This window comes from Ovis canadensis, chromosome X (genome assembly GCF_042477335.2).
Source record: "Ovis canadensis isolate MfBH-ARS-UI-01 breed Bighorn chromosome X, ARS-UI_OviCan_v2, whole genome shotgun sequence".
NCBI classification, from domain to species: Eukaryota; Metazoa; Chordata; class Mammalia; order Artiodactyla; family Bovidae; genus Ovis; species Ovis canadensis.
In genome coordinates, this window is record NC_091727.1 from 99,649,867 (window position 1) to 99,721,955 (window position 72,089).

A 72,089-nucleotide genomic window follows, 5' to 3' on the forward strand; every position below is an offset into this window, starting at 1 on the left:
TCACAGTGAAGAAAACTATCAACAAAATGAAAAGACAGCTTACTAGATGGGAGAACATATCTGCAAATGATATATCTGATAAGGGGTTACTTTCCAAAATATACAAAGAACTCATAAAACTAAACATCAAAGACTAAAATAAACAACCAGATTAAAAAGTGGGCAAGGACCCAAAAAGACATTTTCCCAAAGAAGACATATAGATGATCAACAGACACAGGAAAAAATTCTCAACATCTCTAACTGTGAGAAAAATGCAAATTAAAACCAGAAAATAACACCTCACACCTGTCAGAATGGCTATTATCAAAAAGCTAAGAAACAGGCCTTCCCTGGTGGCTCAGTGGTAAAGAATCCACCTGCCAATGCAGGAAACATGGGTTAAATTCCTGATCCAGGAAGATCCCACATACTGGGGAGCAACTAAGCCTGTGCACCACAGCTACTGAGCCTGAGCTCTGGAGCTTTGGAGTCACAACTACTGAGCCCATGCGCTGCAACTACTGAAGCCCTCGGGCTCTAGAACCACTGCAATGAAAAGCCCACTCAGCGCAACTAGAGAGTACCCCTTCATTGCCGTAACTAGAGAAAAGCCCACGCAGCAACAAAAATCCAGAACAGTCAATAATTTAAAATAAATGTATACACTTTTTTACATAGTTAAGAAATAACAAGTGTTGACAAGGATGTGGAAAGAAGGGAACCCTCGTGTACTGTTGGCAGATTGGAAAACAGTATGGTGGTTCCTCAAAAAATTAAAATATATTTGCCATATGATCTAGCAATTTCACTTCTGGATATTTACCAGATGAAAACAAAAAAAAAACTAATTCAAAAAGATATGTGTGTCCGTATGTCCATAAAATGGGTATGAAAATAATATCTATTTCCTGGGGCCATTTTGAGGATAAGTGATAAACCATGGGGAGTGTAGTATATTTGCTGATCAACATATACTTCCCATTAAGTCTGAGAAAAATAAACTTGTGCCTGATTACATCAGGGAAAACAGGCTTTTTAAACATTAAAACAGTACAAACTACTCATGCAATAAAACTGTACATGTAAGTCAGACTAGACATTTTCATAAATAAGAAAAAGTCCTTTGTAAACATTTATTTTTAGCAAGCTGGATCACCTTCTACTCAAATGGTAGAAGACTACTAATAGGCATATTTAAGCATTTCTTTGTTCAGTTCAGTTCAGTTGCTCAGTTGTGTCCAACTCTTTGCGACCCCATGGACTGGAGCACGCCAGTCCTCCCTGTCCATCACCAACTCCCGGAGTTTACTCAAACTCATGTCCATCAAGTCGGTGATGCCATCCAACTATCTCATCCTCTGTTGTCCCCTTCTCCTCCTGCCTTCAATCTTTCCCAGCATCAGGGACTTTTCAAATGAGTTAGCTCTTTGCATCAGGTGGCCAAAGTATTGGAGTTTCAGCTTCAACATCAGTCCTTCCAATGAACATTCAGGACTGATCTCCTTTAGGATGGACTGGTTGGATCTCCTTGCAGTCCAAGGGACTCTCAAGAGTCTTCTCCAACACCACAGTTCAAAAGCATCAATTCTTCAGTGCTCAGCTTTCTTTAAGTCCAACTCTCACATCCATACATGACTACTGGAAAAACCATAGCTTTAACTAGATGCACCTTTGTTGGCAAAGTAATGTCTCTGCTTTTTAATATGCTGTCTAGGTTGGTCATAACTTTTCTTCCAAGGAGTAAGCATCTTTTAATTTCATGGCTTCAGTCACCATCTGCAGTGATTTTGGAGCCCCAAAAGTAAAGTCAGCCACTGTGTCTACTGTTTCACCATCTATTTGCCATGAAGTGATGGGACTGGATGCCATGATCTTAGTTTTCTGAATGTTGAGCTTTAAGCCAACTTTTTCCCTCTCCATTTTCACTTTCATCAAGAGGCTCTTTAGTTCTTTTTCACTTTCTGCCATAAGGGTGGTGTCATCTGCCTATTTGAGGTTACTGATATTTCTCTTAGCAATCTTAATTCCAGTTTGTGCTTCATCCAGTCCAGCATTTCTCATGATGTACTCTGCATATAAGTTAAAATAACAGGGTGACAATATACAGCCTTGACATACTCCTTTTCCTATCTGGAGCTAGTCTGTTGTTCCATGTCCATTTCCAACTGCTGCTTCCTGACCTGCATAGAGATTTCTCAAGAACCAGTTCAGGTGGTCTGGTATTCCCATCTCTTTCAGAATTTTCCACAGTTTATTGTGATCCACACAGTCAAAGGCTTTGGCCTAGTCAGTGAAGTAGAAATATATGTTTTTCTGGAACTCTCTTGCTTTTTCAATGACCCAGCAGATGTTGGCACTTTGATCTCTGGTTCCTCTGCCTTTTCTAAAACCAGCTTGAACATCTGAAAGTTCACGGTTCATGTATTGTTGAAGCCTGGCTTGGAGAATTTTGAGCATTACTTTGCTAGCATGTGAGAAGAGTGCAATTATGCGGTAGTTTGAGCATTCTTTGGCATTGCCTTTCTTACGGATTAGAATGAAACTGACCTTTTCCTTTCCTGTGGCCACTGCTGAGTTTTCCAAATTTGCTGGCATATTGAGTGTAGCACTTTCACAGCATCATCTTTTAGGATTTGAAATAGCTCAACTGGTATTCCACCGAAATCAGATTGATTATATTCTTTGCAGCCAAAGATGGAGAAGCTCTATACAGTCAGCAAAAAACAAGACCAGGAGCTGACTGTGGCTCAGATCATGAACTCCTTATTGCCAGATTCAGACTCAAATTGAAGAAAGTAGGGAAAACCACTAGACCATTCAGGTATGACCTAAATCAAATCCCTAATGATTATACAGTGGAAGTGAAAAATAGATTTAAGGGACTAGATCTGATAGAGTGCCTGATGAACTATGGACAGAGGTTCATGACATTGTACAGGAAACAAGACCATCTCCAAGAAAAAGAAATACAAAAAAGCAAAATGGCTGTCTGAGGAGGCCTTACAAATAGCTATGAAAAGAAGAGAAGCCAAAAGCAAGGGAGAAAAGGAAAGATATAAGCATATGAATATAGAGTTCCAAAGAATAGCAAGGAGAGATAAGAAAGCCTTCCTCAGTGATCAGTGCAAGAAATAGAGGAAAACAATAGAATGGGAAAGACTAGAGATCTCTTCAAGAAAATTAGAGATACCAAGGGAACATTTCACGCAAAGATGGGCACAATAAATGACAGAAGTGGTATGGACCTAACAGAAGCAGAAGATATTAAGAAGAGGTGGGAAGAATACACAGAACTATACAAAGAAGATCTTCATGACCCAGATAATCACGATGGTGTGATCACTCACCTAGAGCCAGACATCCTGGAATGTGAAGTCAAGTGGGCCTTAGGAAGCATCACTATGAACAAAGCATTTCTTTGTCTGAGGTTTCAAATCTTGTTTTAAATGAAGCAAAAAGTTTGTTTCTCTTGAGGTTTTTAATTTATATACTTAATGAGTAATCCTGTTAAAATCTTAGTGAAGGACTCTGCATTCAATACAGTTGACTACAGTAGAATTTTCCTAGTAGAAAATTTTTACTTGCTGGCACTCTTCTGAATTCTAATAAACCCACTTAGCTTTAAAGCCACTGGGGATATCCTTTTTCAAGTATATAATTTAAAACATCAGATCCTGAGAACTGTGCCTGTGGCAGCCTTGCAGGCCCACTATTCATAATCCAGATGCCCTCCCCTGGCAGCCATGGAGAGGAGCTGATGGGATCTGTCCAGGAAGCAATGGCTGATCCATTGATCTGAGCATCTCCAGCCGCAGTACCTTCGGGATCTGGGACAGCACTGGAATCCAGGCTGTGCTTTTTCCAGGCTGCCCCCAGTCAGTGACAGAATGATGGGGGATGTTAGGGCCTGGCCAGTTCTGCCAATGTGGACCTCCTCTATGGGACCTTGTGGTGCCAGAGTTCCCTGTTGGGCTGGCCAAGACTTTTAAGAAGTCACACCTATGTCTGAGGCTCTTCATGCCCAGTTCTCCTTCCTCTCCCCACTCTGTTTTTAGGTATCAATCAGATCAGCATTATGACCTGAAGGCTCTCTTTGCCTACTCTTTGGCCCCTTCTCCTGCTTATCTTTCATGGGGAGTATTCTTTATAACTATCATGGCCTTCAACTCCATATTGTCTTCCCAGAGGATCCAAACTGACTTGCAAAGTTAAACTGTTTCTGAACAGAACAAACACTTGGGTATTCACATGGTTTCTGGAGAAAAAAAAGCCCCCAGAGACTCCTAGAAATAATTAGGTATGGAACTTTGCAAACTGTAGGGATCCTAAAATAGGCAGTGGGGTTGAGATAACAACCAGAAACTCAAGGCCATTGGGAAGAGGGAATCTGTAACTCTGAAAAGCGGTCATATACAAGAATCATTCACTGCCTAGGTCTTTCCCTTCTAATCCCTTCCCCTACAGAAGCTAAAGGAACTAAATTTCAAATTGCCAGAGTTCATCAGAATATGAAAATTAATTAAGCAATCCAGTTGGAGGAGGTCCCATTTCTGTTTAATAGCTGATCGGTTTAACTGTTTAATAGTCATTTCAAAATTAGCAGTAGCTACCCCTCCTCTGACACACACTCACATTTTACTTGTCAAACTGAATGACAAGGGGATTGCGAATGAGGAGGAGATAAATACAGCATGCTGTAATTAGTGCATAAGTTAAATATTTGTATAATTGTGTTTTATTCTAAGATGTCTAAGTGATATTCTGAATTACATCCAAAAGCTGTTTCCACTCCTTACTAACTTAGCCTTTCTTCCTGGCAGAAACCCCTGAGTTCATGTGTATTCATTAAAATCCAGTCCTAATTGCTCCCTAGTCAGCTATGAATCTTAAGAAGCTTAGCTGTTAAGTGCTTAAATTGTGTTTGCTCACAGAAAATAGAATTTCTCTAATGATTTGCTATGAAAATCTCCATATTGTTATTTTAGCAATTTTATTCATAGTAAGTTTCAGAAATTGTGCTAAGAGCATTCCACATTAATACATACTCATTTAAAAAATTAAGCAGGATGAGCCTCTTTGGATCCTCCTTCATAGACCAGTTAACAGCATAGGCCATTGAAGGAATTCTTAAATTCACAGATGTGACAGAGTCCCACTCTAATGGACACATGTTGATCCAACAGTACTTTCTGGATCCAGAGCTTCTCTCCCAAAGATGGTGGTGGGGTTGGCTGGGGGCAGTGGGGAGGGCAAATGAGAATCTTAGTCCTTTCACTGAGATCCTGGATCAAGTTAGGTCCACAGCACCCTCTGCTACCCCTGTCCTAAGCCTCACTACAGCCTCCTTGGCTATTCCCCCAATGAGTTCATAAGATCTGTGAGGGCAGGGACACTGTTTGTCTTGCTCCTTTTATTATATACCCAACAGCACAGAATTTGGCATGATTCTGACTGCCAAACTTCTCCAACCCCACCCTTGAGCCACTCACAACTCGAGCCATTTCTAACTGACCTGCCCTTTTACATAATAATACTAATTAAAATGTAATAATATATAATGATACTAATAATGCTCTAAAACATAATAATAATACAATAATAGCAATTAACTTTGAGTCATTTTGTTCTATAGACCAAGCATCTCCTTCAATATTATAAAACCTATGAAATAAACAATGAATTTGTTTATTTTTCAGATGAAAACAGTGACTCTGAAGAAGAAATGAGGAGATAGATAGGATCTAGAAGTGGCACTGGGAAACAAGAAGTGATACATCCTCCGTAAAGCCTGGTCATCACAACACCAAGAAGCCACCACCCACCCACCCTCAAGTCCATGCAATCTGGTTTTTCTCAGTATTCCATGAAAACTGCTCTGAGGTTCTCAGTGATCTGCTTCTGGCTAAATCTAAATGTCTCTTCTGCATTTTCCTGTTGACTGTGGAACTATTTGCCACTTTCTAAGTTCCCCATCCCCTTGTCTTTCATCACCTGCCACTTCTCCTGTCATCTTCCTACCCTTTGGGTCATTTGTTTTTGCCTTCACTGGTTCCAAAAACTTAACATTTGTCTCACTCTGTGGCTACTCCCTTTCCATTCCCCAATAATAAAAAAACTGGCATTTTTACAGATAAGGGAACTAAAATTCAGATAGGCTAAGTATCAGCCCAAATGCCAGGGGAAAGTAGAATGGGTATTCAAATTTTAGTCATATTCTTAATTACTGTACCTCCTGCAACCTTCTTCTCACCTAAATTCTGCTCCCTCATTCCCACCATTGATTTTAAACAAAGGAGACATAACAAGTGGTAGATGAAGAGAGCTCTTAGGTGCTCAATAGGTCGTTTATTTAATATGAACCCAGAATTAGTAATTGTCAGAGGAGACAAAGGCTGTGTTTCTTTGTATCTTCTTTCTGTTTCCATTCCTTCAATTCTGGGAACATCATGGTTTGGAGAAACTGGAGCCCCATTTTCAATCTCTCATGAACCAAAAGGCCAGATTTATATAAAACACTCTGAATCTGAGGGAATGAACCTTGCATTGCAATCTCTGTTAAAACTCTAGGTGGAGGTGCCAAGATCTGACTGCCAAAATGTGCACTATCTCCTTGGAGACCCCCAAATGAATGACAGCACTGAGGAAGTAGTGTGGGCAATTGAGATGCACAATGAACCTACTGAGCATTACAGATGCTCTGACAATCAGTAATTGATGTGAAAGAGTAAGGCACTCCTGGCTCCTATTGTTTCATGCTCTCCCCTGCCAGACTCTTACTTCCTTACTGGACTGGAAGCCCCCAAAGGGCCATGAAAGGGCTCTGGAAAGATCATGTGGCATTTGGAAGGAGCACAAAACACCAGGGTAGAAGGCCAGGCTTCTGGTCTTACTTTCACTTTTCACTAGCTATGGGAGATGAGACCATGGGCAATATTTTAACCTCTTTGAGCCTTAATTTCTTCATTTTCCAGTAGGGAATCACAATTTGGTCCTACATGGTCATTACTATGTTATTAATACTTGAATCCCCCAACAGCACCAAACTTAATGATAGGCATGTATGCAATAAATCCATATTGGATTTACCCCCAATCCAAATGAAAAATTCTTGTCCATCAGTAAAATTAACAATTGGGTTAAATCTTTGAAAAATATAAGTCATCAGAAATAGAGGGTTGAATTTAACTAATCAAGTCAGTTAGGCAAGCAAGAAACTTACATTTACTGAGTACATATATGTGTAAAACAGTGTAAAGTCATGCTAAACAAAGACTGAGTCCTTGTCTTCAAGAGGATGAGTGATAACCTGGAAAGCTAAAACATACATACTTTGAAACAATTTGAGAACAACAATCAATAGTGACAACAATCATAAATGCTATTTATTTGGGATTTACTCTGTGCTAAGTACCGCACATCTTGGAACCCTTTAGATCCTCACCACAACTCTCTGAGAGGTATATCTTCACTAAGTTAGTAATTAGGATACTGAAAGTTTCTTAAGGGCCATAAACCTGAAAAGGTGACAACTAGAATGGGGACTCAAGTTCATCCACGGCACCCATGTCAAAAATGAAACTGGGTAAGGGGTAGTGAGAGTTGATAGGAATTAATCAGAGAAGATTTCCTAAATGAAGTAAGCTTGAGCTCTGACAAAACGTGGTGCACTGGAGAAGGGAATGGCAAACCACTTCAGTATTCTTGCCTTGAGAACCCCAAGAACAGCATGAAAAGGCAAAATGATAGGACACTGAAAAATGAACTTCCCAGGTTGGTAGGTGCCCAATATGCTACTGGAGAAGAGTGGAGAAATAACTCCAGAAAGAATGAAGAGACAGAGCCAAAGCAAAAACAACACCTAGTTGTGGATGTCACTGGTGATAGAAGCAAGGTCTGATGCTGTTAAGAGCAATATTGCATAGGAACCTGGAATGTTAGGTCCATGAATGAAGGCAAATTGGAAGTGGTCAAACAGGAGATGGTAAGAGTGAACATCGACATTTTAGGAATCAGCAAACTCAAATGGACTAGAATGGGTGAATTTAATTCAGATGACCATTATATCTACTACTATGGGCAAGAATCCCTTAGAAGAAATGGAGTAGCCATCATAGTCTATAAGAGTCTGAAATGCAGTACTTTGATGCAATCTCAAAAACGACAGAATGATCTCTGTTCGTATCCAAGACAAACCATTCAATATCATGGTAATCCAAGTCTATGCCCCAACCAATAACGGTGAAGAAGCTGAAGTTGAATGGTTTTATGAAGAACTACAAGACTTTTTAGAACTAACACCCAAAAAAGATGTCCTTTTCATTATAGGGGACTGGGTTGCAAAAGTAGGAAGTCAAGAAACGCTTGGACTAAGAGGTAAATTCGGCCTTGGAGTACAGAATGAAGCAGGGCAAAGGCTAATAGAGTTTTGCCAAGAGAATGCACTGGTCATAGCAAACACCCTCTTCCAACAACACAAGAGAAAACTCTACACATGGATATCACCAGATGGCCAACACCGAAATCAGACCGATTATATTCTTTGCAGCCAAAGATGGAGAAGCTCTATACAGTCAGCAAAAACAAGACCAGGAGCTGACTGTGGCTCAGATCATGAACTCCTTATTGCCAAATTCAGGCTCAAATTCAAGAAAGTAGGGAAAGCCACTAGACCATTCAGGTATGACCTAAATCAAATCCCTAATGATTATACAGTGGAAGTGAAAAATAGATTTAAGGGACTAGATCTGATAGAGTGCCTGATGAACTATGGACAGAGGTTCATGATATTGTACAGGAAACAGGGAGCAAGACCATCTCCAAGAAAAAAGAAATACAAAAAAGCAAAATGGCTGTCTGAGGAGGCCTTACAAATAGCTGTGAAAAGAAGAGAAGCCAAAAGCAAGGGAGAAAAGGAAAGATATATCCATTTGAATGCAGGGTTTCAAAGAATAGCAAGGAGAGATAAGAAAGCCTTCCTCAGTGATCAATGCAAAGAAATAGAGGAAAACAATAGAATGGGAAAGACTAGAGATCTCTTCAAGAAAATTAGAGATACCAAGGGAACATTTCACGCAAAGATGGGCACAATAAACGACAGAAGTGGTATGGACCTAACAGAAGCAGAAGATATTAAGAAGAGGTGGGAAGAATACACAGAACTATACAAAGAAGATCTTCATGACCCAGATAATCACGATGGTGTGATCACTCACCTAGAGCCAGAAATCCTGGAATGTGAAGTCAAGTGGGCCTTAGGAAGCATCACTATGAACAAAGCTAGTGGAAGTGATGGAATTCCACTTGAGCTATTTCAAATCCTAAAAGATGATGCTGTGAAAGTGCTACACTCAATATGTCAGCAAATTTGGAAAACTCAGCAGTGGCCACAGGACTGGAAAAGTTCAGTTTTCATTCCAATCCCTAAGAAAGGCAATGCCAAAGAATGTTCAAACTACCGCACAATTGCACTCTTCTCACATGCTAGCAAAGTAATGCTCAAAATTCTCCAAGCCAGGTTTCAGCAATACGTGAACCGTGAGCTTCCAGATGTTCAAACTGGTTTTAGAAAAAGCAGAGGAACCAGAGATCAAATTGCGAACATCCGCTGGATCATTGAGAAAGCAAGAGAGTTCCAGAAAAACATCTATTTCTGCTTTATTGACTATGCCAAAGCCTTTGACTGTGTGGATGACAATAAACTGTGGAAAATTCTGATAGAGATGGTAATACCAGACCACCTGACCTGGTTCTTGAGAAATCTCTATGCAGGTCAGAAAGCAGCAGTTGGAACTGGACATGGAACAACAGACTATTTCCAAATAGGAAAAGGAGTACGTCAAGGCTGTATATTGTCACCCTGCTTATTTAATTTATATACAGAGTACATCATGAGAAACGCTGGGCTGGATGAGGCACAAGCTGGACTCAAGATTGCTGGGAGAAATATCAGTAACCTCAAATAGGCAGATGACACCACCCTTATGGCAGAAAGTGAAAAAGAACTAAAGAGCCTCTTGATGAAAGTGAAAGAGGAGAGGGAAAAAGTTGGCTTAAAGCTCAACATTCAGAAAACTAAGATCATGGCAGCCAGTCCCATCACTTCATGGCAAACAGATGGCGAAACAGTGGACACAGTGGCTGACCTTATTTTTGGGGGGCTCCAAAATCACTGCAGATGGTGACTGAAGCCATGAAGTTTAAAGACACTTACTCCTTGGGAGAAAAGTTATGACCAACCTAGACAGCATATTAAAAAGCAGAGACATTATTTTGCCAACAAAGGTCCATCTAGTCAAGGCTATGTTTTTTTTTCCAGTAGTCATGTATGGATGTGAGAGTTGGACTATGAAGAAAGCTGAGTGCTGAAAAATGATGCTTTTGAACTGTGGTGTTGGAGAAGACTTTTGAGAGCCCCTTGGACTGCAAGGAGATCCAACCAGTCCATCCTAAAGGAGATCAGTCCTGAGTGTTCATTGGAAGGACTGATGTTGAAGCTGAAACTCCAATACTTTGGCCACCTGATGCGAAGAGCTGACTCATTTGAAAAGACCCTGATTCTGGGAAAGATTGAAGGCAGGAGGAGAAGGGGACCACAGAGGATGAGATGGGTGGCTGGCATCACTGACTCAACAGACATGAGTTTGGGTAAACTCTGGTATTTGGTGATGGACAGAGAGACCTGGCGTGCTGCAGTCCATGGGGTCTCAAAGAGTCGGACACAATTAAGTGACTGAACTGAATGTTATAATAAAGATGGTTAAAGAGAAGAAATGGCATAGAGAGGTTAAAAGAATAGGATGTTCTGATTAGAGAGAATGCCTAGGTCAAGAGACAAAAGACAGAAATAACTTTCCCTATATATGGACAGGAAAGGAATGGGTTTGCTAGAGCAGAGGTGGAATGAAATGTTGGTGAAAGAGAAGAGAACATCTTGCTGAGGATATTTGTGCTGGTTTATAAAAAGTGTTGCTGTGCTTACTCACTCAGTCTTGTCTGACTATTTGCGACCCTGTGGACTGTAGCTCACCAGGCTCCCCTGTCCATGGGATTCCCCAGGCAGGAATACTGTAGTGGATTGCCATGCCTTCCTCCAGGAGATCTTCCAACCCAGGGATCAAACCCGGGTCTCCCTCATTGCAAGCAGATTCTTTACCAGTTGAGCCACCAGGGAAGCCCAGGAATACTGGAGTGGGTAGCCTATCCCTTCTCCAGGGGATCTTCCTGACCCAGAAATAAACTGGGGTCTCCTGCATTGCAGACAGATTACTTACAGCTAAGCTACCAGGGAAGCCCAAAACATATTTAGAAACACTCATTTGGAGAAAGATGTTTTCATACAGTTTGGGGGCAAATTAAGCCATCCAGCAGAATCATGCCATAAACACCACTGACAGGCACGGACTTCCAAGCTAGAATCCTTCCCAAGCCCACAGTTCCCACTCGCCTCTGTCTGGTCCAGGCCCCCAGCCACACTCTGCATTACAAGGTCACTGTTGGGTTCATCTTCTGTTTGCTGTTAGTGTGAGGGAAGGGAGCCTGGATCTGCCTGTAGCCTGTCTGCAGCCAGTCCAGGAATGGGGGCACTAGGGTCATGGGCACCGAGTCTGGCTGCAGCATACCCCACGAAGGGGGGATGGAGGTACTGCCCTCGATGGGGCACGATCTGGGTGGCCTGCTGGCAGTTGAGCATAGAGAATTTAGTGGGCATGTCCACATACACATTGTTCACGGTGCCCTCAGGCAAGCAACAGTTGGTCTGGGACCTGGTCTGGCACCCGATCCCCTGAGTTGGTGCTGGAGCTGGTGGCTGTGCAGGACTGGTGGGAGGAGGAGCCCCGGGAGGTGCTGGAACTTAGGATCATGAGGATAGTCTCCATCAGGCGGGGTCTTCCCGGGGCTCGGCTCTGCTGAGGCTCCTGCTTGGGCCAGAGGCATCTGCAGCAGCAGGCAGCCACAAGGGATCCCAAGATGATGAAGGCAAGAAACACCAACCCGACAATGAGGAAGTGCACATAGATGGGGACTGCCGAGCCACCGGGGCCATCTTTGTCCACACAGTCAGGCTCACCAGCGCCCTGTTGGTATACATAATTTATAGGTCATGAAGTTGTGTAGTGTCAGTCCTCTGATTTTGTTCTTCCCCTTCAATATTAAGTTGGCTGTTCTGGATCTTTTGCCTCTCCATATAAATTTTAAAATCAGTTTGTCAATATCGACAAAATAACTTTCTGGGATTTTGACTGGGATTACTATTGATACATTGAACCTACAGATGAAGTTGTGAAGAACTGACATCATGACAATATTGAGTCTTCCTATCCATGGACATGGAATATCTCTCCATTTATTTAGTTCTTCCTTAATATCCTATATCAGAGTTTTGTAGTTTTCTTTATATATAGATCATGCACATGTACATCATAGGGATTTTGTACATTGGTGTGACTTGTAGAAAGTCTTAGCCAGCTCAACAGGGACCTCTAGCACCATTTTTAAATTTATACCTAAAGTTTTCCATTTTTGAGGGTGCTTATATAAATAGTTTAATTGAGTTAGCAACAGTTAGAACTGGACATGGAACAACAGACTGGTTCCAAATAGGAAAAGGAGTATGTCAAGGCTGTATATTGTCACCTTGCTTATTTAACTTATATGCAGAGTACATCATGAGAAACACTGGGCTGGAAGAAGCACAAGCTGGAATCAAGATTGCCAGGAGAAATATCAACAACCTCAGACATGCAGATGACACCACCCTTATGGCAGAAAGTGAAGAAGAACTAAAGAGCCTCTTGATGAAAGTGAAAGAGGAGAGTGAAAAAGTTGGCTTAAAGCTCAACATTCAGAAAACGATCATGGCATCTGGTCCCATCACTTCATGGGAAATAGATGGGGGAACAGTGGAAATAGTGTCAAACTTTATTTTTGGGGGCTCCAAAATCACTGCAGGTGGTGACTATAGCCATGAAATTAAAAGACGCTTACTCCTTGGAAGGAAAGTTATGACCAACCTAGATAGCATATTCAAAAGCAGAGACATTACTTTGCCACAAAGGTCCGTCTAGTCAAGGCTATGGTTTTTCCAGTGGTCATGTATGGATGTGAGAGTTGGACTGTGAAGAAAGCTGAGCACCGAAGAATTGATGCTTTTGAACTGTGGTGTTGGAAAAGACTCTTGAGAATCCCTTGGACTGCAAGGAGATCCAATCAGTCCCTTCTAAAGGAGATCAGCCCTGGGTGTTCTTTGGAAGGAATGATGCTAAAGCTGAAACTCCAGTACTTTGGCCACCTCATGCAAAGAGTTGACTCATTGGAAAGACTCTAATGCTGGGAGGGGTTGGGGGCAGGAGGAGAAGGGGATGACAGAGGATGAGATGGCTGGATGGCATCACCGACTTGATGGACATGAGTTTGAGTGAACTCTGGGAGATGGTGATGGACAGGGAGGCCTGGAGTGCTGCGATTCATGGAGTCGCAAAGAGTCGGACACAACTGAGCAACTGAACTGAACTGATGTAAATAGTAGTCTGCCTTTTATTTCAAATTCCACCTGTCCTTTTCTAGCATATAGGAAAGAAATTGACTTTGTATATTAACTTTATCCTTCAATCTTGGTTTATTAGTTCCAGAAGGGGTTTTTTGGTCAATTCTTTTTTTTTTTTATTTTACTTTACACAATACTGTATTGGTTTTGCCATACATTGACGTGAATCCACCACGGGTGTACATGCCTTCCCAAACATGAACCCCCCTCCCACCTCCCTCCCCATAACATCTCTCTGGGTCATCCCCGTGCAATTCTTTCAGAATTTCTATATAGACAATCATGTCATCTGCAAATAAAGACAGTTTTGATTTCATGCTTCTCAGTTTATATGCCTCTTATTTCCTTTTCTTGTCTTATTGAATTAGCTAGGACTTCCAGTATGATGTTGAAAAGCAGTGATAAGAGGCAACATCCTTGCCTTGTTCTTTATCATTGCAGAAAAGCTTTGAGTTTCTCACAGCTGCATGATGTTAGCTGCAGGGTTTTTGCAGAAGTTCTTTATTAAGTTGAGGAAATTCCCTTTTATTTCTGGCTTACTAACAGTCATGAATGAGCATTGGATTTTGCCAAGTACTTTTTACACATCTATTGATATAATCATTTGATTTTTCTTCTTTAGTCTGTTGCTTTGTGAATTACATTAGTTGGTTTCTGAATGTTGAACCAGCCTTAGCTATCTGGGATAAATTCCAACTGGCTATGGTATATAATTCTTTTTTTATAGTTTTTATTCAATTTGCTAATATTTTGCTGTGGATTTTTTAATGTTCTTAAGAATTATTGATCTGTAGTTTTTTTTCTTATAATGTCTTCTCTGATGTCAGTATTAATGGTAATACTGGTCTCATGAAATGAGTTAGCAAGCATTTCCTCTGCTTCTCTCTTCTGAAAGAGATTGTAGAGAATTGGTATAATTTCTTCCTTAAATGTGAAATAGAATTCACCAGTAAACCCATCTGGGTTTAGTGCTTTTTGTTTAAAGTTTATTAAGTATTGATTCAATTTCTTTAATAGAAATCAGTCTATTCATATTGCCTACTTCTTCTTGTATGAGTACTGGCAGTTGAATTTCTTTCAAGGAATTGATTGATTTCATCTAGGTTACCAAATTTGTGGGTATCTGTCATTGTTGTTTAGTCATGTCTGACTCTTTTGTGACCCTATGGATTATAGCCCTCCAGGCTGCACAGTCCATGGGATTTCCCAGGCAAGAATACTGGAATGGGCCATTTCCTTCTCCAGAGGATCTTCCCGACCCAGGTATCAAACTTGCATCTCCTGCATTGGCAGGCAGATTCTTTACCACAGAGTCACCAAGGAAGCCCTTATGGGCATCTAGTTGTTAACAATATTCTTTTATTATGCATTTAATGTCCATAAGATCTGTGGTGATGTCCCTTCTTTCATTCTTTATATTAGCAATGTGTGTCTTCTATTTTTCTTAGCCTGCCTAATGTTTATCAATTTATTGCTCTTTCTGAAGAACTAACTGTTGTTTCCATTGATGTTCTCTATTGATTTCCTGTTTTCAATTTCATTGATTTCTGCTCTAATTTTTTTGTTTTTATTTATTTTTTATTGGAAGATAACTCCTTTACAATATTGTGCTGATTTCTACCATATATCAACATGAATCAGCCACAGGTAGCTGCTCTAATTTTTATTATTTCTTTTCTTTTGCTTACATGGAATTTCATTTGCTTTTTTTTTTTGTAGTTTCCTAAAATGGAAACTTAGATTATTGATTTTAAATCTTTCTTATTTTCTAATACATGCATTCAATGCTATAAATTTCCCTCTAACCAATGTTTTCACAGAACCCCTCAAAATTTGATAGGTTGTATTTTCCTTTTTGTTTAATTCAAAATGTTTTTTAATTTCTCTTGAGGTCTGTCTGTGTTACTTAGAAGTGTATTATTTAATCTCCAAGTATTTTGGAGATTTTCTGCTCTCTGTTATTGACTTCTATTTTAATTCCATTGTGGTTATCTGAGAATAAACATTATATAATATCTATTCTTTTAAATTGGTTAAATTATGTTTTATGGCCCAAACTGTATTAACAGTTAATTTTGGTGATGTTCTACGTGAGCTTGAGAAGAATATGTTATCTGTTCTTGCTGGGTAAAGTACTCAATAGATGTCAATTATATCCAATTGACTGATGGTGCTGTTGAGTTCAATTATGTCCTCACTAATTTTCTGCCTGCTGAATCTGTCCATTCCTAATAGAGTTAGGCTGAAGTTTCCAAGAGTGGATTCTCAGGACTACCCTGGTGGTCCAGTGGTTAAGGATCCATGTTCCAATGCAGGACACATTGAGTTTGATCCCTGGTCAAGGAACTAAGATCCCACACACCGCAGGGTAACTAAGCTGGCACACTGCAACTATCGAGCCTGCTTAGCACAAAAAAGAGCCCATGCACTGCAATGAAAGATCTCACATGCAGCAACCAAGATCTCATGCACCACAACTAAGACCTGATGCAGGCAAATAAAGAAATAAATGTTTTAAAAATAATAAAATAAAATAGTGAAATTCATCTATTTCTCCTTGCAATTCTATCAGTTTTCATCCCATGTATTTTGGCAGTCTGTTGTTAGGCATATATACAATGAAGAGCTGAATGAATCACAAGCTAGAATCAAGATTGATGGGAGAAATAGCAACAACCTCAGATATGCAGATGATAACACCCTTATGGCAGAAAGTGAAAAGGAACTAAAGAGCCTCTTGATGAGAGTGAAAGAGGAGAGTGAAAAAGCTAGCTTAAAACTCAACATTCAAAAACCTAAGATCATGGCATCTGGTCCCATCACTTCATGGCAAATAGATGGGGAAAAAGTGGAAGCAATGACAGATTTTATTTTCTTGGGCTCCAAAATTACTGCAAACAGTAACTGTAGCCATGAAATTAAAAGACACTTGCTCCTTGGAAGGAAAGCTATGACAAACCTTGACAGCATATTAAGAAGTAACCATTAGTTTGTTTTCTACATTTATTACTCTACTTCTGTTTTATAAATAAGTTCATTTATACTTTTTTTTAAGATTTCTTACATAAGCAAAATGAGAAGGTGGTGGCAGAGGATGAGATGGTTAGATAGCATCACCAACTCAATGGACATGAATTTGAGCAAACTCCGGGAGATAATGAAGGACAGGGAAGCCTGGTGTGCTGCAGTTCATGGGGTCGCAGTCAGACATGACTTAGCAACTGAACAACATATAAGTGATATCATATGATATTTGTCTTTCTGTTTCTGACTTACTTCACTGAGTATGACAATCTCTAGGACCATTCATGTTGCTGCAAATAGCATTGTTTGCTCTTTTTTATGACTGAGTAATACTGCATTGTATATATGTACCACATCCTCTTTATCCATTCCTCTGTTGATAAGTTTTAGATTCCTCACATAAATGGGATCATGTAATATTTGTCCTGTGTCTGGTTTATTCCTCTAAGCATAATGTCCTTCAGATTTATATATGTTATCATAAATGGCAGAATTTCCTTTTTAAGGCTGAGTAATAGTCCATTGTATGTATAAGCACATTTTCTCTATCCATTGATCAGTTGTACGTATTACTGTACTTTTCAAGGTGCTGTACTGTAAGATTAAACATCTTTTCTTTTTATGTTTGTGTTTGTTTTTTTAGGTATTAGTTGTGTGAAAAGTACTATTAACCTAGTATAGTACAGTACTATGTTGCTGTTTGTGTTAGTTGGGTACCTAAGCTAACTTTGTTCAGCTTATGGACAAATTGGACTTAACAAACTCACTCTCAGAATGAAACTCATTTGTATATAGGGGACTTGGTATAAAACTACAAAAGGTTCAGCAATTCCACTTTTGGGTATATATCCAAAGGAACTGAAATCATAACTTTGAAGAGATATCTACACCACCATGATCACTGCATAGAGGGCATAGAGGGGTTGGCATCCAGTGAACAGGCAAGAAGAATTATTGGATGGAGAAGGGAGGGGAGATCAGAAAGGGTAGAGCTGAAAGAGCATCAGCAATAGGAGATGGAGTGTAAGCTGCAATTTCACTCATACCTGAGGTTAATGGAATGCACATTTGCATCTTTGAAAGTTTGCAATTTGAAGGTTCACATGTAGGAGACTTAGTATAATTGAGCATTTTATTATTTTGTTTTCCATCTTTTCTTAGTATATCAGTTATATTCCTTTTTAAAAAAAACTTTTTTAGAGGTTGCCGTAGAGTATGCAATATACATTTATAACTAATCCACAGTATAAGTATCATATATAAAATATTCCTAATTCCTTCTTTCCAAATTTATCATTGCTGTCATTCATTTTGCTTATACATAAGCATACAGAATCAAATACATTGTTGTTATTTTTTTTATTTTGAGCAAGCTATTTTCTGTTAGATCAATTGATAAGAAAAATAAAAGGTTTTATTTTACCTTCTCATATTCTTTCTGCAATGCTCTTTCTTTATATAGAGTTTCTGATCTATACAATTTTCCTTCTCTCTGAAAATGTTCTCTTAACATTTATTATGAGGCACATCTACTGATGACAAATTTCAATTTTTGTTTGTATGAGAAAGTATTTCTCCTTCACTTTTGAAGAATAATTTTGTAGAGTACAGAATTCTAGACAAGTGTTTTTCTTTCCTCAACATTTTAAGTATTTCAAACCAATCTCTTCTTGCTTGCATGGTTTCTGAGAAGAAATCATTATAAGTCTTATGTTTACTTCTCTATAGGTAAAGTATTTTTAAACTATGGCTTCTTTCATGATTTTTCCTTTATATTCTCTGCAGTTTGAATATGATATGCATATGTGTGATTGTTATTTGGCATTTATCTCATTTGGTGTTCTTTGAGCTTCCTATATCTGTGATTTAGCATCTGACATTAATTTTGGGGAAAATCTCAGTCATTATTATTTCAAATATTGCTTGTTATTTTCCCTTTCTTTTCTTTTTGATATTCCAGTACATATATGTTATGCCACTTGTAGTTGTCCTACAGTTCTTGGCTATTCCATTCTAGGTTTTTTCAGTCTTTTTTCTATTTTTCAGTTTTGGAAGTTTCTGTTCTCTCATCATCAAGTTCAGAAATTATTTTCTCAGCTATATCTAATCTATTAATGAGCCCATCAAAATTGTTCTTTCTGTTACACTGTTTTTATCACTATCTTTTCTTTTTTTTAGAATTCCCATCTCTCTGCTTACATTATCTACCTGTTCTTCCCTATTATCTACTTTTTCCACTGAAGTCCTTACATATTAACCACAGTCTTCCAACATTTCTGCCATATCTGACTTTGGTTCTGATGCTTGTTCAATCTCTTTGAGCTATGTTTTCAGCCTTATAGTATGCCTTGTGATTTTTTTTGTCGTAAGGTGAACATAATGTACTGCTGTTATGGATTGAAGGTTTGTGTCCCCCTAAAATTTATGTTGAGCTTTAAGCCAACTTTTTCACTCTCCTCTTTCACTTTCATCAAGAGGCTCTTTAGTTCTTCTTCACTTTCTGCCATAAGGGTGGTGTCATCTGCATATCTGAGGTTATTGATATTTCTCCTGGCAATCTTGATTTCAGCTTGTGCTTCTTCCAGCCCAGCGTTTCTCATGATGTACTCTGCATATAAGTTAAATAAGCAGGGTGACAATATACAGCCTTGACGTACTCCTTTTCCTATTTGGAACCAGTTTACTGTTCCATGTCCAGTTCTAACTGTTGCTTCCTGACCTGCATACAGGTTTCTCAAGAGGCAGGTCAGGTGGTCCAGTATTCCCATCTCTTTCAGAATTTTCCACAGTTTATTGTGAGCCACACAGTCAAAGGCTTTGACATAGTAAAAAAAAAGCAGAAATAGATGTTTTTCTGGAACTCTCTTGCTTTTACGATGATCCAGCAGATGTTGGCAATTTGATCTCTGGTTCCTCTGCCTTTTCTAAAACCAGCTTGAACATCAGGAAGTTCACAGTTCATGGACTGCTGAAGCCTGGCTTGGATAATTTTGAGCATTACTTTGCTAGCATGTGAGATGAGTGCAATTGTGCGGTAGTTTGAGCATTCTTTGGCGTTGCCTTTCTTAGGGATTGGAATGAAAACTGACCTTTTCCAGTCCTGTGGCCACTACTGAGTTTTCCAAATTTGCTGACATATTGAGTGTAGCACTTTCACAGCATCATCTTTTAGGATTTGAAATAGCTCAACTGGAATTCCATCACCTCTACTAGCTTTGTTCATAGTGATGCTTCCTAAGGCCCACCTGACTTCACAGTCCAGGATGTCCGGCTCTAGGTGAGTTGGCTTAAAGCTCAACATTCAGAAAACTAAGATCATGGCATCCGGTCGCATCATTCTTGGCAAATAGATGGAGAAACAGTGGATGCAGTGGATGACTTTATTTTGGGGGGCTCCAAAATCACTGTGGATGGTGATTGCAGCCATGAAATTAAAGACACTTGCTCTTTGGAAGGAAAGTTATGACCAACCTAGACAGTATATTTAAAAGCAGAGACGGGGGCAGTCCTAAGACGGCAAAGGAATAGAATTGGAAGACTACTTTCTCCCCCACAAATTCATCGAAAGAACATTTGAATACTGAGCAAATTCCACAAACAACTTCTGAATGCTGGCAGAGGAAATCAGGCACCCAGAAAGGCAGCCCAATGTCTTTGAAAGGAGGTAGGGCAAAATATAAAAGATAAAAAGAGAGACAAAAGAGGTAAGGATGGAGATCCATCCCAGGAAGGGAGTCTTTAAAAAGAGAGAAGTTTCCAAACACCAGGAAACATTCTCACTGGTGGGTCTGTGGTGAGGCTTAGAATCTCAGAGGGCAACATAACTGGGAGGAAAAATAAATAAATAAAACACACAGATTACATGCCTAATGGCAACTCCCAGCAGAGAAGCAGCTTCGACACTCTCATCCACCACTAGCAAGTGGGAGCTGGACAGGGAGGCACGGGCTGCACTGCTTAGGGTAAGGACTGGGCCTGAATGCCCTGAGGGCAATCTGAGGGAACTAACTTGAGATAGCAACCCAGACTGTGGGATAGCTATGCCACAAAAAGCCCTAACCTAAGACACTGCCAGGCCCACTCACAGAACAAAGGACTGAGCAGAGCTAACCGGCTGCAGGCTGGCCCATCCCCTGCCAGAGACAGGCAGGCAAGGGCAGCCAGAGCTGGAAAGGGGCAATCACGGCCCCAGAGAGGCATCCTCAACCAAACTGCAAGCAGGCTTCATTGCTAACCAAGACTTCTTGGGATTCTGGATAGTTGACATCCACCAGGAGGGTTGCAGCCAGAGATCAGCTCCCCAGAAGAGACACATGGCCCACCTGAGAAGGCGTGCCTGTTCTACACCCAGAAAACTGAGCAGCTGGGACAGGGGAGGCAATAAGATGCACCCTCCAACTGGGGGTTACTGTGCTCACCAAGCACCTGGTCACCTGAGCTGCTCGGACCTGGGAAGGGCACAAAACGCAGGCCCAACCGAGTCTGCGCCTTTGTGGAGTACCTGACAACCTGAACCTGAGTGGCTTAGACCTGGGAAGTGCACGCAACCCAGGGTCTGCCTCAGACAGTTCCCAGCAGAGCAACCTAGAGCCTGAGAAGTGTAGACCATGAAAGCACACACGCTGTGAGCGGGGGCAAACCCAGTGCGGCTGAAACACTGTAAACACTCCCCACACATGCCAGTGATATTTGTTTGCAGTATTCCTCCCTCCCCAGAGCATAACTGAACAAGTGAGCCTAAAAAAGTGACCACCACCACCCTCTCGTGTCAGGGCAGAAATTAGACCCTGAAGAGACCAGCAAACAGAAGAAGCTAAAATAAACAGAGGGAACCACTTTGGAAGTGACAGGTGCAATAGATTAAAACCCTGTAGTTAGCATCAACTACATAGGAAGGGGCCTATAGATCTTGAGAAGTATAAGCCGGATCAAGGAACTATTTGAAAATGAATGGGAAAACCAATACAATATTGTAAAGTAATTAACTTCCAATAAAGTAAATAAATTTATTTTAAAAAAGAAAATGAACTGACCCCACACTGTCCACAACAGCTCCAGAGAAAGTCCTAGATATATTTTTACTATTATCATTTTTTAATTAAAATTTTTTTTATTTTTAAGTTATCTATTTCTCCTTTAATTTTCATTTTTATAACCCACTATTACCTTGCAAAAAAAAAGATCCAATTTTTAAAGCAAACTTCATATGTATATTTTATAAATTTTGTGACTTTGTTTTTTGATATTGTATTTTTGAGACTCTAACCTCTACACTAGATTTTTAATCTTTGATTTTTGTTATTTGTTATCAATTTTGTACCTTTAAGAACCCAATCTTCAGTATGCATTTTTATTAGGTGTGAGATTACTGGCTTGATTTCTCTCTCCCCCTTTTGACTCATTTTTCTCCATCAGGTCACCTCTATCTCCTCCATCCCCTTTCTCTTCTCTACCCAACTTTGTGAATCTTTTTGTGTGTTCTGGGCTGTGGAGAACACTTAGAGAACTGATTACTGGCTGGATCTGTCTCTTTCCTCTTGATTCCCCCTTTTATGCTCCTGGCCACCTCTGTTTCCTTCCTCCCTCTTTTCTTCTCTGTGTAAATCTGTGAACATCTCTGAGGGATCCAGACTATGGAGAGCACACAGGGAAGTGATTACTGGCTAGCTTGCTCTCTCCCCCTTTGATTCCCCTTTTGATTCCTGGTCACCTCTATCTCCCTCCTCCCTCTTCTCTTCTCCATGTAACTCTGTGAACCTTTCCAGGTGTCCCTCACTGTGGAGAAACTTTTCATTATTAACCTAGATGTTTTATCATCAGTGCCGTATAGATGGAGAAGTCTTAAGGCTACTGTAAGAATAAGACTGAAAACCAGAGGCAGGAGGCTTAAGTTCAAAACCTGAGAACACCAGAGAACTGACTCCAGGGAACATTAATCAAAAAGAATTCATCAAAAGCCTCCATACCTACACTGAAACCAAGCACCACCCAAGGGCCAACAACTTCCAGAGCATGACATACCATGCAAATTCTCCAACAACACAGGAACATAGCCCTGAGCTTCAATATACAGGCTGCCCAAAGTCACACCAAATCCACTGACATGACATCTCAAAACTTACTACTGGACACTTCATTGTACTCCAGAGAGAAGACATCCAGCTCCACCCACCAGAACACGGACACAAGCTTCCCTAACCAGGAAACCTTGACAAGCCACCTGTCCAACCCCACCCACAACGAGGAACCTCCACAATAAAGAGGAACCACAAACTGCCAGAATACGGGAAGGCCACCCTAAACACAGCAATATAAACAAGATGAAAAGGCAGAGAAATACTCAGCAGGTAAAGAAACAGGATAAATGCCCACCAAACCAAACAAAAGAGGAAGAGACAGGGAATCTACCTGATAAAGAATTCAGAATAATGCTTCTGAAAATGGTCCAAAATCTTGAAAACAAAAGGGAGTTATAGATAAATAGCCTGGAGACAAGGATTGAGAAGATGCAAGAAATGTTTAACAAGGACATAGAAGAAATAAATACGAGTCAATATATAATGAATAATGCAATAAGTGTGATCAAAAATACTATGGAGGGAACCAAGAGTAAGAATAATTGAGGCAGAAGATAGGATAAGTAAGGTGGAAGATAGAATGGCAGAAATAAATGAAGCAGAGAGCACAAAAGAAAAAAGAATTAAAAGAAATCAGGACAACCTCAGAGACCTCTGGGACAATGTTAAACATCCCAACATTCGAATCACAGGAGTCCCAGAAAAAGAAGACAAAAAGAAAGACCATGAGAAAATCCTTGAGAAGATAATAGTTGAAAACTTCCCTAAAATGGGGAAGGAAATAGTCACCCAAGTCCAAGAAGCCCAGAGAGTCCAAAACAGGATATACCCAAGGCAAAACACCCCAAGACACATATTAAGCAAATTAACGAAGATCAAACACAAAGAACAAATATCAAAAGCAGCAAGGGAAAAACAACAAATAACACCCAAGGGGATTCCATAAGGATAACAGCTGATCATTCAGTAGAAACTCTTCAGGCCAGAAGGAATGGCAGGACATACTTAAAGTGATGAAAGAGAAAAACCAAGAGCCCAGATTACTGTACCCAGCAAGGATCTCATTCGAATATGAAGAAGAAATCAAAAGCTTTACAGACAAGCAAAAGCTGAGAAAAGTCAGCACCACCAAACCAGCTCTCCAACAAATGCTAAAGGATCTTCTCTAGACAGGAAACACAGAAAGGGTGTATAAACTCAAACCCAAAACAACAAAGTAAATGGCAATGGGATCATATTTATCAATAATTACCTTAAATGTAAATGGGTTGAATGCCCCAACCAAAAGACAAAGACTGGCTGAATGGATACAAAAACAAGACCACTATATATGTTGTCTACAAGAGACCCACCTCAAAACAAGGGACACATACAGACCAAAAGTGAAGGGCTGGAAAAAATATTCCATGCAAATAGAGACCAAAAGAAAGCAGGAATAGCAATACTCATATCAGATAAAATAGACTTTAAAATAAAGGTTGTGAAAAGAGACAAAGAAGGACACTACATAATGATCAAAGGATCAATTCAAGAAGAAGATATAACAATTATGAATATATATGCACCCAACATAGGAGCACCACAATATGTAAGGCAAATGCTAACAAGCAAGAAAGGGTAAATTAACAATAACACAATAATAGTGGGAGACTTTAATACCCCACTCACACCTATGGATAGATTAACTAATTAACTAGATTAACTAGTTCAGTTCAGTTCAGTCGCTCAGTCGTGTCTGACTCTTTGCGACCCCATGAATCACAGCACGCCAGGCCTCCCTGTCCATCACCATCTCCCGGAGTTCACTCAGACTCACGTCCATCGAGTCCGTGATGCCATCCACCCATCTCATCCTGGGTCGTCCCCTTCTCCTCCTGCCCGCTGTGATAAATAAATGTCTATTGTTTAAGTCACCCATTACATCATATTTTGTTATAGCAGCCTGAACTAAGACAACTAGGTAAAAGGAACTGTGGTAAATAGGCATTTAGTAATGTCATGATAAGGTGTAGGGGAAGAGGAAGCATTCAATAGCCCTATGATTAGGTCATAATCTTTTGGTGATCCTGTACCCTTGGATGGTAAATTTCACAGGATGGGTAGTGGGGGTTAGAGTTGGGTGCTTCCCTTCCCTCAAGTAGGCTTTTAAAAACTCTAGCATGTGAGGTTCTAGTAAAATAGTTTCTGGTAAAATAGCTTCTCCTGAGAGCATACCTTGTTAAGAAGAACATAATGGTTCCAACATAATTTCTTTTCTCCTCTGCCTGCTAAAAACACAAAAGAATCCTCTCTGATATTTACTGTGAGGGCCTGGTCAAGCTCCTAGAAGCAAAACTCACAGAAGTTTGGTGGCCCCCATATGACTGGGTCCCTCTGGGGTCTCTAACTCCTAGAGCTGTCCACACTGACCCTCCAGCTCAGTTTACTGTAACTATAATTCATTGATTCCAGTTCAGACTCTCCTACTGCAACACTGGGTCCCAAGGAGGTTTCTCCTCATAGATTTCTAATTCATCAAGTAGTGATTCTCTGTATATGTCTGTCTGTCTATCCAATTTCAGGGGGAGCAATTTGCCCTGTGACCTCACTTCTCTGACAGATCTAGGAAGAGTTGTGGGCTTTTCCATTTGTTCAGCTTTCTATTTGTTAAGACAGCATGGCAACTTCTAAGTCAGTTATTTGTTTTTCCTACCTAAGTATACATACCTTTTTTAGCAACTCAGTCCCTGTTTCCTACAGTAAAGTTAGAAACAGATTTGTTTGTTTTTTAAAGGAAAGTGACATAACAATAAAGATGAAAATCATGCTCAATTCTTTAGATGATTTTTTTTCATAAACATATTTTCCTGTTACGGTAAATTTATATTAAGTAAATAATGATGGCATTAACTGGCATTCTTGATGTGCTTTTGATCATCTTTTTCCAAAAGCTATTGCTAAGAGAACTTCCTAAGAAACACCACTTAACCACTAAATGACCATTTCTTATATAATGGCCATTTCTTATATATAATGATAGCTTAGTTAGATATTGCTCTTCATTCCATTTTCTTCTCTATTCTATTGCCATTAACAATAATGAGATTTTCACACTTTCTCTTAAAATATAATAGATTCATTGAGCAATTGTTTCCCTGCCAAATATTATTATAGAAAATGAAACATGTCTTCAGAATGATGTTTAATAGCTCAAGCCTTACCCAAAGCCCTCAAGCTTAGGATCCGTATCTAATTTGAACCTTATTTATGGCCCTTATCATACTGTACTATAATTGTTTACTTGTCTGTCTCCAGACTGGATTTGCAGATCCTCAAGGGCAAAGGCCATATGATATTCATTTCTGTATTTCCCATGTCAAGCACCATGCCTTGGCACATAGCTGGCACTCAGGAAATACTTGTTGAACTGGGATGTACTTCCTCTTACCCTTGGTTCACTTTTTGCCATATATTCATTCACTCACTCACTAAGTGAGCACATATTCATCGTAAAAATGCTCCCTTCCATAAACATGGAAGAGGACTTTTCAAGTACAACCTTTTCTGTATAACCCTTTCAAAGACAGGTTTTCACTGCACATCATTCATTCAATAACAAAAAATTTTATTGAGTACTTCATTTTTGCCTGGGCTTTCCTGGTAGCTCAGCTAGTAAAGAATTCACCTGCAATGCAGGAGACCCCAGTTTGATTCCTGGGTTGGGAAGATCCCCTGGGGAAGGGATAGGCTACTCACTCCAGTATTCTTGGGCTTCTCTGGTGGCTCAAATGGTAAAGAATCCATCTACAATGCAGGAGACCTGGATTCGACCCCTGGGTTGGGAAGATACCCTGGAGAAGGGAATGGCTACCCACTCCAGTATTCTGGCCTGAAGAATTGCATGGACAGAGGAACCTGGCAGGCTACAGTCCATGGGGTCACAAAGAGACGCAACTGAGCAACTTTCACTTTCACATATGTGCCTGGAATGATGCTAGGCACTGAGACAACAGTAATATGACTGATGAGGTCTTCACTCTTATACTGAAAGAGACAGATATTAAACAGTTATTTAATCACAGTAGCATGTGTCTCAACAGAGCACAATCATACCGTTTCTAAACTGCCTTTCCTCATCTGTCTACCCCTTTGGACTCATGCCCTTAAGGACGAGAACTCTGTCTACGTGCTTTACTGACTCTCACTCTTCCAGCACCTACCACAGTGCCTGACATATAATGCTGCTGCTGCTGCTGCTAAGTCGCTTCAGTCGTGTCTGACTCTGTGCGACCCCATAGACAGCAGCCCACCAGGCTCCTCCATCCATGGGATTTTCTAGCCAAGAGTACTGGAGTGGGGTGCTATTGCCTTCTCTGGCCTGACATATGGGACGAGACCAAAAAACATTGGACAAATAAATCAAAAAATTAAAGAGTGAATGGCCAAATGAATAAATATGATCAGTATTACTATGTGGTAAAATTAACTAGGCAGTCTTCATACCTCCTACTGAGCAAGTCCTCTTGGATTTACAAACAACAGATGCAACTTACAGAATCATAGCCAGTGTGGTTATGGCCTATGGAATTTAAGTACTCCCTATTTCTATCAAATTATTATTCTTCCCAGAGGAAGGAGAATCATTGATGAGAAGTTAAAGAGGACAAGGAGAGATTTAATAATAATATAGAGCAGTTATTGATAATGAACCAAAGTCTATACTAAAAGGTTTACATAGATTATCTCGTTAAGTACTTATAGCATCTCTTTGACATGGTATAATTATCACCATTGATAGAGAAAAGAGAACCCTTCTACAGTGTTGGTTGGAATGTAAATTGGTACAACCATTATAGAGAACAATATGGAGGTTCCTTAAAAAATACTAAAAACAGAACTACCATAGATGCAATCCCACTCTTGAGCATATGTCCAGAGAAAACCACAATTCAAAAAGATATATGTACCCCAATGTTCATTGCAGCACTCTTTGCAATAGCTAAGACATTTAGGAAGCAACCTAAATGCTCATTGACAGAGTAATGGATAAAGGTGTGGTACATACATACAATGGAATATTGCTCAGCCATAAATAAGAATATAATAATACCATTTGCAGTGACATGGGTGGGCCTAGAGATTCTCATACTAAGTGAAGTAAGTCATACAGATACAGACAAATATCACACAATATCACTTATATGTAGAATCAAAGAAAAAGATACAAATGAACTTATTTACAAAACAGAAACAGACTCACAGACTTCAAAAACAAACTTACGGTTAACAAAGGGGAAAGGTGGGAGGAGGGATAAATTAGTAGTTTTGAATTAACATGTACATACGACTGTACATGAAATAGATAATCAACAAGTACCTACTGTATAGCACTGAGAAAACTACTCAATACTTTATAATAACCTATATGGGAAAAGAATCTGAAAATGAATGGATATATATATATATATATATACATATATATATATAACTAAATTATTTGGCTGTACTCCTGAAACTAATACAACATTGCACATCAACTATACTCTAATATAAAATAGAAATTAAATTTGGAAAACAATAATTATCACCATTGTTTTTTAAACATGAAGAAACTGAGGATCAAGGAATTTAAGTGATTTTTCCATGGTCACAGTAAATAGTATAAGTGGAAATATAACTCAGGTCTGTGTGTCTCTAAAATAGAGCACTAAAATGCCTTGATAGATGCCTAATATAATTGACCAAGTGTTCTCAGTGTGAGAAAAGGAAATCAAAATCTGCAGAGGGTCATATAGAATGTGAAAAACTATATATTCACTTGGTTAAAGATGCTAGATTGACAGCACATATTTATCTCCTTTCCTTCCTACGAACTTCTAAAATGACACCAAAGGAATTTTTTTAAGGTATAAACCTATAAAGACCAAAAAGATTAAGACAGAAATCATCAGAAGCCATCACTCAGAAGCCATGGGTGATATTTCAACAATTCTTGGAAGTAGAGACTTCAGAGGAGGATACTGGATAAGCCAGCTGATCTGCTCTGTGAAATCCCCGAGAGACACCAATAAGGTAGGAGTGTAATTCAGAAATGAATACTGGAGAATGGCTGAGTATCTATGTGAACTGAACATCCTCTGATGTCCCTACCCTTATTCCAAGCAGTAAGGCAAGAAACTATAGGTTTTATCTCTGGAAACTTAAATGAATAAGGTCATGTCTTAAAAGACACCAAACTATGCTGGAGAGCAGTGGTTAGATATATTAAAATTTTGCTTCTTAAACTGTGAGACCATTCTCACTCCCACCTCCAGATTCCTCCCTGCTAGGTTCAAAAAATGACAACAGCCAGGCTTCTGTCAAATCCTGCCCCAAGACACGGAAGTATTATTTTTGGAGACACTGGCCTATTTGAGCAAACTATCTCCACATACTTACAGCTGAGATGTGAGGATCCCAGTAGAAAAGTCTGGCTTCTCATCCAACTACCAGTTGTAGGCTACCATTCAACAAGCTTTATCTGCACACAGACTTCCTATAAGTGTTTTTGTACCTCACTCTTAAATATATTGAACATGTACCAATCATCATCTGACATATAATCATCATCCCACTTGGAACATAAACTCCATGAAAGCAAGGGTTTTGTTTCCTTTTTTGTTCATTTAAAACAATTTATTCAATATCGTTGAATGAATGAATAAATTTTAGGAAAGTCTCCAACATTAAATGAGCAACAAATAAAGCATAAATAATAGAATCCAAAACTATAACAGAAAAAATTGGGGGGGGGGGACAGAAAAAAATTTTGTGTTTTAGAAATCTCCATATTGACATCAGTAGGAATGACAGAGTATGGACATCTAAAAATTCTCTCGTCCGTAAAATCAACAAGAACATGGGAGGGGGGATTGTTAGAATCAACATTTTAAGAACTCTGTATATTAACGAAAAGATTGCAGCAACTGTATTTTTTAAGAAAATGGCTGGTTTTCTGTGTAAGAGTGAGCTTTGAGGCATTTTTAACTGACTCTATTCCCACATGGCTCTCCCCAGCTCAAGAGTAGCCTTGAAACCTAACATCCTACAATTACAGTGAATAGCAGCAGCCTGGCAGCCACTGGAGGAAAAATGGGGTTCAATAAACTATAAAACCCAGAGAAGAAAATTGTCCTTATTTGGCCTATCTGGTGATTTCCTGGAAGATTCCACTCACAAGTTTTGCTGCTGCTGCTGCTAAGTCGCTTCAGTCGTGTCCGACTCTGTGCAACCCCATAGATGGCAGCCCACCAGGCTCCCCCATCCCTGGGATTCTCCAGGCAAGAACACTAGAGTGGGTTGCCATTTTCTTCTCCAATGCATGAAAGTGAAAAGTAAAAGTGAAGTCTCTCAGTTGTGTCCAACTCTTAGCGACCCCATGGATTGCAGCCCACCAGGCTCCTCCATCAGTGGGATTTTCCAGACAAGAGTACTGGAGTGGGGTGCCATTGCCTTCTCCAATTAGGAGCTTGTCAAATACCTAAAATCTTTTCTCCAGGGAAAATTATAGAAAATAATAAGAAGTGGTTGAAAAACTTCAAGACTGCCTTTTAGGAGTAGTTAAAAGTTCAAAAATAGGCTAACAAGCAAGTTTAAAAGGAAAACCTGGAGAATGAGATATCCAGGGGCTTTGACAAGCTCTGACATAGTCCACAGAATCTAGAAAGCCATGTGTATGTGTAATGAGAAATCAGCTCTTATTGAGAATCCCTTGTATGTCCCACACTCTTTTCAAGATTCTCTTTTTGTCTTTCAACAGTTTAATTATGATATGTCTAGGTGTCGCTGTCTTTGAGTTTTTCTACTTAGAATTTATTGAACTTCTTGAATATGTAGATTATTCAGATGACCCAGGAAAAATGTATAAACTCCTAGAAAGACATTAACTAGCAAAGATGACTCAAGAAGAAATAGGAAGTCTAAATAAAACTCTAAGAAGTAAAGCTATTAAGTCAGCAATCAAAAAATTTCCCACAAAGAAAGGCCCAGGTCCCTATGGCTTCACCAGCAAATCTTAAAGAAGAATTAACACCAAAAACTTGCACATTCATCTAAAAACAGAAGAGGAGATACTACCCAACTCATTCTATGAGGCCAGTATTACCCTGATACTAAAACAAGATGGACTTAAAAAGAAAACTATAAACCAAGCTCTTATGAACTGAGATATAAAATTTCATCACAAAATACTAGCATATTTACACAAAATAACCATAAATAAATCCAGCAACATATATAAAAGATTGTAAACCATGACTGACTGAGATTTAACCCAACAATGCAAGGTTGGTTCAACATCAGAAAATTAATTGATGTAATATACCATATTAATAGAATAAAAGATAAAAAACCACATAATCATTTCAGCAGGTGTGTAACAGTCATTTGATACAACCAAAACCCTTCCATGATAAAAATAAAATAAACAAACCAGGAAAAGAAATGAATTTCTTCTGCCCTTTACTATGAAAAATCCACAGCTAACATCATACATAATGGTGAAAGACAGAAAACTTTCCTCCCCAGAGATCAAAGACAAAACAGGAATGTTCACTCTTGCCATGCCTATTCAATATTGTACTGGAAGTTCTAGTCAGGGCAATTAAGAAACAGAAATAAAAGGCTTCTGGATTAGAAAAGAAGTAAATCTATCTCTAACTACAAATGACATAATTTTGAGTACATGAAATTCAAAGGAATATACACCAAAGAAACTGTTAGCACTAATAAATATGTTCACCAAGATTGCAATGTAAAAGAACAAATACAATAATTGATTGTATTTCTATACACTGCTGCTGCTGCTGCTAAGTTGCTTCAGTTGTGTCCGACTCTGTGCGACCCCGTAGATGGCAGCCCACCAGGCTCCCCCATCCCTGGGATTCTCCAGACAAGAACACTGGAGTGGGTTGCCATTTCCTTCTCCAATGCATGAAAGTGAAACATGGAAGTAAAGTCGCTCAGTCGATACACTACTGATAAACAATTCAAATGAAATTAGGAAAATAATTCCAACAACAATAGCATCAAAAAGAATAAAGTTTATAGGAATAAATTTAACAAATGAAATATCCACATTATCTTGAGGAGATTGTTGGTAGGAATATGATCATTAAAACACACTACTATATATAAAATAGATAACTAATAAGAACCTACTGTATAGCATAGGGAACTCTACTCCATACTCTGTAATGGCTTATATGCAAAAAGAGTAAAAAAAAACAGTGGATATATGTATAATTGATTGTTTGCTCTACACCTGAAAATAATAAAACACTGTAAATCAACTAGACTCCAATTTAAAAAGTTTTTTTTAAGAAAGGAAATTTTAAAGTGATTGGGAGGAGATTTCAGCTTAAAATAAGGAAAATGTTATTGGAAACTGTAGGAAAGGTGATCCTCATTATAAAGTAGTAAAGAAGTTGTGTTCTAGTGTTCTGTGGAACGTTAAAAGTGATAAACATGGATATTTAACCAAGGAGATTTCTAAGCAAAGTGTTGAAGGTGCAGTCTCATTTCTCCTCACTGTTTTTAGTAAAATAAGAGGGGAGAGACAAATTGAAGTAATCGTTAAGCAAAAAGGAACTAGAACTTGAAGATTTGGAAATGTCTCAGCCTATTCTTATTACGAAAAATGAGAAAGCATGTTCTGGAGAGAATACCAAGAGAATGGCTGGAAAATCATTTGATAAAAAGATTATGGGTGCTATTCATAGATTTAATCAGCCATCTCAGCAGAAGCTAGGAATAGCAATGAGATTATATTAACAGAAATATTGCCAGCTTGGTCTAAAGAGGACAGAGGTCAAAACGAAGGAAGGCTCTTAGACTCCTGGGATTCTATAAGATGAAACAATAGAGCTGTCCAGCAGCAAACATGTGCTGTCTTTCAAGAAGAGGGAAGAATGACCCTGAAAGTGTTCAGAAGTCAGTAGGGCTGCCACTCCCATCACAGACCGAGGCGACAAGGCTGTCTCCTCCTCAGGTTCAGCAGTCCATGCTGCCGCTGCACAGTGCCACAGGGACAGGGCCACCAACAGGGACAGGGCTACACAGGTGATGCTGCTATTGCAGTGGGCCCAGAGGGCAGAGCATTGAGCCAAAGAGGATTATACTTGAGCTTTAAGATCTAATAGAATTTGCCTGTACTTGTGACTGCATTTGGACACAGGGCTTTTAAAGAGGTAAAGTTAAATCAAGTCATAAGGGTGAGTCCTAATCCAATATTCCTGGTGTCCTTATAACAAGAGAAAGAGAGACCAGAGACGCACATTCCCAGAGGAAAGGCCATGTGAGGACACAGTGAGAAGATGGCCATCTGCAAGCCAAGGAAAGAGGCTTCAGGAGAAATCAACCCTATGGGCACCTTGACCTTGAACTTCCAGCTTCCAGAACTGTGAGAAAATAAATGACTATTGTTTAAACCACTAGTCTATGGTATTTTGTTATGGCAGCCCCAGAAAATGAATATAGCCACTGCTGCTGCTGCTGCTAAGTCACTTCAGTCCTGTCTAACTCTTTGTGACCCTACAGACTGTAGCCCGCCAGGCTCCTCTGTTTCTGGGATTCTCCAGGCAAGAATACTGGAGTGGGTTGCTATGCCCTCCTCCAGGGGATCTTCCCAATCCGGGGATCAAACCCACTTCTCCTACATCTCCTGCATTGGCAGGCAGGTCCTTTACCACTAGCACCACCTGAGAAGCCCAGTACAGCCACTACAATCAAGTTTCTACAGCTTGTCGCCAAAAATATTCCTAACTGCTACATAGGCAAAGGACTATATATTTATATCTATATGTGTGTGTAAAACCAAATAAAGAAGAATAATTCTATAGATAAAAAGAAAATTAATATGAAGAAATAAACGTGTTCTTAAACACATGAAAAAAATACTCAGTCTCACTCATAATAAAAGAAATATACCTTTAAACTACAATGAGATATAACTTTTTACCTATCAGATTTTAAAAAATGCATGATGCATGGTGAAAATGGACACTCATATATTACTGATGGAAGAATAAATCTCTAAGAACAATATTTGAGGGGTAAATTTAGCAAAATCTATAAAAATATAAAATTCACATATTCTTTGACCCAGGAATTCTACCTCTAGGAACTGATCCTACAGACATAGTCATATGGGTGCAGACTGAAATATGTTTAAGGTTATGCATTGAAGAATTTTTTGTAATAGCAAAAGTCTGGAAGCAACCTACATATTCAGCATAGGAAATTGGTTAAATAAATTGGTTAAAATCTATACAGTAGAATATTATGCAGCCACTAAAATAAATGAAGTGAAGTGAAGTGAAGTTGCTCAGTCGTGTCTGACTCTTTGCGACCCCATGGAGCCTACCAGGCTCCTCCCTCCATGGGATTCTCCAGGCAAGAGTACTGCACTGAACTCATATCAACTCATCTCCATGATACAAGGTTAAATGATTAAAAAAAAAGTAAGGTGCAGAACTATATGTAAATTATTTTAGTAACTAGAAAAGGGAAAACAAAGTCCACTTATAGATTTGTCTATATATACATAGAATATGTCTGGAAGGATACACAGAGATGATAGTGGTTACCTCAAAAAAAAAAAAGAAAGAAAGGGACACACATAGATCAAAAGAACAGAATATAGAATTCAGAAACAGAGTCACACAAATATGGACACACTGTTTGGGGCAAAGGAAATTTAATAGGGGGAAGGGATAATCTTTTCAACAAACACTACTAGAATGATTGGACAATCATATGCAACCATGTGCAAAAAAGAAATTAACCTAGACCTAAACCTCACACCATAAATAAAAATTAATTCAAGATAGATCATAAGCTTACAAATGAAACATAAAGCTATAAAATTTTTTAGAAAAAAAATAGAAATCTTTGTGACCTTGGGTTTAGCAATTAGTTTTTAGATCATGAGTCTTACAAGAAAAAATTAATGAATAGGATTTTTGTCAAATTATAAACTTTTCCTCTGCCAAAGATACCGTGAAGAGACTTAAAAGACAAGTCATAGACTTGGAGGAAATATCTGCAAACCAGATATCTAACAAAGTTTCTAGACTATAGAAAGAGCTCTTAAAATTTAACAATAAGAAAATTAATATGAATTAAATTGTTTAAATGGGCAAATATTTGAACAGACATTTCATACCAAATATTATTTACAAATGGCTATAAGCACATGAAACCCCACTCAAAGTCATTAGGGAAATGACACTAACAAGGATGCAGGCTGTATTAGAAAGAGCCCTCATATAGGAGTTAATATATTATATTTATATCAAATGTAGTAGTCAGTTGAATCACTGAGCAAGTCACTTAACCAATGTACAACTTTTCTGCTTCTGCAAAAATGATGGACCTTGACTAGATTATTCCTATAGTCTCTGCAGTTCTTACATCCAATAATTCTAATTATTCAAACTGTCTCTAATCCTTAAATATTTAATGTATCTCTCTGTCTTTATTGAATTAAAAAATGTGTTGCCTTGTATTTTAATCACTCCTAAATGTTAGTCACAAGACCCTGGCTAGAATATAAACTTTTTATACAGGGACTATGTCTCACATAGGAGAAGGGGGCAACAGAAGATGAGATGGTTCAATGGCATCACCAACACAATGGACATGAGTCTGAGCAAACTCCGATTGACAGTGAAAGACAGGGAAGCCTGGCATGCTGTAGTCCACGGGGTCACAAAGAGTTGGACATGACTGAGTGACTAACAACAAATGTCTCACATAGCCTTTATATTCACTATAGCAGTAAGAAAAGTACACTAGAAGAATAGTTACTTAATACTCATTAAAGTGAAATAAACTAATTCTAAATCTTTTAAAAGATTGCTATGTTTTTCTATATGTAAATGTATTTCAATTAAAAACAAATAAATATTGAACTTAATGATATTCACACTGAAGAGTTTGGAAGTGATGTACACTGATGTCTGCAACTTATTTTCCAATAATCAAGACAAAGCTCATAAAATGGACTGATGGATAGAAAGAGACATAGATAGGTGGATAGATATATAATAAAGCAAAAACAACATGTTCATTGTTAAATCCAAGGAAGGATGAAAGTGTAGATGTTCACTATGAATGTCTCTCAACTTTTCTGTGTGTTTGAAATTTTTCATAAGAAAATATTGGAAGAAAAGCAAAGCATGAGAAAGTACTATGAAAGGAGTCATAGGATTTTAAAGTTTATCAGAAAGGAACAAGTCTTTTAAAAGATACCCAAAACGATGCTATGGGTAAGGAAATCAAAGTTAAAATGACTTACACATGATGCCCCAGCTTGAAAGTGGCAGAGAAAGGTCTGGAACCCACATATGTCCACTCCCATAGCATGCAAAGTCTTCTCAACAGCAAGCCTCCAGAGGCACAGTGCCACAACCACATATAGCTGTCCTCTGTCTAGCACAAAACCATGCACAGTGAACACTTAGAACCATTAGATAAGGAGGGAGGGCATGTCTTCACCAGCTCTGATCAAAGTTTTATTCGAAGAATTTTAGTGAAATCAGGTTCTGGGCTTCATTTGTCAACTGAGAATTTTAAACTTCCCTTGGGATATTTGCAGGCATGAAACTTTCATTCCAGCCTTTCTTACACCTAAGAGGCACTGCTTTCTCATCTTTGTTGAGTCAGAAATACTTGTTAAGTAAATAGCCTGGAGAGAACTACCATTGCCCACATCAATTTTTTGGACCAGATTACACATTTTAAAGCACAAATAACCCTAATATTCATCAACAGGAGAATGAATGAATGAGAAAATCGTGATGCCATTATGCAATGGAATACCATGCAGCAATTAAAATTAAATGAATGCACTAGCACTGCATGTAACAAAATGGATAAATCTCAAAAACATCATGTTGAACAGAATGCGAAAGTTACAGAAGAATATATTTAGCACAATATCATGTTTTAAAATTTTAAAAACATACAAAACAAGCCTATACATTATTTGAGGATATGCAGCTATGTATTTAATGTATGAAATGATAAAAACCAAAATCAGAATAATGCTTTCCTCCTGGAAAAGAGAGGAGTTACACAGGTGGCTTCTGTAATTCTTATTTTAGAGATGAAAACTTAAAACATAGAGTTCTGTTTCTGATCATTGCAGATGAGCTCATTCAGACCTACCTTTCTGCTAAAGGAAACCAACAAAGTATTTTTATAAGAACATATATTTTAAATTATCAAGGAACTAATAAAAGAGTGTAGAATTACCAAGCCTAGATGCAGGCTTGGATTAGAAAACTCAGATAGGTATTTGGCCCACTACTGCCCATGGGGATTTTGCCAATATCAAAAGGTGAGCAGCCTTGTTGACAGTTCTAGAGCAACAAAAGTTGGAGCCCAGGATCCACAAAGGGTGGGAACTGTGTAAACCACCCCTAATCTGGGGCGGGGACCTCAAAAGACCAAACATTAGGTGGCATAAGCATAAACTGGAAATAAACCATACCTCGCATGGATTACAGCCCTGCTTAGGATTATCTGGGTGGTCCAGAACACCTCAAGCCCTACACCTGGAGCAACATGATCTTGAATAGCTAACGTAGAGTTCTGACACTTAAGCATTTGGAAGTACATTCTTCCCCAGTCTAGCCTCCAAATGAAAATGCAGCCTGACTGATCCCTTGATGTAGACCTATAAGCCCCTAAATAAAGAACCCAGTTAGGCCATGCCCAGACTCCTGACCCGCCAAAACTGTGAAATAATAAAGTGTGACCCTTCAAACTTGGTTGTTTGAAGCCCCAGAGTGTGTGGTAATTTGTTACATTTCAATTGATATATAATACAACCTTCATGTTGACTAGTCACTGGATGCAAGTTGTCCCCAAGAAGAAGGCTTGACCTTGGACAAGGTCCTCTCTTCAACAGAAGCAATTCCTATAAAAAGCTGGCAGCTGAAGACTGGTATGCAACAGAACCTCAGAAGCTGGGTGAATAAGTCCTTCAGACCTAAAAGGGGACTGAGGGAGTACAGCACAGAATCCACAGCAATCATACCCATCATTCACATCTCATTCAGTAGTTTCCTGTGGTTGCCCTAACAGAGCACAGTTCTGGAGGCAAGAAGCCTGAGATCAAGGTGCTGGCAGGGCCACACCTCCTGCTGGAAGCTCTAGGGGAGAATCTCTTCCACCTTCTGGTGGCTGCCTGGCAGTTGTCTGTCCCTGGCTTGTGGTTTCAAGATTGCTGTGAGAAATATCAATAACCTCAGATATTCTGATGACACCACCCTTATGGCAGAAAGCAAAGAAGAACTAAAGAGCCTCTTGATGAAAGTGAAAAGTGAAAGAGTGAAAAAGTTGGCTTAAAACTCAACATTCAGAAAATGAAGATCATGGCATCTGGTCCCATCACTTCATGGCAAACAGATGGGGAAACAGTGACAGACTTTATTTTGGGGGGCTCTAAAATCACTGAAAATGGTGACTGCAGCCATGAAATTAAAAGATGCTTGCTCCTTGGAAGAAAAGTTATGACCAACCTAGATAGCATATTAAAAAGCAGAGACATTAAATTTGCCAACCAAGGTCCATCTAGTCAAAGCTATGGTTTTTCCAGTAGTCATGTATGGATGTGAGAGTTGGACTATAAAGAAAGCTGAGTGGGAAGAATTGATGCTTTTGAACTGTGGTGTTGGAAAAGACTTTTGAGAGTCCCTTGGACCACAAGGAGATCCAACCAGTCCATCCTAAAGGAAATCAGTCCTGAATGTTCATTGGAAGGACTGATGTTGAAGCTGAAACTCCAATACTTTGGCCACCTGATGCGAAGAGCTGACTCATTTGAAAAGACCCTGATTCTGGGAAAGATTGAAGGCAGGAGGAGAAAAGGACAACAGAAGATGAGATGGCTGGATGGCATCACCTACTCAATAGACATGAGTTTGAGTAAATTCCGGGAGTGGTGATGGACAGGGAGGCCTGGCGTGCTGCAGTCCATGGGGTCGCAAAGAGTTGGACACAACTGAGCGACTGAACTGAACTGAACTGTGGCTTCTTTGCTACAATCTGTCTCCATCTTCACATTGCCTTCTGAGTCTCTGTGTGTCTTATGTTCTTCTGCCTCATAATGATATTTGTGATCCCTCAGCCAGATGTGACTTTACCTGCTGGTTCCAGTCCGAAGTTCTACCCTCATGTTCTCTATCCTTGGAAACTCAAGAATCCCTGAGTGGCACTTCCTTTATGTCATTTTCCTTAGAACATCTTCTGTTATAGTCCTAACCTTGTATACCTTCACCCTTACCACTATTTGTCTCTGAGCCCCAGGGAGGAAGCATGTGCTTTATGTTCAACTTCCAACTCAATCACTTACTAGTGTGTGTGACCTTAGGCAAGCTCTTTTAGTCATTTACTTTATACATATTTATTGAGTGCCTTCTATTTTCCATGCATCTTACCAAGTGCTAGGTATGCAGCAGTGAACAGAGCCCCCTGTGAGACATACCTTCTAGAGAGAAAGACAAACAGTAAATGAGATAAGAGTGAAATGTATTTTATATATTTATACATGCTTACTCAGTTGTGTCCGACTCTGTGACCCCATGGACTGTAGCCCACCAGGCTCCTCTGTCCATGGGATTCTCCAGGCAGGAATACTCGAGTGGATTGTCATGCCCTCTTCTGGGGTATCTTCTCAACCCAGGGATCGAACCAAGGTCTCCCACATTGCAGGTGGATTCTTTACCATCTGAGCCACCAAGAAAGCCAGGTATATATATTTACATACTTTATATCAAATAGCAACAAGAGATCTGGAGGAAAATGAAGTAGTAAGAGAGCTTAGAAAGCACGGGGTGGTGAGGAATTTGGAACAGAACTGTCAAGAAAGGTCTTACTGAGAAGGCGGCAGTTGAGAAATTTTGAGGTAATGAAGCCACTAGTCATGTGGTTATCAAGAAGAATGTCATCTCAAGCTGAAGAAATAGCATGAACAAATGTCTTGAGGTGAGATCATGCTTGAAATATGAAGTATGAGCTAGAGGGAGAATAAGTGAGGAGGAAGGTAAGTGAGAGGGAGAAAGTAAGAGATGAAGTCAAGGTGGTAAGGAGCAGAGTCCAGATCATAAAGGGCCTTGAGGACTTTGAGTTTTACTCTGAATGAGCCTGGGAGTCACTGGAGAATTTTGAGTAGAAGAATGACAGGATCTGGCTTACTAGCTGCTGGGTAGAGGAGATACTGCAAGGGGATGTGGTAAGCAGAAGATGGAATACATATACATCCCCAGCCAAGAATTCTATCTCCTGGTTATTCAATCAAATGCTAATCTGGGTAGCACTGTGAAAAGATTTTTCTAACATAAATGAAGTCCTAAATCAACTGACATTAAAATATGGGGATCGGGACTTCCCTGGCAGTCCACTGATTAAGAATCCACTTTCCAATGCAGGGGACTCAGGTTTCATCCCTGGTTGGGAAACTAAGATCTTATATGCCACAGGGCAACTAAGCCCATGTACCACAACTCAAGAAGCTTGCACACGGCAACAAAGACTCCATGTAGCCTAAATAAATAAATAAATAAAATCTAAGCTTTAAAAAAATAAATCATGGAGATTATCGGGATGGGCTGGACCCAATCAAGTAAGCCCTTTCTCTGGGTGGTAGCAGAAGAGGAATTCAGAGAGATCTGAGAAACACAAGTCTTTGATGTATTCGATGTGCCATTGCTGAATTTAAAGATGTAGGGACCACATGGGAAGGAATGTGGTTGGTCTTTAGTTCTCCCCCTGACAACGACCAGCAAGGAAATGGGGACCTTGGACCTATAGCCACAAATATATGGATTCTTCCAACAGCCTGAATGACCTGGGAAACAGATTCTTCCTCAGAGCTTCCAGGTAAGAATCCAGTCTGGTTGACACCTCAACTTTGGCCTTGTGAGATCCTAAGCAGAAAACTCAGCCAAACCCTCCAGACTCCTGACATATATAAGACTGTGAGATAATATATGAATGTTATTTTAAGCTGCTCAAAGTGTTAGTTGCTCAGTCGTGTCTGACTCTTTGTGACCCCTTGGACTGTAGCCTGCTGCCAGGCTCTTCTGTCCATGGAATTCTCCAAGAAAGAATATTGGAGCAGGTAGCCATTCCCTTCTCCAGGGGATTTCCCAACACAGGGATCAAACCCAGGTCTCCTGCATTACAGGCAGATTCTTTACCATCTGAGCCACCAGGGAAGCCCATTTTAAGCTGCTATGTTTGATTTGTTATGCAGCAATAGGGGGCAAGAGAAGAAGCTTGGAAACCAGTTAAGAAGAACAATTACTATCAACGGTAGCAATTTAGATAAGAGAGGACAGTAGTTCAGGCCAAAATCAGTGCCATGGAGATGGACAGAAATAGTCCAATTCCAGATGTATTTTGAACATGTGAGAAAGAAGTTTTTGATCCAAGAGCAGGAAGAATAGAGATTCCCAAGACAGGAGGGAAGAAGGCAGGGCACTGAGAAGAACAGGAAAAGTTAAGACTCTTACAACCAGCTAGGTCCAAGATGGCAGATGTAACTTCCACTGAACCTTGAGCCTCACTATATGCTCACAGTATACATTTGCTGTTGTTATTCAGTTGCTAAGTCATGTCAGACTCTTTATGATCCCATGGACTGCAGCACGCCAGGCCTCCCTGTCGTTCACCATTTCCTGGAGGTTGCTCAAATTCATGTCCATTGAGTTGTACATTAGCATGCTAAATAACACACAGACAGGTCATAAAATGCCAAAAAGTGGTCGGTGGCCCAATTCCTGGAAATCTCCTCCCCTTGCCTCAAAATAATTGGAATAATCCTCCCATTTATTAGTCTATGAAATTACCCAGCCCATAAAAACCATACTCACACCCTGGGTCTATTCTCACTGTCTGAGACTGACCACACTCTGCCCATGGAATGCACATCTCTCTAAATAAACCTTCCTTCATTTTACTATGGGTCAGTGTAAAATTTCCTGTGCAAAGCCTAGGACCCTCACCTGATGGCCCATCCCATCTCATTGGAGATCTGGGACATGACCATCCTCTCGCACCCCATTTTCCTGCAACAATCTCATCAACTCAGATTGGGAAGATAAGGAAAAAGCATTTTAAGGGAAGGGGAACTCCATTCAGGACATAAATCTGAGATGCCTATTCAACAAATATGGTGGGATCTAAATATGGTGGTGCCATAAAATTAAATGAGATCAAATCTAGACCAAGAAGAGATCCAAAGACCAAGCCCTGGGGTACTCCAGAGTTAGGTCAGGAAGATAAATCCACAAAAGAGAATGAGAAAGAGCAGCAGTTAGTTTCTCTCAGCTTCCTCCTCTGTACAATAGGGATACAAATAGTACTTCTATAGAGTCACTGAGGGCTTCTCTGATGGCTCAGATGGTAAAGAATCCACCTGCAATGCAGGACACCTGGGTTCAATCCCTGGGTTGGGAATATCCCCTGGAGAAGGAAACAGCTACCCACTCCAGTATTCTTGCCTGGAGAATTCCATGGACAGAGTAGCCTGGCAGGCTATATTCCAAGGGGTCGCAGAGTCAGACACAACTGAGTGACTTTCACTTAGAGTCACTGAATTAAGTAACAGGTCTTTTAAAATATTTACTTATCTATTTAGGCTCCACCAGGTCTTAGTTGCAGCACACAGAAATCTTTGATCTTCTTTGCAGCATGTGAACGCTCAGTTGTGGCATGTGGGATCTAGCTCCCTGACAAGGGATGGATCCCAAGCCCCCTGCACTGGGAACACAGAGTCTTAGCCACTGGACATCCAGGGAAGTCCCAAGTAATGGGTTTTTAAGAACGTAGAACAGCGCCTGGTACATTGGATGCATTCAACAAATGTTAGTGATTATTCAACAGGGCAGAGGCCATCTTTCATTTATCCTTTATCCTTGTCACCTCCACCTCTCTGCCTCCATCCCCACCACCTCACCAGTACCAATGCAGGGCTTTGTACACAATCATCACTAGATTGATCGATATCTACTAAAGTGAATTTAATACTCCATCATAGTGTTCTAAAGCTGGGATTACTTTTTCAAGCTGAGTGAAATGAGCAAATCCATATGGCCATTTGCAACTCAGGATTTAGGGAGCCAAGGGCAAGAGAAACTGTCAAAAAATGAATTCCTTCATTTTGGCAAGTGGCTTCTGTCATTAAGCCACAGCCATGCTAACGACTCTACACACACAGCTTTTCTCCCTAGATCTCCATTCTGGAGCAGTCGTAAGTGGAAACAACACAACAACAGAGAGAAAACCGATTCTGTTGACAAGGCCACAGATACTTAGTTTTCAAATGAAATATCCCTGTAGGGTTTACTTATTTTCTGTTTGGAATCATTTCTTCAGACCCTCAAGATATTTATAAACTCCTAACTGAAAAATACTGCCCATGGTAGGTCATAATTCTTTGACATGTGCTTTGTGGTTTCAAACAGTGACCTGAACAGTGGCTACTGGGAATACTGGTGCATTTCCCTCCTAACTCCTCCTATGAGACTTATTTACTGAAATGCTTTATTGCCTCTGTACTGAGAATAATTTAAAACTGCAGTTAAGCCTGTAGTGGTTAAGTAAAAGCATGCATCATTTGGACTGAATTTGTTGAGAATGAATCAACTGTTCACTATCTGCCGTGAAATTTTGAAAATTCTAGGCAATTAGCTCCTTGAAAAGAAAAACTGTTCTAATTTACTCGGCTGCACAGAAATGTACTCAGAAGTGCTGTTCAAAGCCTTAACGTTTGCCTTCTGTGTTTTAAGGTAACTGTTCCAATCTCAGGAAAATGTGTGAATTTAATTAATGGTATCCAAACAAAAGAAGCATTTCCAAAGTGCTCCAATCCATATGAGACCAATATGTTGACTTGTTGATGTGAATTTAATTAGTGTCTTCAAGCATTAACTCCAAAAGCCCCTTTTATCTAATCATCACATTTATATAAACCATTAGCACGTAGTGCTTGTTTTGAAATGCTTCGCTACATAATCCAAACTGTTGTCCTACCCTGGGAGAGTCTCTAATAAACCCAGTATATTTCGACAGAGAAACTTTTGTACCCACATCAAGTAAATTTAGGCTCAACTGTTGCACAGAAAGTAACTTAAAACTGGTCTTTAAGCATGAGGAACGGAAGTGATTTAGTGCTTGTTCTGTTTTTCCACCACCTTCTGTCATGAATAAAAAGGAGGAAATCAGATTGGGCTAGCTTAACCAGTCTCTCAGGAAGCAGCCTGAGTGAATGACTAAACTGAGTCCCAGGGCTCCGTGCTGCACAGAGTGACAATGACTGAAGAAGTCGGTTTGTCGGGCAATATTGACTTGACAGCTTTAGGCGAAGAAATACCACTCTTGGGTGTGCCAGGAACAATTTTCAGTAATAATTACATTTATCTTCCAGTGACTCCTTTTCCCTGTCTCTCAAAAAAAAAGTTCTTAAAAACAAAAAAAGAATTTTAATATGGCTTTCAGTAACCACTGTAATGACTCTCTGGCCCTAAAATTTGACTGTGTGGATCACAATAAACTGTGGAAAATTCTGAAAGAGATGGGAATACCAGACCACCTGACCTGCCTCCTGAGAAACCTATATGCAGGCCAGAAAGCAACAGTTAGAACTGGACATGGAACAACAGACTGGTTCCAAATAGGAAAAAGGAGTACATCAAGGCTGTATATTGTCACCCTGCTATTTTAACTTATATGCAGAGTACATCATGAGAAATGCTGGGATGGATGAAGCACAAGCTGGAATCAAGATAACCTCAGATATGCAGATAACACCACCCTTAGGAGAAGAATTAAAGAGCCTTTTGATGAAAGAGAAAGAGGAGAGTGAAAAAGTTTGTTTAAAGCTCAACATTCAGTAAACTAAGATCATGGCATCCAGTCCCATCACTTATGGCAAATAGATGGGGAAAGAGTGGAAACAGTGGCTGACTTTATTTTGGGGGGCTCCAAAATCACTGCAGATGGTGACTGCAGCCATGAAATTAAAAGATGCTTACTCCTTGGAAGGAAAGTTATAACCAACCTAGACAGCATATTAAGGAAGCAGAGACATTACTTTGTCAACAAAGGTCCATCTAGTCAAGCCTATTGTTTTTCCAGTAGTCATTTATGGATGTGAGAGTTGGACTATAAAGAAAGCTGAGCACTGAAGAATTGATGCTTTTGAACTGTGGTGTTGGAGAAGACTCTTGAGAGTCCCTTGGACTGCAAAGAGATCCAACCAGTCCATCCTAAAGGAAATCAGTCCTGAATGTTCATTGGAAGGACTGATGCTGAAGCTGAAGCTCCATTTTTTGGCCACCTGATGTGAAGAACTGACTCATTTGAAAAGACCCTGATGTTGGGAAAGATTGAAGGCAGGAAGAGAAGGGGATGACAGAGGATGAGATGGTTAGATGGCATCACCGACTCAATGAACATGAGTTTGGGTAAACTCCGGGAGTTGGTGATGGACAGGGAGGCCTGGCATTCTGCGGTTCATAGGGTCACAAAGAGTTGGACACAACTGAGCGACTGAACTGAACTGATCGTGGTGGTGATTTAACTCTTTAGAATCAACACAATAAGAAGCCAGCCTTTTGGAGTGTAGCCTGAGATCCAAGATAGGAAAGTAACAGGCCAGTAGCAAGCAGGCTCTGAGGTCAGACTGAACTGGGTTCAAATCCCAGCTCTGCCCTTACTCTGTGACCTTGCACATGTCACTTACATTTCTGTACCTCAGTTTATTCATCTGTAAAGTAGGGATAAAACTAGTAATCCCTGTTTGAGTGTGCTAGGGTACTCTGTTACCACAGTGCCAAAAACTGAGTGACTTAAACAACAGAAAGGTATTTGTCTCACAGTTCAGCCAGCCAGAAGTCTTAAGACTTGTTAGCAGGGTTGTTCCTTATGAGGCCTCTGAGGGAAGCATCTAGTCCAGACCTCTCTGACTGGCTTGGTGATGGCCATCTTATTCCTGTGTCTCTTCACATCAACTTCCCTTTATATCTGTCTGTCTTTGTCTCCAAATGTCCTCTTTTCATAAGGACAGGGATCATATCAAATTGCAGCCCACCTTCACAACCTCATTTTAACTTGATTCCCTCTACAAAGGCCCTATTTCCAACTAAGGACACAGTCTGAGGTACTGTAGGTTAGGTCTGCAACATGTAGATTTGGGGGGAAGACAGTTTAACCAAGAACATTCTGCAAGCAGGTGCTGTGAGGATGTGATGAGATAATATATGCAGCTAGCATAATTTAGCATAGGTTCTGGCTAATATAAGCACTAAAAAAAACTAGTTAATATCAGGCACTGTAGGGGTCCATACTTACTGATTTTATGGGCTTAGATAATTTTTAGTAAAGATGAAATCAATAACTATCACCGCCCCCCACCACCATCGCTAAAGAATACTTCCTTCAACAAGTACAGATGGTCAAGGTGAGAAATGCTAAAGCACTGCAAAAAGTAATGAGGGGGACAAACTTGGGCAATGAGGTACCTTGAAAGTAGAAACTGAATCTAAGGTAGTAGGAAATGATAAAAATTCCTCACCTGACAGACTGCAAAATCAATTGTTGGATCATCAAGCAATCTTGGGATGGTGTAAAATACTTTGAAGATGACTTCAGTCTAGAAAAAACAGCAAGCATTTTAACAGACTAGTCAAAAACCCCAGAATGACAAGGCTAGAAGCCCTCAGTCCCATGGTCTGTTCTATGGAAAGACTGGAGTTCAAGTACAATCTGAATTGTTGCCTTATAGCCAAAGGAAGAATAGGCTCTGCTATGGTAAATTTATCAGGTTACTCTTTCAACAATGTGTATTCATAAACACAGGACATGTGGCCTGATCATAAAGAAAGTAGATGGAATTTCTTATACCTTTCTATATACACGTTTGCTTAGGCAAGGAAAACGGGTCCATGGAGACTGGAAGAATTCTGATTGTACAGTTGAAAAAGGAACTGTGTGGCAGAAGAAATGTAAAGCTACCAGTAAAGAAACTTGCTTCTAGACCTAGACCTGCTACTAACTAGCTTTGTAACTTTGTTTAAATCACTTCTCTCTGGGCCTTACTGAAAAAAGGGGATTGGGCTGGATAACTGCTACATTTCTGTGTCTTGGTTGATAATTAACTCTTTTATACAATAAAGCAATAAATAATACACTCTAAACTATTAGCAGTGGTTCTGGGAACTGCAGACTTCACAGTGTAATTACAACTTCCCATAATGTCTATGTACTACCAAATAGAGTTAAAGTTTCAGAAGACAACCCCACTCTCTTGAGAACCTTTGCCAACTGCCATTTTCTTTTATATAACAGATGCCCCATTTTCTTCCTATGCATCTTATCTTAGTAAATGGCACCTTCCTCCACTTCATACTTCTGGGAGTTATCCTTCATCCCCAAATTTGGGCAATATCCTTCATCCCTCCCTCTCAATCCCCACAACCAGCCAACTACCAATTCTCATTCATTCTACTTCCTAAATATGTCTCAGATCTATTTACTTTTACCAACTCTACTGCCACTAACCTAGTCCAAGCCACTTACCTACTTCAAGTCACTAACCTAGTCCAAGCTACATCATCTGGGCTGTGACAATAGTCTTCTTCATTGATCTACCCACTTCTACCCATGCCCACTCTTCCCAGTCCATCTTCCACGTAACAACCCAAGGGATCTTTTTTTCTAAGTTCTCATAGCACTTCCTCATGGAAGTGGGGAAGCACTTACTTTATTCTGCAAAAATAGCACTTCACATATTGTCACACCCTTTATTGTATACATATCTATCTCTTCCACTAGGTTGCAAAATTGTAGAGATGAGGAGCTGGATCTTACACATTTTTCTACTCAGGATATTTGGTACTTAAAAATACTAAGGTAAAGAAAATTGAACCAAATTTTAATAAATAATATCAACAAAATTACATAATATTACAGTGTTTATAAATATGTAGTTGGCATATATGAATGTGTGCTCATATTATACAAATATACTAAAATGTTAAGGAAAATTTATTCCGTGAGGTAAGGTTATGGGTTATATTGTGTATTCTGTAACTGTTTTGTAAATTTTCTTTTATAACTATTGAGATGTAAATATAAAACTGTACATAATTAATACAACTTGATGAGTTGGATATACACATATACACATGAGACCATTATCAAAATCAAGGTAAAAAGCATATTCATCACCTCCAAAAGTTTCCTTGTGTCCCTCTTCTTTTGTAGGGAGTGGAGGTATGGACACAATATGCAAATCATATCACATTACATCCTTTCTTAACCCCGCCTCCAGTGGCTTCCCACTGCACTTAGAATAAAACCCAAACATAACTCAGACCTCTGTTTCCTCATCTCTCCAGGCCCCCATCATCTTTCATCTGGACCTGCTTCTCCCCAACTCATGCCTCATATTCCATTTTCTATACAGAGTCAATGATCTTTTTAAAATACAACATGAATTTGTCAATCTCATGATTAAGACCCTATCATGGTTCCCTATTATCTATTGGGTTAAGTCCCAACTCCTTCAATTCAGTTCAATACACTCCCTCAGTCGTATCCAACTCTTTATGACCCCATGGACTGCAGCACGCCAGGCTTCCCTGTCCATCACCAACTCCCAGAGCTTACTCAGACTCATATCCATCGAGTCAGGTGATGCCACTCAACTATCTCATCCTTTGTCATCCCCTTCTCCTCCTGCCTTCAATCTTTCCCAGAATCAGGGTCTTTTCAAATGAGTCAGTTCTTCACATCAGGTGGCCAAAGTATTGGAGTTTCAGCTTCAGCATCAGTCCTTCCAATGAACATTCAGGACTGATTTCCTTTAGGATGGACTGGTTGGATCTCCTTGCAGTCCAAGGGACTCTCAAGAGTCTTCTCCAACACCACAGTTCAAAAGCATCAATTCTTCAGTGCTCAGTTTTCTTTATAGTCCAACTCTCACATCCATACATGACTACTGGAAAAACCATAGCTTTGACTAGAAGGACCTTTGTTGGCAAAGTAATGTCTCTTCTTTTCAATACACTGTCATAATTTTTCTTCCAAGGAGCAAGCACCCAACTCCTTAGCTTCCAAGGAGAAACTACCCAACTCCTTAGCTTGGTATTTAAGGGCTTTTAATAGTTTGCCCAACATTCTCCCCCCAGTCATACCATCTATTTCATCAGCCTCACCTTTGGACACTCACTTTCACCTTTACTTTGTCCTAACTATAACAAATCTCTTATTTTTTTTGTTTGTTTTAAATTCTATTGTGGAAAATTTCAGATGTACACAAAAATAGAAAGAATAGGACAATTAATCTCCTAATATCTATCATTGTACTTCAAAATTATCCACTCTGTGTCATTCTTGTTTTGTCTATTTGGTCTCCTCCCCACCCCACAGACTTTTATCTTTCTGGAGCATTTTGGAGCAAACCCCAGATTTCACATACACTCACCTGTCAATATTCAAGTGGGCAGTTCTCACAGAGGAGAACCCACCAACCTGCTTGGTGTTTTCCAAATATGTCTACTCTTCCCTGTGTCTTTGCACAGTGTGTTCTTTCTGCCTATTGTGGGCTTGGTTCCCTTACTTCACCTGACAAACTGCTAGGTATCATTCAAGGCCCACCTCAAATGTTAGTCTCTCTGTAAAAACTTCCCTGCCTCTCCTCTGTGCTCCCACAGTATTTTGTAATATGCTACACATTTACTGATATATAAAATAATGAAATATAAAATAATAAGTATGGTGGCGGTGGTTTAGTCACTAAGTCGTGTCCAACACTTTGCAACCCCATGGACTGTAAGGCCTCCAGGTTCTTCTGTCTATGGGATTTCCCAGCCAAGAATACTGGGGTGGGTTGCCATTTCCTTCTCTAATACATAAGTATAGCTCATATTAAATTATATTAATAGATCATATAATGCTATTGTATATTTCCTATTTCAAAAAACATTATAAAAATAGAATATGATATCTGGCCTATCGAATACCTATTGTATTCAAATTCTGTGTTATTGTGCCTTTCTCCCCTACTAAAGGGGAAGCCCTTTGGGACAGAGATTGTTTCTGTTTCTTTCTTTTCTCACAGCTTGAGCCCACCATGATTGTACTCAGCACCTAGCAGTGTTTGGTACATAGGATTAATATGCAAATATTTGTTGCTGCTAAGTCACTTCAGTCGTGTCTGACTCTGTGCGACCCCAGAGACGGCAGCCCACCAGGCTCCCCTGTCCCTGGGATTCTCCAGGCAAGAACACTAGAGTGGGTTGCCATTTCCTTCTCCAATGCATGAAAGTGAAAAGTGAAAGTGAAGTCGCTCAGTTGCACTGCAGCCCACCAGGATCCTCCATCCATGGGATTTTCTAGGCAAGAGTACTGGAGTGGGGTGCCATTGCCTTCTCCGAAATATTTGTTAAATTAATATATTAATCAGGTATAGTATCACAAAAAGCATATAGAAATTAGAGTTTAACAATTTACAATAGCCAAGACATGGAAGAAACCAAAATGTCCATCAACAGAAGAATGGATAAAGAAGATATGGTATATATACACAATGGAGTAGGCATGTGTGCATGCCAAGTCACTTCAGTCATGTCTGACTCTTTGTGATCCCATGAACTGTAGCCCGCCAGGTTCCTCTGTCCATGGGATTCTCCAGGCAAGAATGTTGAAGTGGGCTGCCATGCCCTCCTCCAGGGGGTCCTCCCAACCCAGGGATCAAACCCAAGTCTCTTATGTCTCCTGCATTGGCAGGAGGGTTCTTTACCACTAGCACCACCCAGTAAGGCCAATGGAATATTGCTCAGCCATTTAAAAAAAGAAAATAATGCCATCTGCAGCAATATGGATGGACCTAGAGACTATCATACTAAGTGAAGTAAGCCAGCCAGAGAAAAGATAATATGCTTACATGTGGAATCTTAAAAAAAAAAAAAGATATGAAAGAACTTATTTACAAAACAGAAATAGATCTACAGACTTAGAAAACAAACTTATGAATAAATGCTGGAGAGGGTGTGGAGAAAAGGGAACCCTCCTACACTGTTGGTGGGAATGCAAACTAGTACAGCCACTATGGAGAACAGTGTGGAGATTCCTTAAAAAATTGCAAATAGAACTACCTTATGACCCAGCAATCCCACTGCTGGGCATACACACCGAGGAAACCAGAATTGAAAGAGACACATGTACCCCAATGTTCATCGCAGCACTGTTTATAATAGCCAGGACATGGAAACAACCTAGATGTCCATCAGCAGATGAATGGATAAGAAAGCTGTGGTACATATACACAATGGAGTATTACTCAGCCGTTAAAAAGAATTCATTTGAATCAGTTCTGATGAGATGGATGAAACTGGAGCCAATTATACAGAGTGAAGTAAGCCAGAAAGAAAAACACCAATACAGTATACTAACACATATATATGGAATTTAGGAAGATGGCAATGACGACCCTGTATGCAAGACAGGAAAAAAGACACAGATGTGTATAATGGACTTTTGGACTCAGAGGGAGAGGGAGAGGGTGGGATGATTTGGGAGAATGGGAATTCTAACATGTATACTATCATGTAAGAATTGAATCGCCAGTCCATGTCTGACGTAGGGTGCAGCATGCTTGGGGCTGGTGCATGGGGATGACCCAGAGAGATGTTGTGGGGAGGGAGGTGGGAGGGGGGGTCATGTTTGGGAACGCATGTAAGAATTAAAGATTTTAAAATTTAAAAAAAAATAAAAAATAAATAAAAAATAAATAAATAATACTGTTAACACTAATTTAAAAAAAAAAAAAAGAAAACAAACTTATGGTTACCAAAGGGGAAAAGGAGGGGAATAAATTAGGAATCTGGAACTAACAGATACATTCTACTATATATCCTAAAAACAACAGGGACCTACTATACAGCACAGGAAACTATACTCAATATTTTGTAATACTTATAAGGGAAGAGAATCTGAAAAAGAATATACGTTTGCATCTATGTAATGAAGGACAGGGTACCCTGGCATGCATGGGGTTGCAGTGAGTCACACGTGACTTAGCAGCAGCTGCTAAGTCGCTTCAGTCGTGTTCGACTCTGTGCGACCCCATAGATGGCAGCCCACCAGGCTCCCCCGTCCCTGGGATTCTCCAGGCAAGAACACTAGAGTGGGTTGCCATTTCCTTCTCCAATGCACGAAAGTGAAAAGTGAAAGTGAAGTAGCTCAGTCATGTCCAACTCTTCACAACTCCATGGACTATAGCCCACCAGGCTCCTCTATCCATGGGATTTTCCAGGCAAGAGTACTGGAGTGGGGTGCCATTGCCTTCTCCAGACTTAGCAGCTGAACAACAGCAAATATGCACATATATACACACACACACACATATATATATATATATATATTTAGTTATATGTATATGTAACTGAATCACTATGCTGTACACCTGAAACTAACCTAACACTGTAAATCAACTCTACTTCAATTTTTTTAAGTTAGAAATTTAAAAAATATTAATTTGGAGTTCAACAGACTTGGATTTAAGTTCCAGTTCCAGCAGTTATTTACAAGCTATCTTACCTCTCTGAGCCTTGATTTCTCATTTGGCAACTGGCATAGTAATGCCTGTGTATGTTAGTTACCCAGTTGTGTCTGACTCTTTCTGACCCCATCAATAGTAGCCCATCAGGCTCTTCTGTCCATGGAATTTTCCAGGCAAGAATGCTGGAGTGGGTTGCCATTCCCTTCTCTAGGGGATCTTCCTGACCTAGGGATTGAACCTGGGTCTTCTGTATTGCAGGTGGATGCTTTACCACCTGAGCCACCAGGGAAGCCCATAGTAATGCCTACATCCCTGTATTGTGTGTGTGGGGGGGGTAAGTAAATAGTAACACAGTAGTAAATTCAAAAGCAATCACTACATACAAAAACCTTCCACGTGTACAGCAACAACAAAAAATATGCAACATGACCTAAGGCATAGTATTTCACACAATGCCTAGTATATAGAAAGTTCTCAGTGGTTGCAAGCTATTATCATTACGCTTGGCGATGAGGCTGCTGCCAGCCACCCTACTTATTCATTCACCTTTGTGTGAGGGAGAAGTGATTGATGGATAACCAAGCAGCTCGGCCCATGCAACAACTGTTCTTCATTTGTTGGTTCCATGGTTGTGTGACTGCTGCTTGCACTCTCTTATGTCTGTAGTTTATCAGCCATTGAAAATATTCCTTATGGAGGAGGTCCTAAGATGGCGGAGGAATAGGATGAGGAGACCACTTTCTCCCCCACAAATTCATCAAAAGATCGTTTAAACGCTGAGCAAATACCACAAAACAACTTCTGAATGCTGGCAGAGGACACCAGGCACCCAGAAAGGCAGCCCATTGTCTTCAAAAGGAGGTAGGACAAAATATAAAAGATATAAAGAGACACAAAAGAATTAGGGGCACAGACCCATCCCGGGGAGGGAGTCTTAAAAGAGGAGAAGTTTCCAAACACCAGGAAACCCTCTCACCAGCGTGTCTGTGGGGAGTTTTGGAATCTCAGAGGGCATTACAACCGGGAGGAAAAAATAAATAAAACCCACAGATTAGGCGCCTAACTGCAACTCCCAGCGGAGAAGTAGCCCAGACTCTCCCGTCCACCACCAGCAAGCGGGGACTGAACAGGGAGGTGCAGGCTGCATTGCTTTCGGTAAGGACCAGGCCTGAATGTCCTGAGGGCAATCTGAGGGGGCTAACATGAGATAGCAACCCAAACCATGGGATAGCCAGAGAGGAAAAAAAGAAGAGGAGAGAGAGAGAGAACTTTCCTGTGAAAAGCTCTAACCTAAGGCACTGCCGGCCCACTCACAGAACAAAAAACTGAGCGAATACCAGAGGAGAGTTAGCCAGCTGCGGACCATCCCATCCCCCACCAGAGGCAGGGAGGCAGGCGGGCAACAGCCAGAACTGGAAGGAAAGGGGCATCCTCTACCAAACTATAAGCAGGCTCGCAGTTGCTAATCAAGTCTTCCTGGATTCCTGGACGGTTGACATCTATCAGGAGGGTCGCAGCCTGAGATGAGCACCCCAGAAGAGACACACGGCACACATGAGATGGCGCTCCCACTGTGCACCCAGGAAACCGAGCAGCTGGGACCGGGGAGGTGATAAGACGTACAGCCCATGTGGGAAGAGAGCGGTAGCCAAGCACGTGGTCACCTGAGCTGCTTGGACCTAGGAAGGGCACAAAACGCAGGCCCAACTGAGTCTGTGCCTTTGTGGAGTACCCGAGAACCTGAACCTGAGCGGCGTAGATCTGGGAAGTGCACACAACCCAGGGCCCGCCTTAGCCTCTTCCCCAGCAGAGCAGCATGGAGCCTGAGCAGTGCAGACTGGGAAAGCACACATGCCATGAGCAAGGGCAAACCCAGTGTAGCCCAGACATTGTGAGTGCTCCCCACACACGCCAGTGATACTTGTTTGCAGTGTTCCTCCCTCCCCGCAGCACAATTGAACAAGTGAGCCTAAATAATTTACCACTTCCACCCCCTTGTGTCAGGGTAGAAGTTAGATACTGAACAGACTTGCTAACAGAGGAAGTCAAAATAAACAAAGAAGAGGGAACAGCTCTGGAAGTGACAGGTGCAACAGATTAAAACCCTGTAGTTAGCACTGACTACATTGGAAGGGACCTATAGACCTTGAGAAGAAGTATAAGGTGGAAAAAGGAACTATCTGAAACTGAACTGACAACACACTGCCTTCAACAGCTCCAGAGAAATTCCTAGATATATTTTACTATTATCATTTTTCAATTTTTTAAGGAATTTTAAGTTCTTTATTACTCCTATAATTTTCATTTTTAAAACCTACTATTACCTTGAGAAAAAAGACCCTACTTTTAAAGCAAATTTCATATTTTTTATATACCTTTTGCAATTTTGTTCTTTTAATATTGGATTTTCAAGAGTATAACCTCTACTCTAGATTTATAATCTTTGCTTTTGGGTATTGGTTATCAATTCTGTACCTTCAAGAATCCAATATTCAGTACCCATTTTTACTTAGGAGTGTGATTGCTGGCTTGGTTGCTTTCTCCCCTTTTGACTCTCCTTTTTCTCCCCGAGGTCACCTCTCTCTCCTCCCTCTGCCTTGTCTTCTTTACTTAACTCTGTGAATCTCTTTGGGTGTTCCAGGCTGTGGAGAAAACTTAGGGAACTGATCACAGGCTAGATTGGTCTCTCTCCTTTTGACTCCCCTTCCTCTCCTCCTGGTCACCCCTATCTCCTTCCTCCCTCTTCTCTTCTCTGTGGAAATCTGTGAACCTCTCTGAGTGTTCCAGACTGTGGAGAGCAAATAGGGAATTGATTACTGGCTGGCTTGCTCTTGTTGCTTTTGATTCCCTCTCTTCTCCTCCTGGTCACCTCTATCTCCCACCTCCCTCTTCTCTTCTTCATGTAACTCTGTGAACCTCTCTGGGTGTCCCTCACTGTGGAGAAGCTTTTCACCATTAACCTAGATGTTCTGTCATCAGTGCTGTATGGATGGACAAGTCTTGAGGCTACTACAAGAATAAGACTGAAAGACAGAGGCGGGAGGCCTAAATCCAAAAGTTGAGAATACCAGAAATCTCCTGACTCTAGGGACCATTAATCAACAAAAACTCATCCAAAAGCCTCTATATCTGCACTGAAACCAAGCTCCACCCAAGAGCCAACAAGTTTCAGAGCAAGACATACCTAGCTAATTCTCCAACAAAGCAGGAACATAACCCTGAGCACAAAAATACAAGCGGCCAAAAGTCACACTAAACCCATAGGCACCTCAAAACTCACTTCTGGACACCTCATTGCACTCCAGAGAAAAGAGATCCAGCTCCACCCACCAGAACACCCATGCAAGATTCCCTAACCAGGAAACCTTGACAAGACACTCGTCCAACCCCACCCACAGGGAGGAACCTCTGCAGTAAAAAGGAACCAAAAACGTCCAGCATACAGAAAGGCCACCCCAAACACAGCAACCTAAACAATATGAAAAGGCAGAGAAATATTCAGCAGGTAAAGGAACAAGATAAAAGCCCACCAAGCCAAACAAAAGAAGAGGAGATAGGGAGTCTACCTGAAAAAGAATTCAGAATAATGATAGTAAAACTAATCCAAAATTTTGAAAACAAAATTGAGTTACAGATAAATAGTCTGGAGACAAGGAGTGAGACAATGCAAGAAAAGTTTAACAAGTACATAGAAGAAATTTTTTTTAAAATCAATCAATAATGAATAATGCAATAGCTGAGATCAAAAGCACTCTGGAGGGAACCAATAGTAGAATAACTGAGGCAGAAGATAGGATAAGTGAGGTGGAAGATAGAATGGTAGAAATAAATGATGCAGAGAGCACAAAAGAAAAAAGAATTAAGAAAAATGAGGACAACCTCAGAGAACTCTGGGATAATGTCAAACGGCCCAACATTTGAATCATAGGAGTCCCAGAAGACAAAAAGAAAGACCATGAGAAAATACTTCAGAAGATAATAGTTGAAAACTTTCCTAAAATGGGGAAGGAAATAGCCACCCAAGTCCAAGAAACCCAGACGGTCCAAAACAGGATAAAGCCAAGGCAAAACACCCCAAGACACATATTAAGCAAATTAACAAAGATCAAACACAAAGAACAAATATCAAAAGCAGCAAGAGAAAAACAGCCCACAAGGGGATCCCCATAAGGATAACAGCTGATCTATCAACAGAAACTCTTCAAGCCAGAAGGGAATGGCAGGACATACTTAAAGTGATGAAAGAGAAAAACCTACAATCCAGATTACTGTACCCAGCAAGGATCTCATTCGAATATGAAGGAGAAATCAAAAGCTTTACAGACAAGCAAAAGCTGAGAAAAGTCAGCACCACCAAACCAGCTCTCCAACAAGTGCTAAAGGATTTCTCTAGACAGGAAACACAGAAAGGGTGTATAAACTCAAACCCAAAACAACAAAATAAATGGCAATGTGATCATATTTATCAATAATTACCTTAAATGTAAATGGGTTGAATGCCCCAACCAAAAGACAAAGACTGGCTGAATGGATACAAAAACAAGACCCCTATATATGTTGTCTACAAGAGACCCACCTCAAAACAAGGGACACATACAGACCAAAAGTGAAGGGCTAGAAAAAATATTCCATACAAATAGAGACCAAAAGAAAGCAGGAGTAGCAATACTCAGATCAGATAAAATAGACTTTAAAACAAAGGTTGTGAAAAGAGACAAAGAAGGACACCACATAATGATCAAAAGATCAATCCAAGAAGAAGATATAACAATTATAAATATATATGCACCCAACATAGGAGCACTGCAATATGTAAGACAAATGCTAACAAGTATGAAAGCGGAAATTAACAATAACACAATAATAGTGGGAGATGTTAATACCCCACTCACACCTACAGATAGATCAACTAAACAGAAAATTAGCAAGGAAACACAAACTTTAAATGACACAATAGACCAGTTAGACATCATTGATACCTATAGGACATTTTACCCCAAAACAATGAATTTCACCTTTTTCTCAAGTGCACACAGAACCTTCTCCAAGATAGATCACATCCTGGGCCATAAATCTAACCTTGGTAAATTTAAAAAAATTGAAATTATTCCAAGCATCTTTTCTGACCACAATGCAGTAAGATTAGATGTCCATTACAGGAGAAAAACTATTAAAAATTGCAACATATGGAGGCTGAACAACACACTGCTGAATAACCAACAAATCACAGAAGAAATCAAAAAAGAAATCAAAATATGCATAGAAACTAATGAAAATGAAAACACAACAACCCCAAACCTACGGGACACTGTAAAAGCAGTGCTAAAGGGAAGGTTCATACGATACAGGCTTACCTCAAGAAAAAACAGAAAAGTCAAATAAATAACCTAACTCTACACCTAAAGCAATTAGAAAAGGAAGAAATGAAGAACCCCAGGGTTAGTAGAAAGAAAGAAATTACAAAAATTAGGGCAGAAATAAATGCAAAAGAGACAATAGCAAAAATCAACAAAGCCAAAAGCTGGTTCTTTGAGAAGATAAATAAAATTGACAAACCATTAGCCAGACTCATCAAGAAACAAAGGGAGAAGAATCAAAAATCAACAAAATTAGAAATGAAAATGGAAAGATCACAACAGACAACACAGAAATACAAAGGATCATAAGACACTATTATCAGCAACTATATGCCAATAAAATGGACAACTTGGAAGAAATGGACAAATTCTTAGAAAAGTACAACTTTCCAAAACTGAACCAGGAAGAAATAGAAAATCTTAAGAGACCCATCACAAGCACAGAAATTGAAAATGTATTCAGAAATCTTCCAACAAACAAAAGCCCAGGACCAGATGGCTTCACAGCTGAATTCTACCAAAAATGTAGAGAAGAGCTAACACCTATCCTACCCTAACTCTTCCAGAAAATTGCAGAGGAAGGTAAACTTCCAAACTCATTCTATGAAGCCACCATCACCCTAATACCAAAACCAGACAAAGATGCCACAAAAAAAGAAGACTAGAGGCCAATATCAGTGATGAACATAGATGCAAAAATCCTTAACAAAATTCTAGCAAACAGAATCCAACAACATATTAAAAAGATCATACATCATGACCAAGTGGGCTTTATCCCAGGGATGCAAGGATTCTTCAGTATCCGCAAATCAATCAATGTAATACACCACATTAACAAATTGAAAGATAAAAACCATATGATTATCTCAATAGATGCAGAGAAAGCCTTTGACAAAATTCAACATCCATTTATGATAAAAAAAAAAAACCCCTCCAGAAAGTAGGAATAGAAGGAACATACCTCAACATAATAAAAGCTATATATGACAAACCCACAGCAACCATTATCCTCAGTGGTGAATGACTGAAAGCATTTCCCTAAAAGTCAGGAACAAGACAAGGGTGCCCACTTTCACCACTACTATTCAACATAGTTTTGGAAGTTTTGACCACAGCAATCAGAGCAGAAAAACAAATAAATGGAATCCAGATTGGAAAAGAAAAAGTAACACTTTCACTGTTTGCAGATGACATTATCCTCTACATAGAAAAACCTAAAGATTCCACCAGAAAATTACTAGAGCTAATCAATGAATATAGTAAAGTTGCAGTATATAAAATTAGCACACAGAAATCCCTTGCATTCCTATACACTAACAATGAGAAAACAGAAAGAGAAATTAAGGAAACAAGCCCATTCACCATTGCAATGAAAAGAATAAAATACTTAGGAATATATCTATCTAAAGAAACAAAACACCTATATATAGAAAACTATAAAACACTGGTGAAAGAAATAAAAAATGACACAAATAGATGGAGAAATATAGCATGTTCATGGATCGGAAGAATCGATATAGTGACAATGAGTATACTACCCAAAACAATCTATAGATTCAATGCAATCCCTATCAAGCTACCAATGACATTTTTCACAAACTGGAACAAATAATTTCACAAATTGTATGGAAATACAAAAAGCCTCGAATAGCCAAAGCAATCTTGAGAAAGAAGAATGGAACTGGAGGAATCAACCTGCCTGACTTCAGACTATACTACAAAGCTACAGTCATCAAGACAGTATGGTACTGGCACAAAGACAGAAATATAGATCATTGGAACAAAATAGAAGCCCAGAGATAAATCCACGCACCTATGGACACCTTATCTTCAACAAAGGAGGCAAGAATATACAATGGAGAAAAGACAATCTCTTTAAGAAGTGGTGCTGGGAAAACTGGTCAACCACTTGTAAAAGAATGAAACTAGAACACTTTCTAACTCCATACACAAAAATAAACAAAATGGATTAAAGATCTAAATATAAGACCAGAAACTATAAAACTCCTAGAAGAAAACATAGGCAAAACACTCTCCAACATAAATCACAGCAGGATCCTCTGACCCACCTCCCAAAGTACTGGAAATAAAAGCAAAAATAAACAAATGGGACCTAATTAAACTCAAAAGCTTTTGCACAACAAAGGAAACTATAAGCAAGGTGAAAAGACAGCCTTCAGAATGGGAGAAAATAATAGCAAATGAAGCAACTGACAAAAAATTAATCTAAAAAATATACAAGCAACTCCTGCAGCTCAGAAAAATAAACAACCAGGAAAATAAAATTCCAGAAAAATAAACGACCCAATCAAAAAATGGGCCAAAGAACTAAATAGACATTTCTCCAAAGAAGACATACAGATGGCTAACAAACACATGAAAAGATGCTCAACATCACTCATTATCAGAGAAATGCAAATCAAAACCACAATGAGGTACCATTTCACACCAGTCAGAATGGCTGCTATCCAAAAGTCTACAAACAATAAATGCTGGAGAGGGTGTGGAGAAAAGGGAACCCTCTTACACTGCTGGTGGGAATGCAAACTAGTACAGCCACTATGGAGAACAGTGTGGAGATTCCTTAAAAAACTGGAAATAGAACTGCCTTATGACCCAGGAATCCCACCACTGGGCATACACACTGAGGAAACCAGAATTGAAAGAGACACATGCACCCCAATGTTCATCGCAGCACTGTTTATAATAGCCAGAACATGGAAGCAACCTAGATGTCCATCAGCAGATGAATGGATAAGAAAGATGTGGTACATATACACAATGGAATATTACTCAGCCATTAAAAAGAATACATTTGAATCAATTCTAATGAGGTGGATGAAACTGGATCCTACTATACAGAGTGAAGTAAGCCAGAAAGAAAAACACCAATACAGTATACTAACGCATATATATATGGAATTTAGAAAGATGGTAATGATGACCCTATATGCAAGATAGCAAAAGAGAAACAGATGTAAAGAACAGACTGTTGGACTCTGTGGGAGAAGGCGAGGGTGGGATGATTTGAGAGAATAGCATTGAAACACATACATTATCGTATGTGAAATAGATTGCCAGTCCAGGTTCGATGTATGAGGCAGGGTGGTCAGGGCTGATGCACTGGGATGACCCTGAGGGATGGAATGGGGAGGAGGTGGGAGGGAGGGTCAGGATGGGGAACACATGTACACCCATGTCTGATGCATGTGAATGTATGGCAAAAACCACAATATTGTAATTAGCCTCCAATTAAAATTTAAGAAAAAATAAATTTTAAAAATATATAAACAAATAAAAGTTAAAAGAAAATAAAAATAAAATAAAGTCAACTTTAACAATTTATAAAAAGAAAAGAAAAGAAAATATTCCATGCTACTGAATGCCAGGGTTCAAGACAGCATTAAGTTTATCCAAGCTGATGGTCAAGGGTGGAGGAATCATACAGATCCCAAAGTGTGTGGGATAGTCCCAGGCTATGTTTATGGTATTCTTTTACTCTCAAGAGGGTTATTTGTTGTTTGTGTCCAACTCTTTGCGACCCCATGGACTGCAGAACACCAGGCTTCCTTGTCCTTCACTATCTCCCGGAGCTTGCTCAAACTCAAGTCAATTGAGTCAGTGATGCCATCCAACCACCTCATCCTCTGTCGCCCCCTTCTCCTGCCCTCAATCTTTCCCAGCATCAGGGTCCTTTCCAGTGAGTTGGCTCTTCACATCAGGTGGCTAAAGTAGAGGGTTATAATTTGCACAAAAAATGATATTATGATTAGCCTCATCAAGAATATGTAATATTTGCTACTCAAGTTACTTGTTTTCATAACAGTAAGAAGAAAAAACCCCAAGTTAAAGTCTTATTAGGCTCTTCTCCAGAGAAATATCTTTCTTATATTTGGCACAAGGTTTTTTTTTTTTTGGAGGGGGGGGCAGTGATTTTTCTTTTGGCTTGTTTTTGCCTCTACACAGCACATGGAAGCAGACCATGAGGGAAATTAAGAGTGGTACAATCAGCCTTGTCTCATAGCCCCTGGGTTCATTTACATGAGGAACTATTCTGTGTTTGCATCTGTCTGCTCCTGTAGCAGCACGAGCAGAATACCTTCCTGGACTTCAGAAGGCATTCTATTTGGAGCTCTACCACCTGCCCACTTTTGGCCACTGGCCACATGGCAGGGCAGTGCCTATAGCCATAACCTGCGTAGACGGTCCCCAGTCCCCAGCTCTCTCCCAGACTGCAGTTTTAAGGGGGCAACTTCATTTCCTTGTGGCTCAGCTGGTACAGAATCTACCTGCAATGAGGGAAACCTGGGTTTGATCCCTGGTTTGGGAAGATCCCCTGGAGAAGGGAAAGGCTACCCACTCCAGTGCTCTGGCCTAGAGAATTCCATGGACTATACAGTCCATGGGGTCACAAAGAGTTGGACACGACTGAGTGACTTTCACTTTCACTTTTCACTTCATTCTACAGCCTGTGCCCTCAGCTACCTGGAAACTTACAGACAACTCTGCAACCACTCCTAGCTACCGCTTGAGGGGCAGGGGTGAGAACCAAGGGCCACAAACCAACGTTGGCCAACTTCAATATCTCTACTTAACCTCCCCTTATGTTGACTGAGCCAGAGTCAGTTGGATATGAATCATTAAAAAGCATTCTGTCAGTCAGACTATGCCACAGATATTTATATCTGCTGGTTTAGTCCTTATTAAAGCTGTTCGGCCATGGTATATTGTAGGCAAAACTTCAGTGTCAGCTGTTCCCAATGAGAAGAAACATCATTATGCATGACGATCCAGCCATCATGAACTGTGTTTGATTGATGCCTGTTCCGTGCCCTGCACAATGAGGAAGAGAAAGTCTAAATCCCACTGGGAAAAGCAGAGTGCAAACACAGAGCAGGGTAATTTACTCCAATCAGGGAAGGACTGAACTCCTTCGTTGAATCTATGCATCTCCTCTACTGAACATGAGGGGAACAGTGGTAACTGAAGACAAGCACCACTCCTGCCCTCATGGGACTTTTAAGAAAGTGGGCAAGATAGACATTAAAACTGCAATTTTAAAATGCCCTGAAGGTTAGAACAACAACAGGATATAAAGAAAGGGCTTAACATGATCTGGGATGGCCAGGGATACTCTCAGGACTGACTCCTAGAGGAAGTGGCAACTAACCTGAGACCTGGAAGAAGTTAGCTGCATAAGAATCAACAAATTGTATTCATTTGCACACTCATATATTTACTGGGTATTTGTTGAGTGCCAGGCTCTGTCCTGAATGCCAAGGAAAGTGTGTTGAAGAAGACAAAATGAGTCATCATAAAGCTTACTGTCTAGCAGAATTTCCAGAAAGTTCATGATCAAGGAGAGTTTTCAGAGACCTTGAGCATTTCTGTTCCCTCCTATCTTTCCTGGCTAGAGAAACACAGGCCACTTACCCCAAAGTTTAAGGTAACTGATCTCCTAGCTTGTAAAACAATCCCTTTCTAAGTCTGTGAACCCTACTCTCCTTTTGAGTCTGGTGTTTAGGTCAAGGGGAAGCTTTGATTTTAGATTTTTTGGACTCTGAGTCAGGAATCACTGAACCCCCTCTATACATACATACACTCCTAGTTTCTGTTCCTTGCTTATTTGCAAAATATCTCCCTGGCTCCCAGAATCCCCGGGCTGGTATAAGAATCCTCCTAAGACCTTGTTTCTTAGTCTATATACCCATTAGAGATGGGCTTTACTCTTTCAAAATACCCTCTGTATTCCAAAACAGACAAATTATGGGGAAATCACTTCTAATACCCTGTCATTTTCAGTGTATTTACTTCATAAAACATTTCATAATGTAGAGAGGTTTTCAGTCTAGAGCATTTTCTCCAATATGTTTATTAGAAAAATATCAAAAATACAGAAAACTTTGAAAGAACTGTACAATGAACACACATATACACATCACTTATATTATACAGTGAACATCTCATTATATTTATTTTATCACATCACTGATCAGTCTGTCTTATTTTGGATGCACTACATAGTAAATCGCAAACATTTTCACCCCTAAACACTATAGTATGCATTTTTAACTAAAGCTTAACATTTGTTTATGGTTCTTTCCTTTAGGTTAAAATTTGTAAAAGGTACAATGTACATATCTAAACCACTGAATGAGTTTTGACAAATGCATGGACCTGTGTAAACCAAACTTCTAACAAGGTGTAGAGTATTTTGATCACCCTAGTAAATTTCCTTATGCTGCCTCTCCTAGTCAATTGCTACTTATCCACCACTGGCAATGATTGCTACAATTTTTTCATCATAGATTGGTTTTGTTTATTATAGAACTTCTTATAAATGGAATCACACAGTGTATAATCTTTTGTGTCTTTCTCATTTCACTCAACATACTTTGAAGATTCAACCATGCTACTGCATATATCAGCATTTCATTCATTTTTATTGCTGAGCAATTCACCATTGTATGACTATTCAACTCCCATTCCATAAATTTTGGAACACACATTGCCTTTCCAAGATTTCTGTGAATTCCCAGGAAAGAAGAGCCAAGTGCCAACAGACAAAGTAGAGAACAAAATTTAGATGATAGAAGCAAAAAAAAAAAAAGGACAAAATTCTAGGGTTATATCAGGAAATGGGCTGGAGTAAGCTGGAGACCAGGTTTCCCTGGTGGCTCAGATGTTAAAGAATCTGCCTGCAATGCGGGAGACCTGGGTTTGATCCCTGGGTTGGCAAGATCCTCTGAAGAAGGGCATGGCAGCCCACTCCAGTATCCTGGAGAATCCCTATGGACAGAGGAGCCTGGCGGGCAACAGTCCATGGGGTCGCAAAGAGTCAGACACAACTGAGTGACTAAGCACAGCACAGCACAACCTGGAGACCAGTAAGATACAGCAGGAAGACCAGTGAGGGCTCAGAGAAGAACATGGAGACAGAACAAGGTGTGGGAACAAGCCAGGACTTCAAGAGTACTTTGGGGGGTTGCTCAGTTCCAAATGTGTTCTCTTTGTTCCTAATTTGAAGAACTCCTACCAGACAAACACGGTAGTGCAGGGACTAATCAAAGTCAGCATCAGAGGAAAATGAGATAACAAAGAGGGCCTAATCTAGATGGAATGTTCAAGGAAGAAGCAGCATGAAGGACTGTTCTAGGAAACAGCCAGAGCAAAGGCTCAGAGGCAAAAGAAAAAAAAAAACCTGTTGAGGAAATGATGAGAAGGCAGAGTGGCTACTGTAGGGCCTGGTAGGGAGACTGTCAGAAGATAAGGCTGAAAGAGAGTGAACAGATCATGAGATCCTTGTAAGCCACTGAAGTTTTGCCTTTATCTTAACAAAAACAGGCATATTTAAGAGGGGCTTTAAGGAAGAGGGGAGGCGGATGATTGCATTTGTGTTTCAAAAAGGTCACAGTGGCCACGGGAGGGAAGATGATTTGGACAAGGGCCAGGGTGAAGGCAGAGATCCCAGTTAGGACACTACTGCAGATGTCTAAGTGACAGAAGGAGATTTTTGGATCATGGTAGTGACACTAGAAGTAGCAGTAAGATATCAAGATGAATTTCACAAGTCAAGCTGACAACTTTAGGGTTTTAAGTGAGGAAACTGGAAAAAGAGAGTCCCAGCTCCTCTTCTGTAATAATTTTTTCCAACTGCTTTTCTACATTATCCTTTGATCATGGAATGTAGCTGTGGTCTTCTTTGCTGGAAATGTTTAGGTTTCCTGTTTTGCCTACAGAGGCCTCTCTCTTCTATTTCTGATTCGTGCACTTAATAGCATCCCCAGATATTATCTCTGAACTTTAATCTAATGCCATTTGCGGACCCTATTTAAAACCTAGACTTTAGGTGGATGAATATTTGTGAGTGTGTGTTGTGCCTACTAAATGTCTGGGAACATAACCACCTAGTGTTAGTAGGGACTATCTCAGGATGGGAGGTATTTTCTTAAACTTTTTATTTTGTATTGGGGTATGGCCAATTAACAATGTTGCAACTGTTTCAGGTAAACAGCAAAGGAACTCAGCCATGCATACATATGTATCCATTCAGGGTGGGAGGTATTATTAACATATTTTATTTCCTTCTTTGTTATTGTAGTTTTTTAAATTACCACAATGAATATGGATAACCGGTGGGGGGGGGCGGGGGAAGCAACAAAGTTATTACATTCTTAAATCCCAAAGAAAGGTGATATAAGACCTTAACCACAGACACAACTATCCTTTGTGTTATGCTGACCCCGTCAGAGGCCCTCCACTCTCCAGAGAAGATCTGAAGTGTGTGACTACCTCCTGGGAAACTGCCTTCAGGACCTGCAGTCCCAATTTCAAGTGTGCTCAGTGGCCACATATCTTCACCCTCTGGGTGGGGCTTAAAGTTTTGCAAACAGCCATAAGCTATTTGGAACCAGATATGTTGAGCCTTCAGGGTAGAGGGTGGTTGAGGGAGCCAATGGTGAAAAGGTAAGTGATGCTATTTTAGTTAAAACAACCACCACCTGTGACTCCAGTGTTATAAGACCTGGTTCTTCTGTTTTGTTCATAAACTGCCTCTGAAGACAGATCCCAAGAAAAGCTTGCTTGTAGCCAGCTTTTGAGGAATGGATGCATTCTTACATGCAGCCTAGACATCCTCCCAAGCTTAAAAGCCAAAATCTATCTCATGACCTTTCAGTCATTTCTTCATTACAGGCAAATTCTCATTGCTGAACACTAATAGGAAATTTCTGCATCCTATTCCTTTCCTCCAGCCAAAGTCTAGGTTTTAAGTAGGGTCCCCAAATAGCATTAGATTAATGTTCAGGGATACTATCTGGGGATGCTATTAAGTGCATGAATCAGAAACAGAAGAGAGACGCCTCTGTGGGCAAAACAGAAAACCAGAACATTTCCAGCACAGAAGACCGCAGCCACATTCCATGATCAAAGGATAATGCAGAAAAGCAGTTGGAAAAAAAATATTACAAAACAGGAGCTGGGACTCTTTTTTTTTTCTCCTGTTTTCTCACTTCAAACCCTAATGCAAATACCAGCCAATCAGATGCAATTTTTGATCATGAGTGTTTTGGCTCTAAGGGAATAATAATAATAAAAAGCCATCTAACTTTTTCAGCAGTTTATTTTAAACTCTCTAAAACTTACCTCTTGTCAGTGATATATTAGATGACTCTTGGTATTTTATGGTGATGCATAAAAATAATGTAATTATGAATGTGCCATTTGCAGAACAAAGTAAGTATGTTGGGGAAAATTGCTCTTGTAATTGGCTGCAATAACTATCCTGGATTTAAGGACCTGAAATATGTGACCGTAATGCAGAAAAACCTAAGGAAAGTTAAAATATACTGGATGCTTGGGGCTGGCGCACTGGGACGACCCAGAGGGATGGTATGGGGAGGGAGGAGGGAGGGGGGTTCAGGATGGGGAACACGTGTATACCTGTGGTGGATTCATGTTGATGTATGGCAAAACCAATACAATATTGTAAAGTAATTTAACCTCCAATTAAAATAAATAAATTTATATTTTAAGAAAATTAAAAATAAAGTAAAAAATATATAAGGACTTCAGAGCTCAGATATGTAATTCTACCCAGGATCTTAGTGTCTGAGTGCTCTCCATGAGATCTAGGCCTAGAAAGGGAAGACATTTGTCTGCCTGACCCTTTCAATGACTACTTGAAAACGATTAAGAGCCAGGAAAGCTGCTAAGCACTCACCTAAGACTATGGCTATATTGGAACTCTGTAGGACAGTGAAAGGTAAGACCCCACACGTTTTGTCAAATATTTGAGCAGGTTTTTCAATGCAACTCTTTATGTCCAAATGGAAGAGCAATTGTTACTGCCTTTACCTCTTCAAAGGAAAAGATAAGCTCTCATGGTCTGCCTCCTGAAACATCTTCCAAAACTGCAGGTCTGATCATGCCACTCAGCTGCTCACATGCCTCTAGGTGTCCACATCCTGAACCACATTGTCTACAAAATAAAAAGCTTCAGCCTGACAGCCATCTCCTTCTACTTCCTTGCTCCCAATCAACATCCTCAACTGTACTGACCCATACACAGCACTCCCTTCACATACTCTATGTCTTTGTAAGGACTTTTAGTTGCTGTGGTTGTAGGTGTTTGGGTTTTTTGTTGTTGTTAGTTGTTTGTTTGTTTGTTTCCTTTGGTTGGTTGTTTGTTTGGGAGAGATTGTTTTTGTTTAGTTGTTGTTGTTGTTGGTTAGATGAGATCATTTGCTAGGAGAAAATGTCGAAAAGAGAATAGGGTCCAGGACTCAGTCCTGGGTCACTCCAACATTGATAAGCTGGGAAGAAGAAGGAAATGAGTCTGATAAAGAAAAAAGGGGGGGGGGCAGAAAGGTAGGAGAAAATTCTGGGGAGTGAGGTGTCTCAGAAGCCAAGAAGAATTTCAAGAAAGAGGGAGCAGTCATTGGGGTCAGATGCTCTAGAGACATTAAGATAAGGAGGTCTGAAAACTGACCACTGGATTTAACACAACAGAGCAGGGCTGAAGAGAAGAGCATAGATATAGAGAAAAAAGCAGGAAAGCCCAGGGCCCCGAGTAAGAACTACCTGTTACTTGAAACAAGCTGTGCCAATGGTATTTTGTGACCCCAGGTTTTAAGAGTGGCTGAAGGAATCTGGGTGGCTTTGTGAACAAGAAGGACTGGCAGGCGCTGGAGGAGGGGAGATTCACTGCTCATTGTTAGTAGCTTCTAGAAGACTATCTCCACAAGATTCTTCCTCCTCCTTAGCAGCTATCTCCCTAGCATTCCCAGAGGTCTTGTCCTCTATCAGCTGCTCCACCTGCTCCTCAACCTATTTAAATATCAAACCAGCTGTACCAATTAGCACCAGCCCAGCCATCCAGAGCCTGAAAAGAAATGAAGTGTAAATACAAAAGTCAGAATGAAGAAACCCTCAAAAAATGCTCCCCCATCTCCCCAAACCTGCTGTTACATTTTTTCAAGGTAGGGAAGGTTTTTCACAAGATGCTGTGAGAGCAGGGAGGGGGAAACACGTGTGCGGCGAAAAGCAAACATGGCCAGGAAAGACCTTCATGAGCTGATCTTTCCGGGGTCTGTTTGTAGAGCTGTATTAAACTTTCTCTGGAAACCTTCTATGACATTTGACAGGGAAAATCAAAGTAGCTCTCTGAAGGGTTTGCATGGGGATTGTTAAGGAATATGCTCAACTGTATCTATGGATTAATCAGACTCATTAGAAGAGAAATGTTGATTACTGTGTCCAAATGTGCTTAGGTTCTGGGACTGAGACAAGTCACTTGGGACTTGCCTGAGATGCACCACTGTTTGTACTACAGACTCTGTTTAAATATCAGGCACCAGCATCAAATGGCTGCTTTCTTCTACACTTCAAGTTTTTCAGTGGAGTCAAATTGATAATGCCATAACAATACAGCAAAATGATTGTAATGAACACTGCTGCTTCTCAAAGTTAGTTTCTGGAAACGGTCCTCACTTCTCTTTTGCCCTCCATCTTAACGAAGTGCAGAAACACCCACTCCTTGCTCCCAGGCCTGTTGCCACCAGTTCTTGTCACCAGTCATGATGCTAAAGAAAGAAGAAATGTCCCAAGTGCAAATTCAGGCAGCATTCTCAAGCTCTGGCCTGGGAAACTCAGAGACAAATCCAAGATCTGCCACTAACTCACCTGGTAACTGCATTGGCATTCTCTCAGCCTCCGTTTCTTCAGCAGTAAAGTGGGAGGAGTAAATAAGGACAGTCCAAAGATGATTTCCAGAACAACCTGTGAACGTTTCTCTTGAACTTGGTTTGTTTTTCTCTTACTATCATTGTGTGGCCACTGAAACATATGGATAAGATACAGCTGTCCTTGGGCTGCCACTTTCCCCTTAAAGAGCCAAGTCTCCCAAGTTTGAGGAAGGAGGCGAGTCATAAGCTGTGGATTTGTTTCAGCCTTTTCAAACCAACTCCCCAAGGACTCCAAAGTTTCTGTCCTAAACATGTTTGCAGGCAGAACTTGCACATATTCTAATAGGCAGGTATTAGTACTTAATATGAAAATTAGGAATTTGGGTCAGAAAGAAATCCCAAAACTTTAAGACCAATAGAGCAGACAGAATATCAATAACCTCAGGTATGCAGATGACACCACCTTTATGGCAGAAAGTGAAGAGGAACTGAAGAGCCTCTTGATGAAAGTAAAAGAGGAGCGTGAAAAAGCTGTCTTAAAACTCAACATTCAAAAAACTAAGATAATGGCATCTGGCCCCATCACTTCATGGCAAATAGATGGGGAAACAGTGGAAACAGTGGCAGACTTTATTTTCTTGGGCTCCGAAGTCATTGCAGATGGTGACTGCAGCCATAAAATTAAAAGACGCTTGCTCCTTGGAATAAAAGCTATGACCAACCTAGACAGCATATTTAAAAGCAGAGACATTACTTTGCCAACCAAGGTCCATCTAGTCAAAGCTATGGTTTTTCTAGTAGTCATGTATGGATGTGAGAGTTGGACTTAAAGAAAGCTGAGTGCCAAAGAAGTGATGCTTTTAAACTGTGGTGTTGGAGAAGACTCCTGAGAGTCCCTTGGACTGCAAGGAGATCAAATCAGACCATCCTCAAGGAAATCATTCCTGAATATTCATTGGAAGGACTGATATAAAAGCTGAAGCTCCAATACTTTGGCCACCTGATATGAAGAACTGACACATTGGAAAAGACCCTGATGCTGGGAAAGATTGAGGGCAGGAGGAGAAGGGGACAACAGAGGATGAGATGGTTGGATGGGATCACCAACTCAATGGACACGAGTTTGAGCAAGCTTTGGGAGTAGGTGATAGACAGGGAGGCCTGGTGTGCTGCAGTCCATGGGGTCGCAAAGAGTCAGACATGACTGAGGTACTGAACTGAACTGAGCAGAGAACTGAATTTGAGTCCAAACTCCTCTCCTATCCTGTGTGACCTTGAGTACATTACCTAACTTACTGGATTGCCAATTTCCTCATCCATAAAATGGAAATGCTAACAGTAGTCCTTAACACACTAGGTTCTTCTAAGGATGAAAAGAAACAAGACACATGCCCTTCCCAAGCATGGTGACTAGATGATACATTGACTACCTATGGTTTTAAATCCCTTGTTTTGAGCTTGTGGCTAAGATTATGGCAACGGTTGTTTCCAAGATGAAATTTCTTTCCTGTTCTCAACCCTGGAAACCATCTGAGAAATACCCAAAAGGTAGGGCAGAAGAACAATGGCTTCATTGCTCTTCAGCACCTATTAGTGTCCACACTACTTAATCTCTCTTGATCCAAGGAAAATGAAAGGTGGAAACTTCCTGAGAAAGTCCCCCTGGCTCCCTCCTAGACCTTAGGGCCCTAATCTGAATTTAGCAGAACACATGACTTTGAAACATGCTATTTTGACTTCTCACACATCAAATTCAAAATCAAAATCATCTAAGCCTTGCTTAGATACCTGAGATGAGTCACCCTGTCTCTTCTTTCACCGACAAGGCTCTTTCCAATCTCTTGTTGGGACTTCTGAGATGACTATACATATTGTTGTTGCTGAGAAGCATTTGGTCTACAATTGTTTTCATTTTCCCCTTCAGAAGCAATAGCAATTGAAGAAAAATAAAGTTGGATTATCTTAAAATAGGGGGAAATGCACAAACAAACAAAAATATCACAAAATGCGCCTCTTTATGCTGAGAAAAACAGATCTACTACTTCTCTCTTGAGATCCCAAAGGCCTCATTCAGCATATGGTGTCAGGGCACTTAACAAATATTGCTTAAGGGGATGATGAAGATGATGATTTTCATAAGAATAAATACCTCTCCACCAGGCACACATCTCAGCCTTCTCTTTTGTAATAGAACCAATGTCCCTTCTTTCCCATCTGTCACTACAGATCATGTTTTATAAAGAATATTGCTACTTACCAAATATGGGTCTTCAGACAAGGAATTTAACCTCTCTGTACTTCACCATAAGGACCATGATAACAGTTTGGGCACAAAAACACACCCTATTGACCCTGACCTGTTTCAGGAAATGGCCAGCTACAGACAATCTGACACTCTTAACAATGAATAATCTTACCTCTATTGAAATGTCCCTAAAATGCTTGTTTACCCCCATGGAGCTAATCACCGACTGCCAACCATACCTGAATTAAAAGTTACCCTGCTTCCAAAATTCCCACACCAATTGAACACTTGCCAATCAAAGACTATCTTTGTATTTCCTCTTTTATGCTCTATAAAACTTACTCTCCTTTGTAACATGTGTCCCACCTGCTGAAACAAAAGTTATTGCAGCAAGTTTATGAATCAGCACCCTTGTTAATTCTGTCTGTGACTCCATTTTGTCTTTGACACGCTCAGGAAACAGCAGCTATATCAGTTCATAGTTCTATACTCCACTCCACTTGTTCAACCCGGCCTTGCACACAGAAAGCACACGACCCATATTAATGACATAGTTAATAGTAAGTTAATTATAAACTTATAGC

At 40.0% G+C, this 72,089-nt stretch overlaps 1 pseudogene; it reads right to left on the bottom strand.

Annotated features, from left to right (window-relative positions):
- Window positions 1–11,460: 11,460 nt before the first annotated feature.
- LOC138930821 (protein shisa-2 homolog) lies at window positions 11,461–54,722 on the bottom strand (annotated as a pseudogene).
- Between the last annotated feature and the right edge of the window lie 17,367 nt (window positions 54,723–72,089).